This window comes from Magnolia sinica, chromosome 5 (genome assembly GCF_029962835.1).
Source record: "Magnolia sinica isolate HGM2019 chromosome 5, MsV1, whole genome shotgun sequence".
Taxonomy (NCBI): Eukaryota; Viridiplantae; Streptophyta; class Magnoliopsida; order Magnoliales; family Magnoliaceae; genus Magnolia; species Magnolia sinica.
In genome coordinates, this window is record NC_080577.1 from 104,324,803 (window position 1) to 104,396,891 (window position 72,089).

Genomic DNA, 72,089 nt, shown 5'->3' on the forward strand with positions numbered 1-72,089 from the left:
TAACAAACAATCGAGAATGAATGTATATCATTAATTTTGTGGGCCCACTCATTGATGCGCGACATAAGAGGAAATAATTACCCGAACTAACTGCATTCAATGGCTCAAGTGGTTGACTAAGTGCAAGATATATACCTCGTTCTGACACTGAGGTCTTGGTATTGATTCCCTAGTGGGGGCGGCTAACAATGAAGTGTGAACAGGCAGCAGGTGTACTAAATATATATATAAACAAAAACTTAGTTGAGCAAAACAAGTAGAATTTTATGAAGTGGGCAACCTGAGTCAGGATTCATCCTGATTTTTGGTATAAAGGCTAGACAAGAGATGGTGACCTGATAGATGGTGAGATTTGATTGGTGGAGCTGTATGCTGTGCCAAATATGGGCCAGGAGGTTTTTAGAGGGTGCTTGGATGGATGAATCCCTAACTGTGGGGCCATCTTGATGCATGTAACTTAATATCATTTTATATCATGATCTCAGAAATAAAAATAAAAATCCAAATCTCAGGTGGACCACACTACAGGAAACTGTGTTGATTAAATATCCACCATTAAAAACTTCTTGGTGGCAATCAGAATGTTTATTTGCCATCCAACTTATTTAGATTAAGGAACCACACAAATATCAGCATGATCCTAAACTTTTGTGGCCCACAGGAAGTTTTTAATGATCAACTACCATTGTTTCTCGTAGTGCAGTCCACCTGAGATTAGGATCTGCTTCATTTTTTGGATTGTACAGTATAATAAGCTGAAGCAATAGTTGGACGGCATGGGTATAAGGCACATCCATTACGGTGAAACACATACATCATGGTGGGCCCACAGAGCACCGACCACCGGCCACGGGCCGGTGTCAGGGCGAGTAGCAAATCCCCAAAGACGCGCCCTTTTTTCAGACCCGGCCCATCTCAGACCACAAAAATCGCATCTTGCGAGTTCTCCTGCGGTTGGTGACGTCCTCGCACCAACAGGACAATGGAGCTTTACAGCATGCACGTGAAAATAGCACTTCTGTACTCTTACGCAGCGTGCGAGTTATGGAACCTTCGCTGTATTCTCTTTTCACCGTATAATTGTTATAGCAAATCCCCAAAGACGCGCCCTTTTTTCAGACCCGGCCCATCTCTGGCCACAAAAATCGCATCTTTCGAGTTCTCCTGCGGTTGGTGACGTCCTCGCACCAACAGGACAATGGAGCTTTACAGCATGCACGTGAAAATAGCACTTCTGTACTCTTATGCAGCGTGCGAGTTATGGAACCTTCGCTGTATTCTCTTTTCACTGTATAATTGTTAGGCCACCTATTGAAGTATTAGGATTTTCCATCTCATAATATTTAAGTATATGGACCCTCCACAGTGAGCCCCATCAAATTAATGGTCGGGATCACGTAAATATAGTCCCTACTTGTACAAAATATAATCCAAAACGTACTATAGAAACATCCAGCCAGATGTACAATACCTTGCAATGATGTCAAACAACTGACTTCCAGAAACTTCTAGACCCACAAAGCGGGAAATCTTCTACGGAGGCTCGTGCAGTATATGCTCGCCCCTGTGCCCCACTATGTGACAATCCAAACCGTTCATCTCGAATATACGACTATATAAGATATTCCTGGAGAAAATCTCATGATCAGAATCCTCACTTATAAAACTAAGATACAAGCTGCTTTGCGAACCTCTGTTTCTAATTCATCTTTTAGCGTACTGGCCGGGTGGGCCATTTATGGTGAGGATTTTCCACGTGGACGGTCGCGATAAGACAATAGCTTTAGATTAGGTTAGGTCTACCGGCAAATCAACGTTTTCACAAGAGAAGGGTCTGGAACGCGTCTGATACGTCACATCACCAGGCCTTTTCATGGAACCGGTATCGTCTACAGCCCTTGTATTACGCAGCGCGTGAAACACACCATCTCTGTGGGGTCCACCATGTTGTATTTGTAAAATCCAATCCGCCCATCAGGTGAGAATCATTAATTGGACCACACATGATGAAGATAATCGAGATATAAAACTCATATAGCCCATAACAATTCGAAAAATGTAAAATTGCTCTCAAAACCGTCCAAGTTCACATGGCGTGCCCCGCATGAATTCTTTATCTGTTTGAGCATTAGATCTAAGATGGAGCCTGCAACTCATCCCCATTGTTCCATGTGGTGTGGCCCATCTGCGTTGTTCTGGCTTATTTTGAGCCTTAGGTCTTAGATTTAGGAACCAAACGACGGAGTGGTTTGAGCAAATACAACCTGGTGGGCCCACAGACCTTGGATATTTTTCGCACAGCGTGAAACAGGTGTCGTAGAAGGTTCGCTTGGGTCTTTTTATTGACCCTCGGTCTGGAATATTCGATGTGCGAAGAGAGGGGACGCGGATTGCGTCCTACCCCGACCCGTTTCCGGCTGGGAACGAGCAGGATCTTTGAGTGGCCACCGTGATGTATGGGTCTTATCCACACCGTCCATCCATTTTTTCATATCATTTTAGTTTAAAATTTCAAAAATGATGTAGATCCAAAGCTCAAGTGGACCACACCACAGGAAGCAATGGTGATAATGATTCTCACTGTTGAAACTTTTTTATAGCCCACCATGATGTTTATTTTCCATCCAATTTATGAATAGACCTGTATGAAGATAAAACATAAATATCAGCTCTATCAAAACTTCTGTGGCCCCCATGAAGTTTTCAACCGTAAGAGTTTAATATCCATTTGTAGTCCACTTGAGCCTTGGATCTGCCTCGTTTTTGGGATTATACAATAAATTGATACGAAAAAATGGATGGACGGTGTGGATAAGACATATACATCACGGTGGCCACTCAAAGCTCCTGCCCGTTCCCCTATACAAGATAGATGACTGGCAAGTCAGGCTGAAGACGGAAGCGTCAACCCAAGCTTGTGGGGCCCACCATGTTGTATCCGTAAAATCCATCCATCCATCAGGTTCTATCCTCGGCTCCACGACACGAACAAAAGATCAGCCAGATCCACAACTCAGGTGGACCACATCCTACGGAACATTGGGCGCGGCTTCAGTGGATCCCTATGGGGACCCACCTTGATGAATAAGCCTTACATCCATGCCGTCCATCCATTTTTACAGCTAATTTAAGAGCATGGTACAAAAAATGAAACAAATCCAATTCTCAGGTGGGCCACACCACAGGAAACAATGGTAGGATCATTGAAATATTAAATTTGATACACATGAAACATATGTAATGCTTGAAAATATGGAAGCCGATTGGCTGGTGTACCAGCCACTACCCACCTTGCTGGTGTGGGTACGTGTCATGCAAAGACCAGTGTGGGCGGACGCTTCTCAAACTTCAAGTTGTACCAACAGTTCAAAGGAGATCAAAGTTACATGGGCCAGCAATAATGTATTTATTATATCAACGCTGTTCATTTATTTTGCCAGATTAATAAAAAAAATGAGACCACACCACAAATAGCAGTGGTGACAATGATTATCACTGTTAAAATATTTATAGGACTGACCATAACATTTATTTTTAACCTAATTTGTTATTAAGGTCACACAGAACAGAAGGGGAAATACAAATATCATAGGGTTTTAATGATAGACATTCAATTCCCCACTATTTTCTACTTAATCTTTATATTTGTTTTATTTTTCATCTCAAGCCTTGAGATGAAATCGCCAAATGGACAAACGGCTTGGATATAACACGTACCTCAGTTATGGTAACGAGAATACACCAGCCAGTCGGTGGTGTGTGGTACAATCTGCTTCCTGAGAAGCTTCCTTTCACTTCTTTCACATGAGCACATGTTGCAATAATAATAACAATAAGATTTGTTTCTTGTATTTCAGACTCCAACATTGGCCAAAAGCTACCCATGAATATTTTTGATGCTTCCAACACATGCGGCTATATCTATCCCATATGGGACTTAAAAATGGCGTAATATGTGGATCCTTACTCTTGCTCCGGTGGCAGACTCTCTCGAATTTCAACACCAGGTCAAGGGTTCCAGTGTACATATATAGGTGGTGAAATCCCACTACGGCGTGAGTGTGTGGGGATGTGTGTGCGTGTGTGTAAAAAATAAAAATAAAAAAAAAAGATTATTATCATAGCTTTTATCGATTTTTTCTTTGACTTTCTTGCATCCAAGCATCAAAGGTAACAAAATGATTTTCTACGTGACATGTTTCTTCCAGCTATTGAACCTCAACGAGCATCCTTTGAACCATTTGTGAAAATTAAAGAAAAGTTGGGTCAACTTTGGTTTAAGGGCCTCTCTCATTTTGAGAATTGCTCACCTTGCACCTTTTTACATGAACACCTATGTGCACCTTTACACACATGTCTTAGGCACAAAATCTGAACGGTCAATGTGATGCGGTACCCCTTGAAACTTTACAGGCCCAACTTTCAGCCTTATATAAAACTCTGCTGGGCCCTAGCAAAAGAAAATCATTTCTTTCCTTGATTTTCATTTCTATTTGCTATGCCCTACCATAGTTTTCGATCAGGCCGAAAATTGGGCCTATAGAGTTTCAAGGGGTGCCGCATCATGTGGACCGTTCAGATTATGTGCCCATGACATGTGTGCAAAGGTGCAGGCAAGTGCTCACAAAAGAAGGTGTGCGCGGGTGAGCATTCATCCTCTCATTTTTATCATGCTTTTGCTCCTCGAGCCTATAGAGTTAGCTGATCTTCTTCCCTAATGGTTTTTGGATTAAGCCTCACTTCTTGCTTCGCACCTCATGGAGTTAGCTTATTTTTCTTTCCTTACAACTCATGAAGTTAGCCGACTTTTATCTCCTTGCGTACAAATAGAGTTAGGGCATATTTGTTAACATTGAAATTATTCACTTAATACGGAATGTGGAGAGCACCCCGTATTTAGTGGTGTTTGTTACCGCTAAATAAGGAAAGCTCTCCATCATTTTATACCGAAATTTTTTGGTGAATGAGATCTAATTTAATGGTGAATTTAGAAGGCGCTCACAAACTCTCTTTTTTTAATCCAATATTGTCCAGATTTTTTAACTTTTAACATGTGATACTTTTATAGGCCCACCATGATTTATGTGTTACATCCACTGTCCATCAACTTGTTTATATCATTCTAAAGCATGATCCCAAAAAATATGCACATCCAAAGTTCAAGTCAACCACACCACAAAAAGTAGCGGGAATGAAACGACTACCATTAAAACCTTCCTGAGGTCCACTATGAGGTTATTTGCCATCTAACCTCTTCATAAGGTCACACAGACCTCAATGAAGGGAAAACACAAAAATCAGCTTGATCAGAGTCTTCTATGGTCCCAAGAAGGTTTTAATAGTATGCACCTAATTTCCATTGTTCCTTATAGTGTGGCCCACTTAAGCCTTATATCTGCCTTGTTTTTATCTTATTTTCTAAAATGATATGGAAAAAATTGGATAAACAGTACGGATAAAATATATATATCATGGTAGGCCCCATAAAACCATTGAATGTCTGTCTCTGGGTAATCCTAACTGGGGTGGTACGCAATCTGGCACCGATTCTCAACGCCAGCCTTTCACATGAAGTTATTGTGTTGGAAACATACATGGTGCCCACCATGATGTTTATAATAAATCTAACTTGTCCAACCATTTTTTGAACTCATTTTAGGACTTGATACCAAAAATGACCAGGATACAAGACCCAAGTGGGTCGCATTAAAGGAAAAGGTGGGTACGAAAATTCCTATCGTTGAAACCTCTCGAGTAAATTTTGTGATCGAACCAAGGCGGTTTCTATTACCACTTTGTGATCGAAAAAGCTCCAGATTATAAATTCACGAATAAATTTTGCTTGTCAAAGGGATGCCAAACTCAAGCGCACATCAACAACACTAAGGCCAGTTACATAATCAGGTCGAACTCTTTGCAACTTCATCCTTTTGGAAGAGCTCCAAACCCTCTATTGGCAAATTGGCTTCTACATAAGCTTCGAGTAGCAAAAGCAGCCTTTCATATCAATGGACATCTAAATTTAAGAGTTTTATAAAAAAAAATCCATTTAATCATTTTATGGAAAACATGTAAAGAAAATCAATTTCCACACCTATTTTGGTTTTAACAAACATGGGGAGAGGTCATATATGTGGAAATCAATTTTATTTCCACCATCTCCCAGAGCTTTCTACCAATACAAATATAATGAGAACAGTGTTTTAAATAGCTTCACTATGTAGCGTATAGATTCCGCTAGGTAACATCGCTTAGTCTTAACGCCATGTAACTCCTGAAAATGGCTTAAGTAATGCGCAGCTTACACTATATGATAATTTTGCATATGCTACGTAGCCTAAATTACAAGTTCTTTTTCACTAAAACATTAAAATCAAGTAACATTTTCAATGGTTTGATCTTTTTTTTAATAAAAAATTGTTAATCTTTTAAATGATTTTGGTAAGATGATATAAGAAATAGTATTAAATCAATTCGGTTGCGCTTTCTTTATCTCTATACTTAATCTTTAATTATTTTTTCCTATTATTGTGGGTTGAGTTTGGTTGAACCAAACATCATTAAATTCCATTATTAATCAGACTAATTTGGCATAAAATATCATGATATTTCATGATATTTGGCACAACCTTAACTAAAAATCTAGTAACATGTAGCTTAAGCCTCATGCTTCGGAGAGGTGAACACTATGCAATAGGCTATTTGCTAATTAAAACACTTAAGGAGAACTCTATCTCAATCATTACCATAGGCCTCCCATTCAAATCTTCTCAAGTTCAAGCTTACATCACATAAGACAACCTTTGAGTTTTAGGTGAATTTAGAGAGAGACAGTTCTAAATTTTAAAAAAATTAGCATACGAAGGAAACTGTTAACATTATTCATCGATTTTATGGGTCATCAAAATTCATTGGATTGGATTTGTGAATTGTGGTAAAACGGTGAATCAATCCAAAATGAACTATGAGCCAGTTTGATTGCTTGCTTCAAAGAGAACGAGTCCAATGTATTTCGAACTATGACCAGGACATACAATGCATTTGCAAAATCATTACCCAAAACCCTGCCATGCTAAGAAACAACAGAAGCATGGAGTATGTGAACCAGTTGTGGAACTGATAATCTCTGGCCATGGTCAATTGCAGCGTGTTGGACCTGGAAAAGAAAAGAATTAATCCACACATCAACTCAGAGAGGAGCACACAATGACGAGATTTGGTGGCTATATGGTGTCAGTGTTTACTGAGGAGTAAATGTCCGTCCAACTTAGGCAACTTACAGTGATTTTGCAAACAACATTGAGCATGATCCCACAGCACCAGAAACTGTGGCATAGGAGAAAGGCAGCAACATGCGCCAAATATGGTCTAAGGTCATGTCCAGGAATCGAAAGCAGAAGCTCGCCTCTCCTGCATTTTCAGTTTTAGTTGTTTAGATAGTACTGTAAATCTGTAATGGATGGATGGCAACATAGCAAACAACTGTTGGAAAACATAGAAATCAAGTGACACGGGAATCAACGCTACAAAGGCACATGCAGAGTTGACTCCCACCCAATAAAGCAAAGCATATATGGACAATGCCTCACCTGCAAATAGAGTGATTAGCGGCACCAATCACCATCGAGATTATGCAGTAAAAAAGAAATACAATGTCACTAAACTTCTCTACAACTGCTCCAGCATTTATACTGGAAAAAGATAATAACCAGATATTATAATTTTCTCTTTCCTTTCCTTTTTATTTAGGAGGTGATGCATCACCATTCCATTTTTTACTATATTTTTGTGTGTTTGGGAGGTGTTAATTAGTCCAGTAGTCCAAGTTGCAATTACCTTCACATTAATAGTGAGGGGATCTACCTCCTCATGAATATTTGGAAATGCCATTAAAATTTGGTTATTTAGATTTTATTATTTTTATTCTTTTTTTTTAGTTGGGAATGATGCACCATTTGATTTTTACTCCCTCTCCCTCCCTCCCTAAATGTTCCCAATTCAATACACTTGCGCATCCAAATCTCAGCCTTAGTAAAGTGGGAGTGAGCAGAAACCAACTCAGAAATAATAGAACAATGAATCCTCCTCCAGAATGTTCCAAATCTCGGCCTTAGTACAGTGGCAGTGAGCAGAAACCAACTCAGAAGTTATAGAACAACGAATCCTCATCCAGAATGCTAAGTATGCAAATGCAAACAACATATATTAATTCCAAATCACAAGTGTAAGTCCAGTACTAGGTGACTGGTGGTTGCTAAAAGCGACAAGGAAGATGTTGCCAAGAACAAAAGCTGTAGCGACCGGTACCCTGTAAAAGATCAGTTTAATATACTGTGATTATTTATTTTACAAGTGATCGAGCCCAAGGCAAAATTCTAAAATAAGCAAGTCTGACTCCAGAAATAACATACTTGCTCTTCATTGTCTTGTTCAAGACAAAGTATGTATTAGATAGAAACTGAATGGATCCAAGTGCCGCAAGAAGTGCTGTAACCAAACATCAATAGTGTTATTCAATTGGCTTCTAAATTTATTAAGAACTCAGTTGAGATGAAAGAAAGATGTATACAAACTTGCCATAACTAACCAATCACCAATTAAACAAAACTAATATAAAGAAATAGAGGTTTAAACAGCCAATTAGGAACAAAGATTAAGGGCTCGATTGGATGCAACATCCAAAGGAGGGTTTGAGGTGAAAGCCCCCTTTCGAGCTAAACCAGGGTTTTTTATGAGCACTTGCATGCACTTTTCAATCCCCTGTTTTACCATCGCACTCAACAAAACAGGCGCTAAAATGCCCAACATGATAAGGCAACTGCTAAGAGTGTTTTCTACTCACTCCAGTTTTATATGGGCTCGCATTACCTGGCCGTGAAAAATTGCGAGATAAGGTTCCGTACAAAGGTGATATCTAGCCTCATCTATTGGTACCAGGTCAGACGAGATACAAACACCACCACCATCAGCCATGGAGGAAGTTCTTCACCAATAATCCCCACAAGAACACATACCTTTATTGAAATGGTGAAACCTATGAGCATCTCTAACTACAATTTCCCTTCCCATAACCTTAGAGATGAACTTGGTCACAGTATGGCAATCCCCACAAACCCTTAGATTCTTCTTGATCCTAATCGTGCTTCCAGGCCCAGAATTCAAGAGCCTGAACACAATGGCAAGCTTTTCGCTGTGCACTTAGTTACAGCATCTTCTCCTTTATCTCATCCTCCACATCATGCAACACGAAATTTGTATTGGGCACATACCCTTCTTCTCCAATCCTCTCCATCAATCGATTCAACTCTTCATAAATCAAATCTGTTTGAGGATTTGATCGATCCCCCACAAGAAATGTATACACTTTTTCTTTACTTCGATGACTGTGTGACCGGCAGTTTTCTTCACCCCTCTCCGCTTCATCAAGCCTCAGACCTTGTCAACCTCTTCTCTTTTACCCGAAGACGTATATTTTTGACAATAAGACATACCGACCAGAGTTCTCTGGGTCTAATTCAAATAGTGATTTTGCGGCCAATTCAGCTAGCTTCACATTTGAATGAATTCTGCATGCGCCAAGTAAAGGCCCCCAAACACCAGCATCTGGCTTTATGGGCATGTTCTCAATGAACTCCCGGGCTTCATTCAGCTGCCCAGCGCGGCCAAGGAGATCAACCATGCAAGCATAATGTTCTGTTCTAGGCATAATCTGAAAATCCCTAATCATAGATTAAAGCATTGCCACCCTTCAGCTATCAAACCAGCATGGCTGCAAGCTGACAACAGTGAAACAAATGCGATATGATCAGGGTCCATTGAACCTTTCATCCAATCAAAGACCTCAAGGGCAACCTTCCCCCGCCCATGAATTCCATAACCAGATATCATGGTGCTCCAGGAAACCAAGTTCCGTTCTCACATACTATCAAAAACAAGACGAGCATATTCTAAGCTGCCACATTTCACATAAAGATCAACCAATACAGTTTCTATTACCACTTTCTGATTGAACAAGCTCTGGATTATAAACCCGTGAGCAAATTTTGCTTGTCGAAGGGATGCTAAATTCGAACACACGCGAACAACACTAAGACCAGTTACATAATCAGGGTGAACTCTTTTCAACTTCATCTGTTTGAAGAGCTCCAAACCCTCTATTGGCAAATCGTCTTGCACATAAGCTTCAATCATCGAACTCCATGACACCAAATCCTTTTCAGGTATCCCATCAAAGAATATCCTTACAATCTCTACCCTCCTGCATTTTGCATACATCCCATCAGCGCATTCCGAACGCAAATATTCAAATCAAGACCATTCTCCACAACAATTCTATAAATCTCATCAGTCTCATTCTTCCAACAAACACATGGAATCAAATTCAAGATCGTTACTCTATTGGGTCCGATTCACTCCTCCAACATCCGCCAAAACAACCCCATCGTGTCCTCAAAATACCCACTTTCCACATAAGCTGCAATCATCACACTCCATGAGACCACATTCCTCTCGGGCATTTTATCAAACACCTCCCGAGCTTCCTCAAACCGCCCACATTTCCCATACATTGAAACAGTAGAATTCCCCACGAAGATATCAAACTCGTATCCGAATTCTGCCGCATCGGCATGAATCTTCGCTCCCTCTTCAACATCCCGAAGATTCGCGTAGGCTTTGAAGACGAACGGGAACGTGAAGTTGTCGGGCGAGAATCCGACCGCCCGCATCTAATGGTAGAGAGAGATGGCGCGATCAGGTTGGCCATTGTCGGCGAATCCACGGATGAGGACGTTCCAGAGGAAGACGTCAGGGGTTTGGTTCGAGGAGAAGATGGCAAAAACATAATTCATGGAATTAAGGAGGGCATATTTGGAGATGAGGTGGGTGGAGAGGAAGAGGTTGAGAGGTGGAACCAGAGCATGGAAGCGTGAATGGATTTTAGGGTTTTGAGCAGAGTGCATTGATTCGTGGAGAGGAGGCAGTGGCGTATTGCGCCCCATGCGTTTTGTATCTACATCAAAAGGGCGCGCGGGAGGAGGTGGTTTGAAACAGAGGTATTTTAAAGGAGGAGAGAAGGGGAATGTTGAGTAGAGGTTGAAAGAGGTGGATCATGGTGAGTCGGGTTCGGGTTGGGTCATGATCTTCCCATGTCAGTCCTTTTGGTATGGAGTATTATACTTACAGACCTGGACTAGATCCAACCGGATTGGGGTATGTATCGGGTATTAGCTAGTTTTCAAGTCAAACACGATCATTTGTATGGGGATTGAACGGCTAGCATTGAAAACTTCTTGTGAGCCACGGAAGTTTTAGATCAAGTTGATATTTGTGGTTTTACTTCATCCAGCTACGTGTGACACTACAAACAGGTTGGATGGCAAATAAACATCATGTAAGATGGATGGACAGTGTAGATATAACACATACATCATGTTGGGACCCACGGAAGTCTGCCACGCACTGCTGTGTTATATTGTAGAGCTGAGCATCGATACGAGTCGATCGAGTTATGGCTGACCTGACCCGACTCGACCCAGTTTTGAAATAGAACTAACCCAAACTCGACCCGACCATGCCAGACCTGATTCGAGTTTGGATCTGGCCAAACTAACCCGGACCAAGTCTGACCCAATCACAGGTACCGAGTCAGGTCAAGTTAGCATCTAGTCAAGTCGGGTGTAGCAGGCATCCGCTGGCTGAAATCACAGCTCAAAACCTAGGTGCACTTGACGGAATTGTAGGCTCTCCATCGGCTACACGGCATCTCATATCTAAAATGTCAAATCTGATTTTTTTAATATGTATGAATCGGGTTTTGAATCGAGTCGAGTCATTACCGAGTCAAATTTCGGGTCAAGTCGAGTTGAGTTACTGGGTGACCCAAACTCGACTCAGTTTGACTTCGGATTAGACGAAGTGTACTTAGTTCAGATCAACTCACCCATTCGGTTCAAGTCGAGTCAAGGCTAAATGAGTTGGATGAGTCAAGTTGTCCCATGCGCAACTCTAGTTATACGCTATCCAGCCTCCCTTTTTTGCGAGGACGAGTCCGTCCGGCAAGCGTCGTATTGCCTGTGGCACAGATGGGGCACACTGTGATGTTTGTGAGAAATCCAACCCGTCCATCTAGTTTTCCAATTCATGTTAGGAGATGAGCACAAAAATCACGTAAATCCAAAAACTAAGTTGTATGACAGGAAACAGTGAGGATTGAACGTCCACCATTGAAACATTCATAGGGCCACAAAAGGTTTGGATCCGCCTAATATTTTTATGTTTTCAGTTCATCCCAATTAGAATGGCCTTATGAACGGTTTGGATTGCTTATAAATATCACCCTGGACCTAGGGAGATTTTAACTATAGGCATTTCCCTATCAACATTTTCCCTGTAGCACTGCATACTTGAGTTTTGGATTTACCTCATTTTTTGGTGGCTCATGTCCTAATATTAGCTATGAAAATGGGAGACTGGATGGATTTCTCACAAATATCATGGTAAGCACTGTACCGGCATTAACTTGGTTCGGTCTTGACATGTCTTAAGTCTTTTTGGGACCCAGTCTCATTCTTACAGACCCAACTAGGATATGATCAAGTTGGGGTGCCTATCTGCTCTTTGTATATAAAATGATAAATGGAGACTTGGGTCATTACTCACGGCTCAATGGCTCAATGATAGTGCATATTTCAATACTGAGGTCATGGGTTTGAATACCCAAGTGGTATGGGTGAGTGTAAGTGTGTGCAAAAAAAAAAAAAACAAACAAACAAACAAAACAAAAAAAAAAACAAGATAGAAACATTTTACAAAAGAAATCCTCATGAATCCAATATTTACTAAAGAATTACTCTATATAACAGCTTTGCTAAGACCTCATGGCACAAAGGTGTGAGATCCAAGCCATCCTTCATAGGGCCACTACTGCATGAAACAAATGTTGTCGTATCTCAGCAGGGCAGAGGAGAACTACATGCATGTAAATTTGACTATCTCTAAGCAATTGAATGGCTACATCTCACAAATCATTAGCACTAATCCTATTCCCTTTTTTACCCTCACTTTCTAATGAGTTCATCATTTGATTAGATTCAGATATAGATGTGAAATAGGTTTTGGGAATGGTGGTAAAATTCTTCCTAGAGCATGATGTAGCCAATGCATAGTCTTCTGGGATAGTTGATTTTGGGGCATGATCCCAAAAATAAAGTATATACAAATTTCAGGTGGACGACACCACGCGAAAGAGTGGTTACTGAAAATTAAAAACCTCTCTTCTTTTGTGTGCAACAAAAGTTTTAAATTAAGTTGATATTTGTTTTTTCCTTTCATCAAGGTATGTGTATCAACAAGTTGGGTGCTCAGCAAACATTAGGACACACGAAGTTTTTCATGGTGGCGTTCAACAACCGCAGTTTCCTATGGTGCGATCTACCCAAAAATTTTATCTACTTCATTTCTTGTACCATGCCTTCAAAAAAAAAAGTTGGAAAAACATATGGATGGCTTGGATATACAATGAATATATTGAGGTGGGTCATAAGGTCGGGGTTCCACCGGCAACGCTGGTTCGAAGTCATTAACCTTATATGATATCCAGCCTGTCTAATAGATGTAATCCACTATGATATCCATAAATAACAAAAAAGAAAGAAAATGTTCAATATAAAAATGAAGTGAGCCAAATTATAAAAATAATATTACAACTCTTGAAAATATTAAAATTCACATACAATTCATTTGGTAATTCGATTAAAAAGATTTTTTTGTTAGTGTGGTTATCAAGAATGAGTGTATATGTTTCACAAGTTAGATGCCGTACATGTACAATGTGGTCCCAAAATTCTATACTTTATTGCTTCTTAAAGAAAACAGGGCACTTTGGTAACTTCTCTTCTCAAAAAGTAATGCCGAGGAATTTTGATTCACAAGGCCTACTTGAATTGCCAATTACATTAGTACTTAAAATTTAGGTCATTGAGAGCTTGTAAATGAAGGTAAATAGAATCCATTTCACATTTAGTCTCATTTCAAGTGTACATGACCAACTTGTGTTTGGATATGAGTACATGACTAATTTACGTTTGGATATGAGTAAATGAAATACATTAAAATTCAAATATTTTGTTTGGATGGGAATCAATGAAAAGAATCCAAATGTATTGAAATTTTTCAATATATCCATAGGAACGTATGTGATATTCCAAATCAGCTTTAATATCCTAAATTAGTCTACATTTGTTATATTTGATAGAATGGTTGTAATAAGCTCATTAAAATATATACTTTAGTAATAAAAAATAAAAAATTCCGAGCCTCAAGTGGGCCACAAACGTAAGGATCCAAACCAAGCAACTTGCGAATATTTTTTAACCATTCATTTAGATGGCTAACGTTTAGACAGTTTGGATCATTCTATTGTTGTAATTTTAGTGATATATCCAATAATTGGATTGTTTCACAGTATCATCCAAGTGCCACATGTACAGTGGACATGCATAGTTACACATTTGTTTACTCATGCAACTCTCTAAGGCAGCCCAAAAAAACATTTCAAAATCTCCCTTCCTCGGGATTTTAAATCGGCCAAATTTTCTCCAAATTCATTTACTCCCAATTCCATTTAACTTCATTTACTCCTGTCCAAACGCACTTCTCACCCCATTTACTTCCATCCAAATGACCCCTATATGGGTACTCACTCTTGCCTTAGTGGTAAACTGACAAGAGTTTCAACAGAAGGTTAGGTGTTCAAGTACCCATTGTGGTGTGAGTGGGTGTGTAAGGCGTGAGTGCATATCTTTCTTTTTTATAAAAAATAAAAATAAAAAATAAGGTTTGCATAAAGAAAAGTAACAGAAGTGAAGAGTCATTCTGGGTACTTGAACACCTAATGTCAAATAACCCTAATTTACTGAGTTTTCTCCCTTAAAAAATAAAATAAAAATAAAAATAAAAATAAAGAAGAAGAAGAAGAAGAAAAGTAGAAGATATTTCCTACAAAAATGATAATCATAGACACTATTAATTTACATGTTTTTTTTTTTTCCTGAAGACCGAAATCGAATTTGGGTTTCCACCATTCTCAAGGCCAACAAGATGCAATTGAGCCAGATCCAGATTGATCTAAAATAAAGGTTAGGGGCATAAAACGCACATAAACTTCAGCCCACTTAATGCAGATTGCTTTCCCCACAGCACGCAAATTAGGGGCAGTTGGGAAGACGCTCCTGACCATGATTTGTTCGTAATGCCCAGATGCTACCCTAACTCATTAGGGTGAGAGACTTGGTGCAGGATTTGCAAAATCCAAGGATATGAATACACACAAAAGCAATAAAAGATATGCCCTTGCACTAAGTGCAACAAATCCACAGATTTGTAACTTGATTACCAAATGGTGGACTTTGGGATCTGCCAAATCCTATCGATAAAAATAATGGGTCAATTGATATCTCAAAAGGAGAATTTTTTGCAAGCAGGCAGTGAAATTTGTATAAATCACATCGCAACGCTATGATGATGCCGTGAAACTATATATCATTCCTATACATTCAAGATACAACAAATAGAATTGTGGGGGGGGGTGGGGGGAGGAGCTTCACAATGCACTGCTACCTCTGACTGTGGTAATGAGAAATCAAAGTGCTCCTCTCATGAATTTCTGGATCCTCCATTGGAATCATACTCCAGCCGGAGCTTCTTAGGGGAAAGAGCTTCACACGATCGTAACCAGCCCCTCTAAAGCCTGTCATCCTTGAAGACACCATAGGCATTACAAGAACCGAAGAAGCACTTATTGAATCCTCACCCAAGCCTAAAGATAGAACGCAGGCGGTCTGCAGAGAGGCAAATTTTCAGAATTTTAGAATTCAAAATGCATTAGTTGTAAGTATGTTCACTTCAACTTCACAGCACCTTTGCTTTGATCATGATAGCTGTCAGTCTCGACAGCATTGCTTGCCCCAACGATCTAATATCTTTAATTTCTATCTCTTCTGTCGGTAGCTTCATTGGCCTGTAGTTCAAGGCATTCGAGGCAAACCCAAAATTAACAATTCTGCTGAAGTTAATAAACATAATTCAAACACAGAAGTAAAACAATGAGAGAGAGAGAGAGAGAGAGAGAGAGAGAGAGAGAGAGAGAGAGCGAGCCATATTGGCATGTATTGTAACGGGCCGATACACCCCATATCGGCACCATTCTGGGGCCTATACTGCCATTACAGGCCAATATGACCATAAAGGCCCATTTTGAAAGTATTTATTTGCAATTTAGATCTTGTTTTTCCACTTCCTTATTGATTTCAACTATGAAAGACACTAAGAAACTAATTTAAAACTAGATCTAGGCCTACTTTGAGGATCAAAACACAAAATTTGAGTGAGATTCGACAGCTAATGTGGAGTGGACCATTTTGGGAAACATTAGAAAAAGGAGTAAACCATCACTTCTTTTTCATTTTTCATCTTTTTTTGCTGCACTTCATTAAGGGATCCTAATCCACCAAACCATGCTTGATTAGTGTTCCATTGGGGCCTATTTGGTCGACTTGCAACAGGTCAAGCTGCACTGACCAATAGACAGCATTCTTACTAAAGAATGCCCCATTACACCATCAAAAACATGTCCAAAACAAACATATATATATATATATATATATATATATATATATATATATATATATATATATATATATATATATATATATATATATATATATATATATATATATATATATATATATATATATATATATTTGGGATCCACATATTTTAGAATTTTACCAATAATTTTTTAGAATTTTATTCATAAAAAAATAAATCAGCCATTTATAGTGCCATTCTCAGATAATATGGCCATGCATTATTCAAATTCCCATGCAAAGATTATGTACATAGATCCAACTCATACAGACCTATATAGTGCATGATTGTGGCCCTACAATTACTAAATGAGACTGAAGTTTGCAAGCAAATAGATTTATGAATTGCTGGGGATTCCACAGGCAATGATGAAAGACATAGATAATACCTGTTCATGTCAGTAGAAATGTTTGAAGACGTAGCAGAAACCAAAGAAGAAGATTCCTTGGTTTCACCTCCTGAAATATTTTCAACACGATTAATACAATCCTCTGAAAATTTGCAGGGAAAACAATAACAGGAGGTTATAGTCAAGATACCCTTTGAGTCAACAGGTGCTAGCAAAGAAATACCTACGAATACAAATGCCATTCCCAGAATGAACATCAATGTCCTTAACACGTTGAAGACCTGTTGAAAGGACTCTTTAATAAGGTTTGCATAAAGAAAGGTAACAGAAGTGAAGAGTCATGACTGAGACAGCGTGGATCCAGGCTAACCTGATATTCTTGAAAATGTACAAATCCTGTACAAATGGAGAACAGGGTCCAAGCAATCTGAAACATGGGGACGATAAGGATTGCATCATACAGAGACAACCCTTCATTCAATCTAGCCATCTGTTCAAGAAGAAAAGCAAATCAGAACCACACGTGGAGCTGAAATATTTTTTTCAAAATTTCTACAGCTGCAGCATCTGGAAAGATTGCCCAAACCATATCCAGACCATAGTTACCAGTTTCGCAGGCAATTAGGTCCAGACCCAGTCTGCAATTCACTTATTCCACATTATCTTCTCAGTTTGATTCACCATCAGTTGAGTTCAATTCATGGAAACAATTTGCTGAGTTTTCAGGTTTGATTTGACAGCACTGTTGCCTGCATGGATTGGTGGAAACTAAAGCATGGATATGGAAAACAAAATTTCACATCTGATGAAAAGGAAATACGTGGAAAAGAAACCACGATAACTTGTTTGTTTTAGGTTTTTAGTACACATGATTTTCATGAAATTGCTAAAAGGTCAAAGGTCAAACAGTGCAAGCTGTCTTTCATGACTGTGGATATCTAAGATTTAACAGTTTCTTTTTCCAATCCTCCTAATCGTTTTTTTTTTTTTTTTGCCAGAATACCATGGAAAGGAAATCAACTTCCACACCTATAGTTGTTTTAAATAAGGGAATTTTACAAAGAACTGGCTAATTAATATGGAATTTACATTCAGTACCTTTTTCAAAAAGGTTTTCAAACAGCTACCTCATTAATCAATACTATTATCATTCCACTACCTTCCGTTACACTTCTTTAATGGCCAGTTGGGTGCGCGTGTGAGCAAATGGGTTGGCTGCTTGGGAAGGCCACAGCATAATGTTTATGTAAAACCACATCCTAACCACTACATGCATCACCTCATGTTAAGCCAATGGCCCAAAAATCACCCTCATCCATGATTCGGGTGGACCACATTATTGGAAACAGTGTACAGGCAACAATCACCCTCCAAACTGTTCCCCTTGGTATGGCCCACCTGAATCACAGATGGGCCTGAATTTTAGGCCCCGGCCCTAATTTTTGTGTGGCATCTAATGGTTAGAGTGGATTTCATATAATCATCACGTTGGGCTCTATGAAAAGCAAGGGTGGACGTGTCTCTCCCAACAGTTTTCTTTGGGGTGCCCCACTCCCACCAAATCACAAGTTGGCCTGATTTTTTTGGCTCGGGGCCTAAACTGGGACTATGCATCTAATGGTTGCAGTAGATCTTACACAAACATCACGGTGGGTGCCTAAACTGGGATTATGCATCTAATGGTTGTAGTAGATCTTACATAAACATCACGGTGGGCCCCGCCAAAAATCAAGTACAGGTGTCCCTCTCTCAAACTGTACAGAGAATATATAGAGAAAAAACGGAATTGTATGGGACGCCACTCTTAATTTTGACGGGCCCACCATAATGTTTACGTAAGATCCACTTCCAACATTAAAATATTTAGTACAATATTAGGCCCAAAGACAAAATCAGGTTGACCTGTGATTCTAGTAGGCCACACTAACTGATTGGGAGATAGACATCCACATTTGATTTTTACAGGGCTCACTGTGATAATTATATGAAATCCACTCCAATAATAGATTCAACACAAACATTTAGGCTTGTATCCCAAAACTCATACCCATCCATGATTCACGTGGGCCACACTAATGGAATCAGTTTGGAGGGCGAGAGCTACCCTGTGCATTGTTTCCAATCATGTGGTCCACCTGAATCACAAATGGAGCTTATTTTTGTGCTGTTGACCTAACATGGGGTGACACACCTGGTGGTCAAGGTAGATTTTACATAAACATCACGATGGGTCCCACCCAAGCTACCCACCCATTTGCTTGAACGGCGGCCATGACAGAAGGTAGTGGAATGATAATTATATCGATCAATGAGGTAGCTTTTTGAAAACCTTTTTGAAAAAGGTACCGGAATGTAAATTCCATATTAATTACATAGTTTTTTTTCTTTTTTTTTTGTAAAAATCCCTTTAACAAACATGGGAAAACATCATATCTGTGGAAATCGATTTTATTTCCACTGCTTTCCACCAAACAAACTTAATAAGAACAATGTTTTAAATAGCTTCACTATGTAGTGAGTACCTTACGATACGTAACGCCACGTAACTCTTGAAAATAGCTTTAGTCATGCACAGCCCATGCTACACGCTATATATACTATGATACACGCTACATAGCTTACATTACAAGTTATTTTTCACTGAAATATTAAAATCAATTAATGTTTTCGACGATTTGGTACTTTTTCGTTTTGTTTTTTTTTTTTAAGTTAATCTTTTCAATGGTTTAGTAAGTAAAGTACGGAATAGTATTAAATCAGCTAGGTTGCTCTTTCTTTACCTCTATACCAATCTTTACCTATTTTTTCTATTATTGTACGTTGTGTTTGGTCAAACCAAAGACTAATTTGGTGCAAAATATCATGACATTTCATGATATTTGGAGCAACCAAGCACAACCCTAACTAAAAATCTAGAACTAGTGTGTAGCTTAAGCCTCATGCCTTAAGAGTGATGAAAGCAACACAACACACTATTTGCTATTTAAAATACTGAATGAGAATGCCAACTCAATCCTAGCTGCATACCTTCTATTCAAATCGTCTCAAGTTCAGGTTTACATCACATAAGGCGGCCTTTGAGTTTTGGGTGAATATAGGGGCAGACAATTTGGAAATTTTAATAAATTTACATCTAAAAGAAATAGCATGCTAAGGGAAATTATTAAAATAATTCATCAATTTTATGGGTCATCAAAATTCATTGGATTGGATTTGCTGAATTATGGTAAAACGATGAATCAATCCAAAATGAATTAGAAGACAGTTTGATTGCTTGCTTCAGAGAGTACAACGGAGTCCAGTGCATTTGGAATAATGACCAGGACGAAGAAATCATATGCAAAATCATTACCCAAAACCCTGCCGTGCTTAAAAAAAACAGAAGCATGGAGTAAGTGAACCAGCTGTGGAACTGATAATCTCTAGCCATGGTCAATCGCAGCATGTATGACCTGGAAAAGAAAATATAGTTAATCCACACATCAACACAGAAAGAAGACCATACAACATCAAGATTCGGTGCTGATAAGCTATATGCTGCCAGTGTTTACTAAGGAGAAAATGTTTGTCCAACTTAGGCAACTTACAGTGATTTTGCAAACAACATTAAGCATGATCCTACAGCACCAGAAACTGTGGCATAGGAGAAAGGCAGTAACATGCGCCAAATATGGTCTAAGGTCATGTCCAGGAATCGAAAGCAGAAGGCCGCCTATCCTGCATTTTCAGTTTTAGTTGTTTAGATAGTACTGTAATGGATGGCTGGCAACATAGCAAATAACTGTTGGAAAACAAAGAAATCTTGCGACAGAGGAATCAGCACTCCAAAGGCACATGCAGAGTTGACTCCCACCCAATAAAGTAAAGCATATATGGACAACGCCTCACCTCTAAATAGAGTGATTGGCGGCAGCAATCACCATCGAGATCATGCAGTAAAAAAGAAATACAATGTCACTGTACTTCACCAACTGCTCCAGCATGTATACTGGAAAAAGATAATAACTAGATATTTTAATTCTCTTTCCTTCCGTTTGTATTTAGGAGGTGATGCATCACCATTCCATTTTTTACCATCTTTTTTTTTTCATTCTGCTTTTTTATCTTTCTTTCTTTTCTTCTTTCTTTCTTTTTTTTTTTTCTTGTCCAAGTTGCAATTACCTTCACATTAATAGTGAGGGAATGAGCTCCAAATTGAATTACAAGCTTAAGAGGGGGGGAGGGGGGTGGTTAGTTAGTCTAGAAGTTGCAATTACCTTCACGTTAATAGTGAGGGAATGAGCTCAAAATTGCACTTACGGACTTGAATGGAACTTAGCCATAATTTGAGGGATCTACCTCATTATGAATATTTGGCAATGCCATTAAAATTTGGTAATTTCCTTCCATGTACTCAAGAGATTTTAATTTGTTTCTTCTTTGATTTTTACCCTCCCTCCCTCTTCTTTTCCCTTTTTTTATTGGATGCACTATGAAACTCTATTGCAATAAATTAGTCTAAACATTGGAAAAAGGTCCAAACTCTAACTACATTAGCATTAATGGTGAGAGATTGAGCTCCAAATGGCAATCCCAATACAATCCGGTCATTTCCTAGTGTTTAAGCTGAATGTTCCCAATTCAATACACTTGCGCATCCAAATCTCGGCCATTGTACAGTGGCAGTGAGCAGAAACCAACCCAGAAGTTATGGAACAATGAATCCTCCAAAATGATCCAAATCTCGGCCTTAGTACAGTGGCAGTGAGGAGAAACCAACTCAGAAGTTATAGAACAATGAATCCTCCTCCAGAATGCTAAGTATGCAAATGCAAACAACATATATTAATTCCAAATGACAAGTGTAAGTCCAATACCAAGTGACTGGTGGTTGCCAAAAGCAACGAGGAAGATGTTGCCAAGAACAACAAAAGTTGTAGCGACCAGTACCCTGTAAAAGATCAGTCTAATATACTGAGATCATTTATTTTACAAGTGAACAAGCCCAAGGCAAAATTCTAAAAGAAGCAAGTCTAAGTCCAGAAATAACATACTTGCTCATCACTGTCTTGTTCAAGACAAAGTATGTATTAGATACAAACTGAATGGATCCAAGGGCCACAAGAAGTGACTAGAACCAAACATCAATAGTGTTATTCAATTGGCTTTATTAAGAACTCAGTAGACACGAAAGAAATATGTATATAAACTTGCCATAACTAACCAATCACCAATTAAACAAAACTAATACAAAGAAATAGAGGTTTAAACAGCCAATTTGGAACAAAGATTAAGGGCTCGTTTGGACACACCATCCAAAGGAGGATTTCAGGTGAAACCCCCCTTTCAAGGTAAACCGGGGTTTTTTATGAGCATTTGCATGCACCTTTCAATCCCCTGTTTTACCATCCCACTCAACAAAACAGGCACTAAAATGCCCAACACGATACGGCAACTACTAAAAGTGGTTTCTACTCACTCCATTTTTTTATGGGCTCGCATTACCTGGCTGTGAAAAGTTGCGACCCAAGCTTCTGTACAAAGGTGATATCCAACCTTCTCTAATGGTACCGGGTTAGATGAGATACAAACACCACCACCATCAGCCATGGAGGAAGTTCTTCACCAATAATCCCCACAAGAACATGTCCCTCCATTGAAATGGTGAAACCTATGAGCATCTCTAACTACAATCTCCCTTCTCGTAACCTTAGAGATGAACTTGGTTGAAGTATGGCAATCCCCACAAACCCTTAGATTCTTCTTGATCCTAATTGTGCTTCCAGGCCCTGAATTCAAGAGCCCGAACACAATGGCAAGTTTTTCACTATGCACGTACAGCATCTTTTCCTTCATCTCATCCTCCACATCATGCAACACGAAATTTGTATTGGGGACATACCCTTCCTCTCGGATCCTCTCCATCAATCTATCCAACTCTTCATAAATCAGACCTGTTTGAGGATTTGATTGATCCCCCACAAGAGACGTACACGCTCTGTTCTTTACTTCGATCACTGTGTGACCGGCAGTTTTCTTCACCCCTCTCCGCTTCATCAAGCCCCAGACCTTGTCGGCCTCTTCTCTTTTACCCGAAGACATGTATGTTTGACAACAAGACATACCGACCAGAGTTCTCGGGGTCTAATTCAAATAGTGATTTTGCGGCCAATTCAGCTAGCTTCACATTTGAATGAATTCTGCATGTGCCAAGTAAAGCCCCCCAAACACCAGCATCTGGCTTTATGGGCATGTTCTCAATGAACTCCCGGGCTTCATTCAGCTGCCCAGCGCAGCCAAGGAGATCAACCATGCAAGCATAATGTCTGTTCTTGGCATAATATGAAAATCCCTAATCATAGAATTAAAGCATTGCCACCCTTCAGCTATCAAACCAGCATGGCTACAAGCTGACAACAGTGAAATAAATGTGATATGATCAGGGCCCATTGAACCTTTCATCCATTCAAAGAGCTCAAGGGCATCCTTCCCCCGCCCATGCATTCTATAACCAGATATCATGGTTCTCCAGGAAACCAAGTTCCGTTCTCGCATACTATCAAAAACACAGCGAGCATATTCTAAGCTTCCACATTTCACATAAAGATCAACCAATGCAGTTTCTATTACCACTTTGTGATTGAACAAGCTCCGGATTATAAACCCGTGAGCAAATTTTGCTTGTCGAAGGGATGCTAAATTCGAACACACAGGAACAACACTAAGGCCAGTTACATAATCAGGGCGAACTCTTTTCAACTTCATCTGTTTGAAGAGCTCCAAACCCTCTATTGGCAAATCGGCTTGCACATAAGCTTCAATCATCGAACTCCATGACACCAAATCCTTTTCAGGTATCCCATCAAAGAATATCCTTGCAATATCTACCCTCCTGCATTTTGCATACATCCCCATCAGCACATTCCGAACGCTAATATCCGAATCAAGACCATTCTCCACAACAATTCTATAAATCTCATCAGCCTCATTCTTCCTACAAAAACATGGAATCAAATACAAGACCATTACTCTATTGGGTCTGATTCGCTCCTCCAACATCCGCCAAAACAACCCCATCGCGTCCTCAAAACACCCACTTTCCACATAAGCTGCATTCATCACACTCCATGAGACCACATTCCTCTCGGGCATTTTATCAAACACCTCCCGGGCTGTCTCAAACCGCCCACATTTCCCATACATTGAAACAGCAGAATTCCCAACGAAGATATCAAACTCGCATCCGAATTCTGCCGCATCGGCATGAATCTTCTCTCCCTCTTCGACATCCCGAAGATTCGCGCAGGCTTTGAAGACGAACGGGAACGTGAAGTTGTTGGGCGAGACTCCAACCGCCCACATCTGATGGTAGAGAGAGATGGCGCGATCGGGTTGGTCCTTGTCGGCGAATCCACGGATGAGGACATTCCAGAGGAAGACGTCAAGGGTTTGGTTGGAGGAGGAGAAGATGGCAAAAGCATAATTCATGGAATTAAGGAGGGCGTATTTGGAGATGAGGTGGGTGGAGAGGAAGAGGTTGAGGTGGAGGTGGGACCGGAGCATGGAAGCGTGGATGGATTTTAGGGTTTTGAGGGAGTGCATTGGCTCGTGGAGAGGAGGTGGTGGCGTATTGCGCACCACGCGTTTTATATCTGCATCAAAAGGGCGCGCGGGAGGAGGTGGTTTGAAACAGAGGTATTTTAGAGGAGGAGAGAAGGGGAATGCCAAAGCGATACGCAATCTCGCCAGATTTGGGGACGCCGATTCTCAACACCAGCGTTTCACATGAAGTTATTGTGTTGGAAACTTACGTGGCGCCCACTGTGATGTTTATAATAAATCTAACTTGTCCATCCTTTCACATGAAGCTATCTAGGTTTTAACAAACATGGGGAGATGTCATATCTGTGGAAATCAATTTTATTTCAACCATCTCCCGGAGCTTTCTACCAATACAAATAGAACGAGAACAGTGTTTTAAATAGCTTCACTATGTAGCATATAGATTCCGCTAGGTAACATAGCTTAGTCTTAACGCCATGTAACTCCTGAAAATGGCTTAAGTAATGCGCAGCCTACACTATATGATAATTTTGCATATGCTACGTAGCCTACATTACAAGTTATTTTTCACTAAAACATTAAAATCAAGTAACGTTTTCAATGGTTTGATCTTTTTTTTAATAAAAAATTGTTAATCTTTTAAATGATTTTGGTAAGATGATATAAGTAATAGTATTAAATCAATTAGGTTGTGCTTTCTTTATCTCTATACTTAATCTTTAATTATTTTTCCTATTATTGTGGGTTGAGATTGGTTGAACCAAACATCATTAAATTCCATTATTAATCAGACTAATTTGGCATAAAATATCATGATATTTCATGATATTTGGCACAACCTTAACTAAAAATCTAGTAGCATGTAGCTTAAGCCTCATGCTTCGGAGAGGTGAACACTATGCAATAGGCTATTTGCTAATTAAAACACTTAAGGAGAACTCTATCTCAATCCTTACCATAGGCCTCCCATTCAAATCTTCTCAAGTTCAAGCTTACATCACATATGACAACCTTTGAGTTTTAGGTGAATTTAGAGTTTAAATTTTTGAAAAATTAGCATACGAAGGGAACTGTTAACATTATTCATCGATTTTATGGGTCATCAAAATTCATTGGATTGGATTTGTGAATTGTGGTAAAACAGTGAATCAATCCAAAATGAACTATGAGCCAGTTTAATTGCTTGCTTCAAAGCGAACGAGTCCAATGTATTTGGAACTATGACCAGGACATACAATTCATTTGCAAAATCATTACCCAAAACCCTGCCATGCTAAGAAACAACAGAAGCATGGAGTATGTGAACCAATTGTGGAACTGATAATCTCTGGCCATGGTCAATTGCAGCGTGTTGGACCTGGAAAAGAAAAGAATTAATCCACACATCAACTTAGAGAGAAGAGCACACAATGACAAGATTTGGTGGTTATATGGTGTCAGTGTTTACTGAGGAGTAAATGTCTGTCCAACTTAGGCAACTTACAGTGATTTTGCAAACAACATTGAGCATGATCCCACAGCACCAGAAACTGTAGCATGGGAGAAAGGCAGCAACATGCGCCAAATATGGTCTAAGGTCATGTCCAGGAATCGAAAGCAGAAGCTCGCCTCTCCTGCATTTTCAGTTTTAGTTGTTTAGATAGTACTGTAAATCTGTAATGGATGGCTGGCAACATAGCAAACAACTATTGGAAAACAAAGAAATCAAGCGACACGGGAATCAGCACTACAAAGGCACATGCAGAGTTGACGCCCACCCTATAAAGCAAAGCATATAAAGACAATGCCTCACCTGTAAATAGAATGATTAGCGGCAGCAATCACCATTGAGATTATGCAGTAAAAAAGAAATACAATGTCACTGTACTTCTCCACCAACTGCTCCAGCATTTATACTGCAAAAAGATAATAACCAGATATTATAATTTTCTCCTTCCTTTCCTTTTTATTTAGGAGGTGATGCATCACCATTCCATTTTTTACTATATTTTTGTGTGTGTGTTTGGGGGGTGTTAATTAGTCCAGTAGTCCAAGTTGCAATTACCTTCACATTAATAGTGAGGGGATCTACCTCCTTATGAATATTTGGCAATGCCATTAAAATTTGGTTATTTAGATTTTATTGTGTTTCTTCTTCTTTTTTTCAGTTGGGAATGATGCACCATTTGATTTTTACTCCCTCTCCCTCCCTCCCTAAATGTTCCCAATTCAATACACTTGCGCATCCAAATCTTAGCCTTAGTAAAGTGGCAGTGAGCAGAAACCAACTCAGAAGTAATAGAACAATGAATCCTCCTCCAGAATGCTCCAAATCTCAGCCTTAGTACAGTGGCAGTGAGCAAAAACCAACTCAGAAGTTATAGAACAATGAATCCTCCTCCAGAATGCTAAGTATGCAAACGCAAACAACATATATTAATTCCAAATCACAAGTGTAAGTCCAGTACCAGTTGACTGGTGGTTGCCAAAAGCGACAAGGAAGATGTTGCCAAGAACAAAAGCTGTAGCGACCAGTACCCTGTAAAAGATCAGTTTAATATACTGTGATTATTTATTTTACAAGTGATCGAGCCCAAGGTAAAATTCTAAAACAAGCAAGTCCGACTCCAAAAATAACATACTTGCTCTTCACTGCCTTGTTCAAGACAAAGTATGTATTAGATAGAAACTGAATGGATCCAAGTGCCGCAAGAAGTGACTGTAACAAAACATCAATAGTGTTATTCAATTGGCTTCGAAATTTATTAAGAACTCAGTAGAGATGAAAGAAAGATGTATACAAACTTGCCACAACTAACCAATCACCAATTAAACAAAACTAATATAAAGAAATAGAGGTTTAAACAGCCAATTTGGAACAAAGATTAAGGGCCCGATTGGATGTACCATCCAAAGGAGGGTTTGAGGTGAAAGCCCCCTTTCGAGCTAAACCAGGGTTTTTTATGAGCACTTGCATGCACTTTTCTATCCCCTATTTTACCATCCCACTCAACAAAATAGGCGCTAAAATGCCCAACATGATAAGGCAACTGCTAAGAGTGTTTTCTACTCACTCCATTTTTATATGGGCTCGCATTACCTTGCCGTGAAAAATTGCAAGCTAAGCTTCTGTACAAAGGTGATATCCAGCCTCGTCTATTGGTACCAGGTCAGACGAGATACAAACACCACCACCATCAGCCATGGAGGAAGTTCTTCACCAATAATCCCCACAAGAACACATACCTCCATTGAAATGGTGAAACCTATGAGCATCTCTAACTACAATTTCCCTTCCCGTAACCTTAGAGATGAACTTGGTCGCAGTATGGCAATCCCCACAAACCCTTAGATTCTTCTTGATCCTAATCGTGCTTCCAGGCCCTGAATTCAAGAGCCCGAACACAATGGCAAGCTTTTCGCTGTGCACATACAGCATCTTCTCCTTCATCTCATCCTCCACATCATGCAACACGAAATTTGTATTGGGCACATACCCTTCTTCTCGAATCCTCTCCATCAATCGATCCAACTCTTCATAAATCAGATCTGTTTGAGGATTTGATCGATCCCCCACAAGAAATGTATACACTTTGTTCTTTACTTCGATGACTGTGTGACCGGCAGTTTTCTTCACCCCTCTCCGCTTCATCAAGCCCCAGACCTTGTCGGCCTCTTCTCTTTTACCCGAAAACATGTATATGTTTGACAACAAGACATATCGACCAGAGTTCTCTGGGTCTAATTCAAATAGTGATTTTGCGGCCAATTCAGCTAGCTTCACATTTGAATGAATTCTGCATGCGCCAAGTAAGGCCCCCCAAACACCAGCATCTGGCTTTATGGGCATGTTCTCAATGAACTCCCGGGCTTCATTCAGCTGCCCAGCGCGACCAAGGAGATCAACCATGCAAGCATAATGTTCTGTTCTTGGCATAATATGAAAATCCCTAATCATAGAATTAAAGCATTGCCACCCTTCAGCTATCAAACCAGCATGGCTGCAAGCTGACAACAGTGAAACAAATGTGATATGATCAGGGTCCATTGAACCTTTCATCCAATCAAAGAGCTCAAGGGCAACCTTCCCCCGCCCATGCATTCCATAACCAGATATCATGGTGCTCCAGGAAACCAAGTTCCGTTCTCGCATACTATCAAAAACACGGCGAGCATATTCTAAGCTTCCACATTTCACATAAAGATCAACCAATGCAGTTTCTATTACCACTTTGTGATTGAACAAGCTCCGGATTATAAACCCGTGAGCAAATTTTGCTTGTCGAAGGGATGCTAAATTCGAACACACGCGGACAACACTAAGGCCAGTTACATAATCAGGGCGAACTCTTTTCAACTTCATCTGTTTGAAGAGCTCCAAACCCTCTATTGGCAAATCGGCTTGCACATAAGCTTCAATCATCGAACTCCATGACACCAAATCCTTTTCAGGTATCCCATCAAAGAATATCCTTGCAATATCTACCCTCCTGCATTTTGCATACATCCCCATCAGCGCATTCCGAATGCAAATATCCGAATCAAGACCATTCTCCACAACAATTCTATAAATCTCATCAGCCTCATTCTTCCTACAAACACATGGAATCAAATTCAAGATCGTTACTCTATTGGGTCTGATTCGCTCCTCCAACATCCGCCAAAACAACCCCATCGCGTCCTCAAAACACCCACTTTCCACATAAGCTGCAATCATCACACTCCATGAGACCACATTCCTCTCGGGCATTTTATCAAACACCTCCCGGGCTGTCTCAAACCGCCCACATTTCCCATACATTGAAACAGCAGAATTCCCCACGAAGATATCAAACTCGTATCCGAATTCTGCCGCATCGGCATGAATCTTCTCTCCCTCTTCGACATCCCGAAGATTCGCGCAGGCTTTGAAGACGAACGGGAACGTGAAGTTGTCGGGCGAGACTCCAACCGCCCGCATCTGATGGTAGAGAGAGATGGCGCGATCGGGTTGGCCATTGTCGGCGAATCCACGGATGAGGACGTTCCAGAGGAAGACGTCAGGGGTTTGGTTGGAGGAAGAGAAGATGGCAAAAGCGTAATTCATGGAATTAAGGAGGGCGTATTTGGAGATGAGGTGGGTGGAGAGGAAGAGGTTGAGATCGAGGTGGGACCGGAGCATGGAAGCGTGGATGGATTTTAGGGTTTTGAGCGGAGTGCATTGGTTCGTGGAGAGGAGGTGGTGGCGTATTGCGCACCATGCGTTTTGTATCTGCATCAAAAGGGCGCGCGGGAGGAGGTGGTTCGAAATAGAGGTATTTTAGAGGAGGAGAGAAGGGGAATGTCGAGTAGAGGTTGAAAGAGGTGGATCGTGGTGAGTCGGGTTCGGGTTGGGTCATGATCTTCCCATGTCAGTCCTTTTGGTATAGAGTATCATACTTACAGACCCGGACTAGATCCAACCGGATTGGGGTACGGATCGGGTATCAGTCCTTTTGGTATAGAGTATCATACTTACAAACCCGGACTAGATCCAGCCGGATTGGGGTACGGATCGGGTATTAGCTAGGTTTCAAGTCAAACAAGATCATTTATATGGGGAATGAACGGCTAGCATTGAAAACTTCTTGTGGGCCACGGAAGTTTTAGATCGAATTGATATTTTTGTTTTTACTTCATCCAGCTACGTGTGACACTACAAACAGGTTGGATGGCAAATAAACATCATGTAGAATGGATGGACAATGTAGATATAACACACATCATGTTGGGACCACGGAAGTTTGCCACGCCCTGCTGTGTTATACTGTAGAGCTGAGCAACGATACGAGTCGGATCGAGTTATAGCTGACCCGACTCAACCTAGTTTTGAAATAGAACTGACCCAAACTCGACCGGACCATGCCTGACCTGATTCGAGTCTGGATCTGGCCAAACTAACCCGGACCAAGTCCGACCCAGTCACAGGTACCGAGTCAGGTCAAGTCAGCATCAAGTCAAGTCAGGTGTAGCAGGCATCCGCTGGCTGAAATCATAGCTCAAAACCTAGGTGCACTTGTCGGAATTGTAGGTTCTCCATCAGCTACACGGCATCTCGTATCTAAAATGTCAAATCTAATTTTTTTAATTATGTATGAATAGGGTTTTGGATCAAGTCGAGTCATTACTGAGTCAAATTTCGGGTCGCGTCGAGTTGAGTTACTAGGTGACCCGAACTCGACTCAGTTTGAATTTGGATTAGACGAAGTGTACTCAGTTCAGATCGACTCACCCATTCAGTTCAAGTCGAGTCAAGGCTAAATGAGTTGGATGAGTCAAGTTGTCCCGTGCACAGCTCTAGTTATACACTATCCAACCTGCGTTCTTTACGAGGACAAGTCCGTCCAGCAGGCGTCGAATTGTCTGTGGCACAGATGGGGCACACTATGATGTTTGTGAGAAATCCAACCCGTCCATCTAGTTTTCTAATTCATGTGAGGACATAAGCACAAAAATCACGTAAATCCAAAACCCAAGTAAGTTGTATGACAGGAAACAGTGAGGATTGAACGTCCACCATTGAAACATTCACAGGGCCACAGAAGGTTTGGATACGCCTAATATTTTTATGTTTTCGGTTCATCCCAATAAGAATGGCCTTATGAACAGTTTGGATTGCATATAAACATCACCCTGGACCTAGGGATATTTCAACTATAGGCATTTCCCTATCAACATTTTCCCTGTAGCACTGCACACTTGAGTTTTGAATTTACATCATTTTTTGGTGGCTCATGTCCTAATATTAGCTGTGAAAATGGGGGACAGGCTGGATTTCTCACAAATATCATGGTAGGCACTGTGCTGCACTAACTTGGTTCGGTCTTGACATGTCTTAAGTCTTTTTGGGACCCAGTCTCATTCTTATAGACCCAACTAGGATATGATCAAGTTGGGGTGCCTATCCGCTCTTTGTATATAAAATGATAAATGGAGACTTGGATCATTACTCATGGCTCAATGGCTCAATGATAGTGCATATTTCAACACTGAGGTCATGGTTCGAATACCCAAGTGGTATGGGTGAGTGTGAGTGTGTGCAAAAAAAAACAAAACAAAATAGAGATATTTTACAAAAGAAATCCTCATGAATCCAATATTTACTGAAGAATTACTCTATACAACAGCTTTGCTAAGACCTCAGGGCACAAAGATGTGAGATCCAAGCCATCCTTCATAGGGCCACTACTACAGGAAACAAATGCTGTCATATCTCAGCAGAGTAGAGGAGAACTACATGCATGTAAATTGACTATGTCTAAGCAATTGAATGGCTACATCTCACAAATCATTAGCACTAATCCTATTCCCTTTTTTAACCTCACTTTCTAATGAGTTCATCATTTGATTAGATTCAGATATAGATATGAAATAGGTTTTGGGAATGGTGGTAAAATTCTTCCTAGAGCATGATGTAGCCAATGCATAGTCTTCTGGGATAGTTGATTTTAGGGCATGATCCCAAAAATAAAGTAGATACAAATTTCAGGTGGACGACACCACACGAAAGGGTGGTTATTGAAAATTAAAAACCTCTTCTTTTGTGTGCAACAAAAGTTTTACATCAAGTTGATATTTGTTTTTTCCTTTCATCAAGGTATGTGTATCAACAAGTTGGGTGCTCAGCAAACATTAGGACGGACATACGAAGTTTTTCATGGTGGGCATTCAACAACCACGGTTTCCTATGGTGTGATCTACCCAAAATTTTTATCTGCTTCATTTTGTGTACCATGCCTGTAAAGAAAAGTTGGAAAAACATATGGATGGCTTGGATATACAATGAATATATTGAGGTGGGTCATAAGGTCGGGGTTCCACCGGCAACGCTGGTTCGAAGTCATTAACCTTTTATGATATCCAGCCTGTCTAATAGATGTAATCCACTATGATATCCATAAATAACAAAAAAGAAAGAAAATGTTCAATATAAAAATAAAGTGAGCCAAATTATAAAAATAATATTACGACTCTTGAAAATATTAAAATTCACATACAATTCATTTGGTAATTCGATTAAAAAGATTTTTTTGTTAATGTGGTTATCAAGAATGAGTGTATATGTTTGACAAGTTAGATGCCATACATGTATAACGTGGTCCCAAAATTCTATACTTTATTGCTTTTTAAAGAAAACAATACATGAGGGCACTTTGGTAACTTCTCTTCTCAAAAAGTAATGCCCAGGCATTTTGATTCACAAGGCCTACTTGGATTGCCAATTACATTAGTACTAAAATGTAGGTCATTGAGAGCTTGTAAATGAAGGTAAATGGAATCCATTTCACATTTAGTCTCATTTCAAGTGTAAATGACTAATTTGTGTTTGGATATGAGTAAATGAGTACATGACTAATTTATGTTTGGATATGAGTAAATGAAATGCATTAAAATTCAAATATTTTCTTTGGATGGGAATCAATGAAAAGAATCCAAATGTATTGAAAATTTTCAATATATCCATAGGAATGTATGTGATATTCCAAATTAGCTTTAATATCCTAAATTAGTCTACATTTGTGATATTTGATAGAATGGTTGTAATAAGCTCATTAAAATATATACTTTAGTAAAAAAAAAAAAAAAAAGAAGAAAATTTCGAGCCTCAAGTGGGCCACAAACATAAGGATCACAACCAAGCAACTTACCAATATTTTTTAACCATTCATTTAGATGGCCAACCTTTAGACAGTTTGGATCATTCTATTGTTGTAATTTTAGTGATATATCCAATAATTGGATTGTTTCAAAGTATCATCCGAGTGCCACATGTACAGTGGACATGCATAGTGACACATTTGTTTACTCATGCAACTCTCTAAGGCAGCCCAAAAAAACATTTCAACCCATTTACTCCAACATCTCCCTTCCTCGAGATTTTAAATCAGCCAAATTTTCTCCAAATTCATTTACTCCCAATTCAATTTAATTTCATTTACTCTTGTTCAAATGCACCTCTCACTCCATTTACTTCCATCCAAATGACCCCTATATGGGTCCTCACTCTTGCCTTAATGGTAAACTTACAAGAGTTTCAACAGAAGGTTAGGTGTTCAAGTACCCATTGTGGTGATAATCTATTGTGATGTGAGTGGGTGTGTAAGGTGTGAGTGCATATCTTTAAATTTAAAATTAAAATTTTTTTAAAAAAAAAAAAAGAAAAAAAAGAAGACCCCACATAAGACCTTTGGTTGATGGTAAAATGCTTTGAATCGGAATCCTCTTAAAAGGAACATAATGCAAATGGTAAAAACAATCAAATTTGTTAAAGTGGACCCACTTTTATGGCCCGCCCAAGGCTTAGAATTTTCTTATTTTTTTTTCAAAGTTTATATTTCAATAGGCTTATTACAAGGTAGCTCGAAAAGCTCACTTGACTTGGCTCGATCTAGCTTGACTCGACTCGACTCGAACCACTATTCAAGGCGAGCCAAGCTTCATATGACCCATCTCGTTTTGAAAACGAACCGAGTTCGAACATAGTAGAGCTTGACTCGACTCAACTCAATCCTGGCTCAGCTCAAAGTTCGAGCTTAGCTCGAATATATTATTATTATTATTATTATTATTATTATTATTATTGTATTATATTATATTTAAAAATTAAAACTTAAATCCTATCCTACCCTTCCGTCCATTTCTTACCATTTCCCTTTGTTACACAAGCCTCTCTCTCTCTCTCTCTCTCTCTCTCTCTCTCTCTCTCTCTCTCTCTCTCTCTCTCTCTCTATCTATATATATATATATATATATATAATATTATTAATTGAATATTTAATTTGGAAGTCGGGTCAGTTGGGTCAGGTGGCTAGGTTGAGTCAGGTGCAGGTTGAGTCGGGTTGCTGGGTTGAGTCAAGTGCAGATTGGGTGTTGGGTTGGATCAGGTTAGGAGCAAGCTCGACTCGAGGTAAGATCGCCTCGACTCAATCCACTAGCTCACCTCAAGCTTAACTCAAAAGGTTTAGCAAACAAGCCAAGCTCCAATGGTAAGCTTGGCCCACCTCGACTTGACTCGGCTCGATGTACAGCCCTAGTCAGAATAGAGGATTTTCAGCGCATTGATCAAAGTCGCATACAATTCCTTTGGGATGGAGATGTACCACATATATTAACTAGAGAAGAAGTAATCAGTTGCCAGATGTCCATGTCCGCCAAGTGCTAGAAAGACCTGTCTACATGCTCATGGCAAAATTTTAAGCAAGACTGTGAATGGAGAGACTAGGTCCTTGGATTTGGACGGTTTCTATGTCAACAACTAATGTCAAATAACCCTATTTTACTGAGTTTTCTCCCTTATTAAAATTTAAATAAATAAATAAAGAAGAAGAAGAAGATATTTCCTACAAAAATGATAATCATAGACACTATTAATTTACATGTTTTTTTTTTCCTGAAGACCGAAATCGAATTTGGGTTTCCACCATTCTCAAGGCCAACAAGATGCACTTGAGCCAGATCCAGATTGATCTAAAATAAAGGTTAGGGGCATAACAGGCACATAAACTTCAGCCCACTTAATGCAGATTGCTTTCCCCACACCACTACGAACACAGCACGCAAATTAGGGGCAGTTGGGAAGACGCTCCTGACCATGATTTGGTCGTAAAGCGCAGATGCTACCCTAACTCATTAGGGTGAGAGACTTGGTGCAGGATTTGCAAAATCCAAGGATATGAATACACACAAAAGCAATAAAAGGTATGCCCTTGCACTAAGTGCTCCAAATCCACAGATTTGTAACTTGATTACCAAATGGTGGACTTTGGGATCTGCCAAATCCTATCGATAAAAATAATGGGTCAATTGATATCTCAAAAAGAGAATTTTTTGCAAGCAGGCAGTGAAATTTGTATAAATCACATCGCAACGCTATGACGATGCCGTGAAACTATATATCATTCCTATACATTCAAGATACAACAAATAGAATTAGGGGGGGGGGGGAAGGGAGGCGGAATCAATTTCCTTCCCAAAAGACATCACAATGCATTGCTACCTCTGACTATGGTTATGAGAAATCAAAGTGCTGCCCTCATGAATTTCTGGATCATCCTCCATTGGAATCATACTCCAGCCGGAGCTTCTTAGGGGAAAGAGCTTCACACGATCGTAACCAGCCCCTCTAAAGCCTGTCATCCTTGAAGACACCATAGGCATTACAAGAACCGAAGAAGCACTTATTGAATCCTCACCTAAGCCTAAAGATAGAACGCAGGCGGTCTGCAGAGAGGCAAATTTTAAGAATTTTAGATTTCAAAATGCATTAGTTGTTAAGTAAGTATGTTCACTTCAACATCACAGCACCTTTGCTTTGATCGCGATAGCTGTCAGTCTCGACAGCATTGCTTGGCCCAACGATCTTATATCTTTAATTTCTGTCTCTTCTGTCGGTAGCTTCATTGGCCTGTAGTTTAAGGCATTCGAGGCAAACCCAAAATTAACAATTCTGCTGAAGTTAATAAACATAATTCAAACACAGAAGTAAAAAAAAAATGAGAGAGAGAGAGAGAGAGAGAGAGAGAGAGAGAGAGAGAGAGAGAGGGCCATATTGGACTGTATTGTAACGGGCCGATACACCCCATATCAGCACCATTCTGGGGCCTATACCGCCATTACAGGCCAATATGACCATAAAGGCCCATTTTGAAAGTATTTATTTGCAATTTAGATCTTGTTTTTCCACTTCCTTGTTGATTTCAACTATGAAGGACACTAAGAAACTAATTTAAAACTAGATCTAGGCCTACTTTGAGGATCAAAACACAAAATTTGAGTGAGATTCAACAGCTGAAGTGGAGTGGACCATTTTGGGAAACATTAGAAAAACGAGTAAACCATCACTTCTTTTTCATCTTTCATCTTTTTTTGCTGCACTTAATCAAGGGGTCCTAATCCACCAAACCATGCTTGATTAGTGTTCCATTGGGGCCTATTTGGTCGACTTGCAACAGTTCAAGCTGCACTGACCAATAGACAGCATTCTTACTAAAGAATGCCCCATTACACCATCAAAAACATGTCCCAAACAAACAAACAAATATATATATATATATATTTGGGATCCACATATTTTAGAATTTACCAATAATTTTTTAGAATTTTATTCAGAAAAAAATAAATCAGCCATTTATAGTGCCATTCTCAGACAATATGGCCATGCATTATTCAAATTCCCATGCAAAGATTATGTACATAGATCCAACTCATACAGACCTATATAGTGCATGATTGTGGCCCTACAATTACTAAATGAGACTGAAGTTTGCAAGCAAATAGATTTATGAATTGCTGGGGATTCCACAGGCAATGATGAAAGATGTAGATAATACCTGTTCATGTCAGTAGAAATGTTTGAAGACGTAGCAGAAACCAAAGAAGAATCCTTGGTTTCACCTCCTGAAATATTTTCAACACGATTAATACAATCCTCTGAAAGCTTTGCAGGGAAAACAATAACAGGAGGTTATAATCAAGATACCCTTCGAGTCAACAGGTGCTAGCAAAGAAATGCCTACGAATACAAATGCCATTCCCAGAATGAACATCAATGTCCTTAGCACATTGAAGACCTGTTGAAAGGACTCTTTAATAAGGTTTGCATAAAGAAAGGTAACAGAAGTGAAGAGTCATGACTGAGACAGCGTGGATCCAGGCTAACCTGATATTCTTGAAAATATACAAATCCTGTACAAATGGAGAACAGGGTCCAAGCAATCTGAAACATGGGGACGATAAGGATTGCATCATACAGAGACAACCCTTCATTCAATCTAGCCATCTGTTCAAGAAGAAAAGCAAATCAGAACCACACATGGAGCTGAAATATTTTTTTCAAAATTTCTACAGCTGCCGCATATGGAAAGATCACCCAAACCACATCCAGACCATAGTTACCAGTTTCGCAGGCAATTAGGTCCAGACCCAATCTGCAATTCGATTATTCCACATTATCTTCTCAGTTTGATTCACCATCAGTTGAGTTCAATTCATGGAAACAATTTGCTGAGTTTTCAGGTTTGATTTGACAGCACTGTTGCCTGAATGGATTGGTGGAAACTAAAACATGGATATAGAAAACAAAATTTCACATCTGATGAAAAGGAAATACGTGGAAAAGAAACCACAATAACTTGTTTGTTTCATGTTTTTAGTACAGGTGATTTTCATGAAATTGTTAAAAGGTCAAAGGTCAAACAGTGCAAACTGTCTTTCATGACTGTGGATATCTAGATTTAACAGTTTCTTTTTTCAATCCTCCTAATCGTTCTTTTTTATTTTTGCAGAATACCCATGGAAAGGAAATCAACCTCCACACCTAAAATGGGAATTTTACAAAGAACTACCTAACTAATATGGAATTTACATTCAGTACCTTTTTCAAAAAGATTTTCCAACAACTACCTCATTAATCAATACTATTAGCATTCCACTACCTTCTGTTACACTTCTTTAACGGCCAATTGGGTCGACGTGTGAGCAAATGGGTTGGCTGCTTTGGAAGGCCATACCATAATGTTTATGTAAAACCACATCCTGACCACCACATGCAGCACCTCATGTTAAGCGGCCCAAAAATCACCCTCATCCATGATTCGGGTGGACCACATTATTGGAAACAGTGTACAGGCAACAATCACCCTCCAAACTGTTCCCCTTGGTATGGCCCACCTAAATCACGGATGGCCTGAATTTTAGGCCCCAGCCCTAATTTTTGTGTGCCATCTAATGGTTAAAGTGGAATTCATATAATCATCACGTTGGGCTCTATGAAAAGCAAGGGTGGACGTGTCTCTCCCAACAGTTTTCTTTGGGGTGCCCCACTCCCACCGAATCACAAGTCGGCCTGATTTTTTTGGCTCAGGGCCTAAACTGGGACTATGCATCTAATCATTGCAGTAGATCTTACACAAACATCACGGTGGGCGCCTAAACTGGGATTATGCATCTAATGGTTGCAGTAGATCTTACATAAACATCACAGTGGGCCCCACCAAAAATCAAGTCCAAGTGTCCCTCTCTCAAACTGTACAGAGAATATATAGAGAAAAAACAGAATTGTATGGGACGCCACTCTTAATTTTGACGGGCCCACCATAATGCTTACGTAAGATCCAATCCCAACATTAAAATATTTAGTACAATATTAGGCCCAGAGACAAAATCAGCTTGACCTGTGATTCTAGTAGGCCACACTAACTGATTGGTAGACAGATGTCCACATTTGATTTTTACAGGGCCCACTGTGATAATTATATGAAATCCACTGCAATAATAGATTCAACACAAACATTTAGGCTTGTATCCCAAAACTCATACCCATCCATGATTCACGTGGGCCACACCAATGGAATCAGTTTGGAGGGCGAGCGTTACCCTGTGCATTGTTTCCAATCATGTGGTCCACCTAAATCACAAATGGAGCTTATTTTTGGGCTCTTGACCTAACATGGGGTGACACACCTGGTGGTCAAGGTAGATTTTACATAAACATCATAATGGGTCCCACCCAAGCTACCCACCCATTTGCTCGAACGGCGGCCGTGACAAAAGGTAGTGGAATGATAATTATATCGATTAATGAAGTAGCTTTTTGAAAACCTTTTTGAAAAAGGTACCGGAATGTAAATTCCATATTAATTACGTCGTTTTTTTTTTTTGTAAAAATCCCTTTAACAAAACATGGGAAAACATCATATCTGTGGAAATTGATTTTATTTCCACTGTTTTCCAGAGTTTTCCACCAATACAAACAGAATGAGAACAATGTTTTAAATAGCTTCGCTATGTAGTGAAATTGATTTTATTTCCACTGTTTTCCAGAGTTTTCCACCAATACAAACAGAATGAGAACAATGTTTTAAATAGCTTCGCTATGTAGTGTGTACCTTACGATACGTAAGGTCACGTAGCTCTTGAAAATAGCTTAAGTCATGCACAGCCTCTGCTACACGCTATATATACTATGATACACGCTACATGGCTTACATTACAAGTTATTTTTCACTGAAATATTAAAATCAATTAATGTTTTCAACAATTTGGTACTTTTTCATTTTATTTTTTTTTAGTTAATCTTTTCAATGATTTAGTAAGTAATAGCATTAAATCGGATAGGTTGCTGTTTCTTGACCTCTATACCAATCTTTACCTGTTTTTTCTATTATTGTAGGTTGTGTTTGGTCGAACCAAAGACTAATTTGGTGCAAAATATCATGATATTTCATGATATTTGGAGCAACCAAGCACAACCCTAACTAAAAATCTAGAACTAGAGTGTAGCTTAAGCCTCATGCCTTAAGAGTGATGAAAGCAACGCAACACACTATTTTCTATTTAAAATACTGAATGAGAACGCCAACTCAATCCTTGCTGTATACCTTCTATTCCAAACGTCTTAAGTTCAGGTTTACATCACGTATGGTGGCCTTTGAGTTTTGGGTGAACTTGGGGCAGACAATTCGGAAATTTTGATAATTTTACATCTAAAAGAAATAGCATGCTAAGGGAAATTATTAAAATAATTCATCAATTTTATGGGTCATCAAAATTCATTGGATTGGATTTGCTGAATTGTGGTAAAACGATGAATCAATTCAAAATGAATTATAAGACAGCTTGATTGCTTGCTTCAGAGAGTACAAGGGAGTCCAGTGCATTCGGAATAATGACCAGGACAAAGAAATCATATGCAAAATCATTACCCAAAACCCTGCTGTGCTAAGAAAAAACAGAAGCATGGAGTACGTGAACCAGCTGTGGAACTGATAATCTCTAGCCATGGTCAATCGCAGCATGTTAGACCTGGAAAAGAAAATATAGTTAATCCACGGATCAACACAGAAAGAAGACCACACAACAACAAGATTCGGTGCTCATAAGTTATATGCTGCCAGTGTTTACTAAGGAGTGAACGTCTGTCCAACTTAGGCAACTTACAGTGATTTTGCAAACAACACTGAGCATGATCCTACAGCACCAGAAACTGTGGCATAGGATAAAGGGAGCAACATGCGCCAATATGGTCTAAGGTCATGTCCAGGAATCGAAAGCAGAAGCTCGCCTCTCCTGCATTTTCAGTTTTAGTTGTTTAGAGAGTACTGTAATGGATGGCTGACAACAGATCAAACGACTGTTGGAAAACAAAGAAATTAAGCAACACAGAAATCAGCATTTCGAAAGCACATGTTGGGTTGACTCCTACCAAATAAAGCAAAGCATATATGGATAATGCCTCACCTGTAAATAGAGTGATTAGCGGCAACAATCACCATCAAGATCATGCAGTAAAAAAGAAATACAATGTTGCTGTACTTCTCCACCAACTGCTCCGGCGTGTATACTGCAAAAAGATAATAACCAGAGATTTCAATTTGCATTTTCCTTTTTATATGGGAGTGATGCACCACCATTCCATTTTTTTACTCTTTTTTTCTTTTTCCTTTTTTTTTTTAATTGTGTGAGTGTGTGTTTTGGGGGGGGGGGGAAGAGGAATCAAACTCTAATGCAATAATTAGTCTACTATAGTGGAAATCCAAACTGCAATTACCTTAGCATTCAAAGTGAGGGAATGGGCTCCAAATTGCAATTACATTACTTTCAAGTTGGGCTTGAATGGAACTTGACCATAATTTAAGGGATCTACCTCATTACGAATATTTGGCAATGCCATTAAAATTTTGGTTATTTCCTTCTGCTGACTCGGAGATTTTTAATTTGTTTCTTCTTTTTAGTTGGGAATAATGCAGCATTCAGTTTTCTCTCTTTGTACCTTTTTTTATTGGATGCACTATCAAACTCCATTGCAATAAATTAGACTAATCTATGGGAGTAAAGTCCAAACTCCAATTACCTTAGCATTAATAGTGAGAGAACGAGCTCCAAATTGCAATTACTTTACTTTCAAGTTGAGCCAGAAAGAAACGTAACCGTAATTTGAGGGCTCTTCCATCATTTCCTTCGGTTTAAACTGAATGTTCAAAATTCAATACATTTGCGCATCAAATGCCTTAGTACAGTGGCAGTGAGCAGAAACCAACTCGGAAGTTATAGAACAATGAATCCTCCTCGAGAAGGCTAAGTATGCAAATGCAAATAACATAATACTAGTTCCAAATGACAAAGTGTTAGTCCAATACCTGGTGACTGGTGGTTGCCAAAAGCAACAAGGAAGATGTTGCCAAGGACAATAAAAGCCGTAGCAACCATTACCCTGTAAAAGAGCAGTTGAATATACTGTAATCATTTACTTTACAAGTGAACGAGCCCGAGGCACAATTCTAAAACAAGCAAGTCTGACTCCAGAAATAACATACTTGCTTGTCACCGTCTTGTTCAAGACAAAGTACGCAAATGCTATATTAGATACAAACTGAATGGATCCAAGTGCCGCAAGAAGTGACTGCAACCAAACATCAATAGTGTTATTCAAGTGGCTTAAAAATGTATTGAGAACTTGATTGAGATGGAAGAAAGCTGTATATAAACCTGCCATAGCTAACCAATCACCACTTAAACAAAACTAATATTAAGAAATAGAGGTTTACACAGCCAAGTTGAAACAAAGATTAAGGGCCTGTTTGGCGCGAGCCAAACCGGGGTTTTTTATGAGCATTTGCATGCACTTTGCAATCCCCCGTTTTACCACCCACTAGACAAAACAAGCACTAAAATGCCGACTCCATGAAAACCAACCCAATTGGTTTTCATCAAGTTGACCAAAAAAGCAGGCTTGAAATCTTCTTTTACAGAAATCCCATCATGCAAGCGGATCCAAATGGGCCCTATGCTTACTGTAGTAAACATATAATTTATGCAATGCCAATCACTTAACATGTGTGTAGAACAATCAAGGGATAATGAATACAGATCTCGAAAGCTGGGGCTTAATTAGAATATTTGGTTATGGAAGTTCAGTTCAATAAAATGACATTTCAACATTGCCAAAGTAAGCAGCCGCAGGCACGCTTACCAGGAAATACGGTTACCCTAGCAAATAATACCTTGCAATTTCTTTCTTCCTATTTCTTGCATTATTTCACTAATTTACATTGCTAGAACACATGCTGTAAAATGAGACACTCCTCACGTCTGTTTCTCAATCTGACATCTACGTTGCAGACACCATGGTGCATTTTGGACTGGAGGCATTCGGATACCCGGAAATCCCAATCTCCACCTAGGGTGCAGCTTCTGAATTTGGGGCTGCTGGACAATGGAATACCCAGACATTCAAATGCCCAATTGGCATCTCAATAACCAAAAATCAGGGGGTAAAAAAACCTAGGATTTTAATTCCCGATTTCCACAAGAGATTACACCCTCTTGAGACGTATGGGCAAGTAAAGGTGGGAAACGAGTGATGGTTGGGATCATCAAACCAAAGTGGTTTTTGAGAGTGATGGGCAATCAAACATGGCACCGACATGGAGGTCTAAATCAATGATGGCACTTTTGTTAGTATGGTCAATATGGACCATCCATTTTCCTATCCATTGATTGGATTGATAGGATCACCAATCACCCGACCAAAGTGACTTTGAGAGGGATGGACAATCAAGGGTAGGACCCACATGATGGATGGTGTAGATCAATGAGCTGACCATTTGTAGCATATATGGATCTTCCATTTCCCTAGGCATTGATCGGAAGATTAGGATCATCCGATGCAAGTTATTTTTTTGAGAAGGATGGGCCATCAAGCCTAGGACCCATATGATGGATGGTCTAGAGCAACGATCAAACCATTTATAGAACGATAAATTCGGGCTGCCCATTTTCCTAGTCACCAAATGGATGGTTAGGATCATCAGTGAAAGTGATTTTTTTAGTAGGATGGCACCCAAGGTTAGGATCCACATGATGGGTGACCTAGATTAATGAGCAGGCCATTTTTACTGCAATTAGTATGGACGATCCATTTCACTAGTCAGTGAATGGAAGATTAGAATCATTTGGCAAAAGTGAATTGCCGAGAGGGATGAGCAATCAAGGGGTTGGACCACGTGATGGATGATCTAGAATCAAGGGGTTGGACCATCCATTTCCTTAACCATTGAATGGACAGTTGGGATCATATGAAGAAGTGATTTTTTCTATACTGGTGGGAAATCAAGGGTGGAACTCACATCATGGATGGTCCAGATTTAGGATCTGACCATTTATATTATGATCCAAGGGCCGCCCATTTCCCTAACCACTAAAATGGACGGTTAAGACTTAAGATCATCGGGCAAATGTGACTTTTTACAGAGATGGGTTATCAAGGTGGGACCCACACAATGGATGTAGATCAATTATCAGAAAGTTTGCAGTACAATCAATACAGACTATCCATTTCCCTAGCCATTGAGGATCATCCTACAAAAATGGTTTTCCAAGAGGGATGGGCAACCAAGTGTGGGAACTGCATGATGGATGGTCTAGATCAATGATCAGACTATTTTGTAGCACGATCAATAAGACGAATGCTTTCCGACTTATAATTGAACCAATCGCAAGTTTTAGAAGTTATGGGAATCACAATCACTTGATCCAAGATGCTATCTGAACATGATGATAATAATTTCCAACAATTATACTACGGTATTGCAATACCTGGTTATCAAAAGATCTAGGTCATCCATATGCCCCCAATCCAAACAGCCCCCATCTGTTGGGAACTTGGGATTGGTAGACCCAAATGCCAGCAGGTTCTTCAGCATGTATTACTACTATAATATTACATGATGTAGTGTGACTACAATTTAGCTAAATATCTTATCCAAATGACAAAGGCGACCTGATGCCACCAGATGTTCAGTCCAAATTAACAACTTCAAAATAAGAAACAAATTTCTAACAAGGATCCCGCCAACCTTTTCAGTCCTCAGCCGGGTTCCTTAATCAAATCTGTTTGGCGCAGACAAAGTCGATCATTTAACCTACATGAAGGCATGAATTTAACACAGTTTTGGAGTGCGACTCGCCTAGAGACCTAAACCAGTACGGCTTGCCCCAACTAGTTCTCAGTCCTTGTTTCAGTCCGGTGATTCATTTTGTTGGCAACCAAAGCCAAGTCAACTCAGTTTTGAATGATATTTAAAACCATCTATGCAGGGGCATGGATTAGCTAGCTGGTTTGTAACAAGGAAATAAATAGCAAGAATCGTGCTTCCATTGTTCCATAGAACTTAGTTTAGCATGAGTTTTAAGAGAGCTGATACTAACCTGAGCAGCATATCCAAATGAAATGAAGTTAAGACAGTTCCCAAGAGCAAAAAAGAGAATACCTGCATATAAAGCGTTCAAGTTTGAAGTTGGCGTTAATTAGCTCTAAATATGACACCTAAGCTTGAATTGACCCCATATATTGACAATAAAATAAAGGAACTACTATATACACCCACTCTTAGTACTAAATACATTCATCCTTTCTACTTTTGGCTATAGAACAGTACAATTTTGAACTTTTTTTTTGAAATGGTGATCAAATTTATTTCAAATACAATTTTGAACAATTGTATCACCACATGTAGAAAGGATGAGTGTATTTAGCAGTCAGTGACTCAGTGTGGGTAACATCATCATTTCCTTAGAGTAAACAGCCTAAATCATCAACAAAGATAAGAAAGCACATTACCGACTCTCCAAGTCTGGAAGTATATGATCGGCTTTAAAACAAGCTTGCCATTGGTTCCATCACCGTCTTGCATAGCAAGCCTCTCTCGCTACAAAATTCAATGAAAATCATAAAACGCATGTCAAAATGGTTGGATGAAAGCATTAATAACACGGACACTATAGGTAACTATGTCCAGTATATCAACAAACCTTACCAACTTGCGAGTACTAACAGATAACTGTAGGAAAAAAAGGTAGGGGTCTAATAGAGTTCCTTTTATTTAGCATTAAAGATTACTTAATTACATAGAGAGGAGATGTTCCCAGAAAGCAGGAATAGTGTATCTATGCCTTCGAGATTGGCTTCAAAATTTCTCCTTGGAAATATGCCGTCAAGTAACTTATAATGTTAAACATACTTATATAGGAATGCATTTCACTTGTTTCCATTTCAGGAGCCAAGAAAATTAATTAGTGATTTTGGAATTTCTACTCTTAGGACATGTTTTGGAAACGATGGATTCCGGACTAAACAATGGAAAAGGTTTTTTCCTTTAAAGTGACAATTTGTGTTGTTTGAATTATCGAGAAAATGGTGGATATAGGAATGCATTTCACTTGTTTCCATTTCAGGAGCCAAGAAAATTAATTAGTGATTTTGGAATTTCTACTCTTAGGACATGTTTTGGAAACGATGGATTCCAGACTAAACAATGGAAAAGGTTTTTTCCTTTAAAATGACAATTTGTGTTGTTTGAATTACAGAGAAAATGGTGGATACCTTTTTCTTTTTTTCTTCTTCTTTTTTTCTTTTTTGGAAGGTAAGAATATGGTGGATTCTACCAAGCAATCATTATAGTTTTCCACAATTTGGATTCTTGGAACAAGAAGCTAGGTGAGTGTTGTGAGAGGAATATAAAATATCCACTTGCTACCCAAACAAGAACTCAAAATTGGAATCTACATTTCAACAATTCTCATGGAAATCATTATTAGACAATTACTGTTTTTCCCTTTCCTTTTGCCTTGGATTCCACGTATCCAAACATGCCCTAAGTAGAATTATTATTTTTTTTTAAAATGAAACGGTTCCTTTTGTGTTGTATTGGAAAGAAAAAGTGATGCAGGACATGATTTAATGCTAGCATGCAATGTGGACATTATGAAAGAGTCCATAAAGTAATTCAATTTTTTTTAAAAATGCTAACCCACCAAGTAATTAAGAGTAAACAATAGAAAATAAAATCTAATTTAACCTAAATCACATGCCCACATGCTAAGAAATCACAAAAATCAATTAAAACTAGGCTCGATGAAAGGATAGAACTTCCAATTTAGCATAGGCACATTCCACACTCAAGGGACAGAATTGTAGGTTTTATGATTAGAGTTAGGAAGGGGAAAATCTGAAATTTGGAAAATTAGTGTTCATGGAAATTGGGGATTTTGGAATTAGGGTTTTTAGAAATTGGGGAAAATAGTAAATTGAAGATCTAGGGTTTAGAAGGTTGTGATGGAATGGAAAAAAGGAAGACAAGAGAAGAAGAAGAATAATACCTTTCGAAAAAGAGAAAGGAAATGTAACTTGGGGAATCCACCACCAAACAAGCTTCTACCATTCCACAATTTAATTGGAATGGAGGGTTTCTCCAAAAAAAAAAACTAGAAAATAAGGAGAAAATTCATTTACACAAGAGAGCTTCTCTCTTCTTCTTTTTTTCTTCTCAAATATCCACTAGGGTTGGAACTCCACTCCCTGTGCTTTTAAAATTAAAAATCCAGCATAATTACAATTATATCACTCACTTAAGTGAAGTGGCCCATCATCCAAAATAAGAGAACTAAAACAATTATTATCAATCCCAATCATCAAATAACTCCTAAAAATAACAAAAAAAAAAGTAAGATTAGAGTCCAAGGGGCCCGAATCTTAAAGATCTAGTAGCCCAATGGTCAGATTGACACGAAATAAAAATCATATGACTAAAATGATCTTCTAAGCAGCTCACATGCATCATCCCAAAGTGGGGTCTTCCTTATGCACGTCCAATGCATGTGGAGTCTTCAAAATGGCTCGTCGGGCCCCATACGGAACTCATCTCCCATCCACAAAGAAAGTTGCGCTGATGTGGGTGGTCGTCTCCGTCTCTGGTACACTCGAGTAGGTCCTGTGATGTCCCCATCAAAAAGTTCTTTCATATCCACATGAGTACCACTTCATGATTTCTGGAAATTCTTCTAAAGAATTATTTTTCCTGCAGCCCAAACTAAACACAACCAAATTTCTTCCACCCAGTTCGCCAATATCCTACAGAAACAGATAGAGCACCCATTTTATCACATTAGCATAACTCCATTTAATCTCTACCAGCCCTAACAGCACATTGACCAACTCCTTGACCCCAGTCCATAGGCCCGCCACTTTGCATAGCATCAGCAGAATCCATTTCCCAAACCAGGCTAAAGAACACTCTACAGAGTACAGATTCCTCCCTCCTTGTTTCAAATGATGCCCCCCAATCCCAATAGGGCAAGTTGCCATGATAGCCCATATTGGAATTTTAGTTTCAGAGAACCACTTGGCCGAGCACAAAATGTACCTCAATCTTCAATAATCTGCATCCAGCCCCTTTTGAGGTCAACCCGTCACACTCCCACAAACCTTCGTACAGAATATGCCCAAAGAAATGAGGCTCAATCTCTATTGCTTCACTTGGGCCCTAAGTTTTATTCCTGAAGCAGCATTTATTATTCTTTCCATACATACCATAACATCACGCAAGCAAAGATTCATAAGATGTATAAAGCATCAACAAAGCCACCCCAAAACTCTATCATGAATGAAACCCTAGAGAAGCAAAACCAAACTTCCAACCTTCCATGAAGTTAGCCAAAATATGAAGCATCAACCAATCCAAATTAACTACTCCCAAAACCTCAACCATGAATGAACAACACAGGAAAAATCATCAACCAACCCAAAGTTCATCAAATACAACTTGCAGCCATTATGGATGTTTTGGACTTCAGCCTTCACATTTGCTGATTGAAGGCATGAAAATGACATGCCCAATAGATGCTTTAGCTGAAAACACTCAACACTGAGACCCATGAGGCTCAAACTCAACTCTAAACTGTTTTCAGCAATAAATCCCTATGCAAGAACATGCAGAGAACATTTGGAGATGCTAATATTCAGCAGCAACCCCCTGTATGTATCTATGACCCAAACAATGGAAGTATAGTGACAAAGCATAAAGAACCAGAGGTTCATAAAATCTACCCTACCATTAAGCTTGTAGACTTTTTGAATGCCATGACTAAAAATGTGACAGGCAAAAGAAACTACAATATGACCATGAAATTTACCAAAATTTTGTTATGGGAGCTAATGATTTAGGATGATCCAATCATCCAGTGGGAGACCACAAAGTGATCCCAATGTTTGCTGATTGACAACTGGGCCAATCGAACTTCAGAGCAGACCCATATCAGACTGATCTAAGGGTCCCAACCATCTAACCATCCGGATCGCAGACATGATGCATATGTTGGACCAGACCAAAGGTCCAAATAAATTTTCCGCAAGACCATCATGCTTATTACTTAAGTTAGTCATGACTTGTTGAACAAGTTTCCTTTAGTATTTTCAGTACCTGTTTTATGGGCAACTTTTCAAGTACTAAATGGTGTCTGACACAAAATGGGTCATGGTTCCAAGTAGGCCTGTACAAGAGCCAAGCTCGCTCGGTTAGGCTCAATCTAGCTCGGCTTTCGGCTTGAACAACGACTCGATGCAAGCCAAGCTTCATATGACCCAGCTCATTTTGAAAATGAGCCGAGGTTGAGCAGAGTAGAGCTTGACTCGGCTCGAATAGAAGCTGGAGCTTGGCTCGACTCAAATATATATATATATATATATATATATATGTATGTATTACTTTTATATATTATATTATTTTTAAAATAATAAAAGTTAAAAGACTTAAAACCCTACCCTACCCATCCGTCCCTTCTTTCCTTTCATTACCCAACCTGCCGCACCCGAGCTCCTCTCTCTCTCTCTCTCTCTCTCTCTCTCTCTCTCTCACAGCCACTCACCCGAGCTTACTCAGCGTCTGCCCGACTCATTTCAACCATACGACCCTCACTCGGCCACTCGCCCGAGCTCTCTCTCACTCTCTCTCTCTCAACAACAAGGTACATCTACACACACACACACACACACACACATATATAAGTATGCGTGTATATATATATGTATATATATATGTGTGTGTGTGTGTGCGTGTGTGCATACATATATATATATGCGCGCACACACACACAGACACACACACACGCACACACACATATATATATATATATATATTATGTAATTGAAAACCCCAAGTCCCAAAATTGAGATTTGGGGTTTTGAATCTTTGAGGGGTTGCGTTGGGTGTGGGTGTTGGGTCGGGTTGGGTTCTGAGTTAGGTCAAGTGTGGGTGTTGGGAGAAGGCTCGACTCAACTCGAGGTAAGCTCGAGTCGACTCGATCTACTAGCTCGCCTCAAAAGTTTTGGCAAACAAGCCAAGCTCCAATGGTAAGCTCAAGGGCGAGCTCAAGCTCGAGGAGAGCACGGACGAGTCAAGCCAAGCTTGGCCCACCACGACTCGACTTGGCTCGATGTACAGCCCTAGTTCCAAGCTTATTGAGTTAGCTTTCAAATAAGTCCAAGAGTATGCAACCCCAAAATCATTTGAGTAATGCCAATTTACAGAAAGAGTCTATGGTACTGACAGGATTCAAGAATATTTAGTAATTTTTAGGATTACGAACTCAGATGGTTTGGATTAAAAGCATCGGATGGTTATGATTAAATTAAGGTTTCTTTTGCATCAACGGAAATTGTGTTAAAAAATAAAGACTCTTTTATGAATAGTTAATGATGATTTGTTTTGAATGGTTATGATTAAATTAAGGTTTCTTTTCATCCAGGAAAATTGTATCAACATATAAAGACTCTTTTATGAATGGTTAATTATGATTTGATTTGAATACAGTTATTTTAGTATTAGTCGCTTACCAATTTTCAGCATGTGTTGCTTCTATTCCCTTAAAGTATATGTTTCTTTACTCTTTTCTAATTGATTAACTAAAAGATTGTTGGATCTATATCCACAGTCCCCTTCAATCAATCGAAACTTTTTTATGCTATTTTATACTAGAAGGTTCTTTGTGCATACCAACAGTCCCCTATCTGGTGCGTTCTTCTATCGTGTGGTACTTTTGGAAAAATGTGGAACTTAATCTGGTAAGTACCAGTAATTTAATCTATTCTAGTTCTAATCTTTAAATCTTGCTGCATCAACTAGTATTTTGTTTGTGCCATTAAAAAATAAAAAAGTATTTTCTTTATCCTCTAAAATTGGTGAGAACATCATAGGACACAAAGATCAGGCCGTCTTTCAGACAAAATCTACAAGCATATTGGAGGAACGGATGCATATCAGTAGCTGATCCCATAGAACCAGAGGCTTAACGTGAGAGCAGATGAAGGCGCACCTGAGGCCATAAAAATAGGTGCACCATCACTGCTTGAATCTGATGGACTCCCTTTGATATGAAGCCACAATTAAGGTGCACTTCCAATATGATCTATAATTAAATTGACGAATTGTTCCTGAACCTGATTCCAAGGCGCTGTTAGAGAAAGAAAGAAAAAATAAAAATCTGAGTGGGAAAAACAAGAACTTTGTAGTTGAATATTGTTTTATCCAAATACTTGGCTTCTAACATCCCAGGCAATGAAATAAGCCACATGGCAGCCCACGTTAGACGATTCAAAACAATTAATAGGGCATCCCCCTCATTCATAATGAACTCGCATTCCTTGGAGATCAAAGTTTCAGAAGAATTCATTTTTCTCTTCGAGATTCTGTTCTACAAAAGCAAGAAATATATCAGATCTAATTTCTAGATTTCCAGCAACAGCCATTTGCTAATGCTAGATGATACTGATAGTTGATGGTGATTAATAAGGTACACCTGAAAAAACCACGCTCCTCTGCTTAGTGATCAATGTGATATCTGACTGGGAGCAGGGCCAAGTTTTCAAGAAGGGAAGAAATCACAGGTTACATCTAATTACTGGAAACAGCAAGGTAAAAAAAAAATTTGAAAGGATTTGGCATGGCTGAGGGCCAAAACTCATTCTGGGTGTGGTTTGGTCGATAACTCAGTTGTTCATTACCACACCCAGCTTTCACAAAAAATTCCGTGAGAAACAGATGCGTAGGTATTCAACCGGATGAATAGCACATTGCATATGCATATTATTGTGTTTGCCTGTTTATCATAATGCTTTCTGTGTTGGGTGCTTGAGTTTGTAATTGACACTAACCTATGAGAAACTACTTTCTGAAGCATGTTCTGTGTTGCCAGTGCAAGTAGGGCTGTCAGTTAAACCCAATTCTTTCGAACGAGGAACCCAGTTCTTTACAAAAAGAAACTGGTTTATTTGCGCTGAAACAGTTTCTTACCGCTCCAGTAAATGGGAACAACAAGGGACTGATAGGGGGTGAAAAGAGATTCCTATAAGTTAACAAAATTTAAGTCAATAAACCAAACACTCCACTTATTATAGAATGAATCTTTTGAAAGAAAGAAAATCATGCACCATAGCTCAGATTATTTTATATGGAATAAGAGAAACGTAAGAACCAAAAAAATCAAAGAGTACAAGCAAGAGAGTTCTAAGGGAATAAAGAAATACCTCATTATGACCCAATTTTAGAAGGTTTGTCCCGAAATTGATGGCAATACTACCAAAAATATTGATGAATGCTCCAATAACCCACTCCCCCATGGATCACAAATATCAAAGAACACTATCTGTAGTTGAAAATTGAGCCTTCCCCTGTGTAGGAACTGACCACTGCATAACATTGAATTAAAGGAACAATTCTCAGGCAACCAAGAAGCATGTTCTGGCCCATTAGTAGAAGGTCAAAGAGCTCCCTTTCAAGCAGATCCAAGCCACTTGTCAGATCAGCCCCAGGTTGACCAGTCTGCTCATAAGGTAGGCAGCACGTGCATAAGGATAGTGAACAGTAAAATTCTAACCAGCATCCATATACATTCTAAATGTGACCCATTACATGTGTCGACCAGCCTATTTTTAGGCCATAGCATTGATGCATTGGGCCCTTGTGATGAGTGCCATGTATCTCTCAAATGTGATGGGACTTGTATTGATCCCATCGGCATTTCCCTGTTTTTGTAAAAAAAATCTATAGAGATGCACTTGAGCTCCAAAAGACCACATGGGCCGCCTGTGTGCAAGAAAAGCTAACAATAGAATTTTTCTATTAACCAGCGGTCTATTCAGCATAAATGTAGCCCAATTTACAAGTGGACCAGCCTGATTGTTGGGCCTGAGCTTTATAGCAGTGGAACTTGCCTGATGTGGCTTGGATCTCTCATGCTTGAGGGTCCCTTGAAATGGGCCTAGCAAGAATCCGGTAGGCATTTCTCCCATTTTGTTTCACGGTAATCCTTATAGATGACACTTTTCAAGAAACTAATATCCAAGAGGTTGATTAAGGAGAGGGTTAATGATCGCATAGGGATACCAAACGTGATATTGGGTTGCACTAGACATAGTTGGGGCTTCAGGTGAGATTATACTTGTATGAATTCTTGTGTTGGAGAAAATGGATGGGTACACAATGTCTTTCCTATTGCAAGAGATAAGATGTGGAACTAGCTGGGTGGTCAAGGCTGTTTATGGATGGAATGCTGACGTAGGATGATGGAAACTACCCTAGGATGCAAGATGAGAGATCAATTTGTACATTAATTTCAGCAATCAACATGTAAAATAAAAAATAACCACATAATATATTCGAAAATTCAAATTTATAACACGAAAGTCATATGTTATCACATATGCGGTGCACAAAAATATAAAATAATTCAAGAGTGGCCCACTTGGAAGTAGGGACTTCCAATCTAATGTGGGCAGTGCAACAACCACGTGGATAGACAAAGATGCAAGCAAAATTCTGATTTGGGGAAAGTTTTACAAAAATTCAGATTTTCATTAGGGTTTGTATTCATGGATGGAGAGTTAAGAATGGGGCTTTTAGGGATTATGGAGTTTTGGAGGAAAATCAAAGAGGGAAAACCCCAAACGGAGGCCCACACATGTCTAGGTAAAGGAGAAGAAAGAGGGGGAGGATTGAGTGGGGTTTTGATGAGTTTAGAAGGTAGTAATGGAAGGGGAAAGAGGACGAGGAGAAGAAGAACAATGCATTTTGAAGAAGAGAAAGAGGAACGATGTACCTTGGGGAATCCAACACCAAACAAGCTTTTACCATTCCACAATTCAATTGGAATGGAGGGTTTCTCACAAACCCTAAAATACAATGAGGAAAATTCATTCAAACAAAAGAGCTTATTTCTTTTTTCTTTCTTCTCAATAACATTACTAGGGTTGGACCCCCCCTCCCCCCCGCTTTTATAATTAAAAATTCGGAATAATTACAACTATGCAACTTACTTAAGTAAAATGGCCCATCATCCAAAATAAAAAAACTAAAACACTTATTATCAATCTCAACCATCAAATAAATCCTTTAAAAATAAATTATTTAAAAAAAAAAAAAAAAAAAAAAGCAATACTAGAGTCCAAGGGGCCCAAATCTAGAAGATATGGTGGCCCGATGGCCTAATTGACAAGATCCAATGGTCGAATCGACACGAAATAAAAATCATATGACTAAAATGGTCTCTTAAACAGCCCACATACATCATCCCAAAGTAGGGTCTTCCTGATGCATGTCCAATGCATGTGGGGTCTTTAAAATGGCCCGACGAGCCCCATCTGGAACTCGTCTCCCATCCACAAAGAAAGTTGGGCTAATGTGGTGGTTGTCTCCACCTCTGGTACACCCAAGTAGGTGCTCTAATGTCCCCATCAAATGCCCAGGAAGAACAATTCATTTGGGAGGAGTTAGATAATGTAAGAAATCTATGAACAATTCCGTGGTGTGTGGGGGGCAATTTTAATGTAACTTGGTTTTCTTATAAGAGTAGGGTGGAATTAGTATCTCAAGAAGCACAAGAGAGTTCAATAATGGGTGAGAAGACATAAGAAGATAGATCTCCCTATAGGTGCAGTGAATTTCACCTGGTCAAACTTCCAAGAGAAGCTGGTTTTCATGATGGTTGATAGATTTCTCGTGTTGGTGGAGTGGGAAGAAAGGTTTCTTGGAGTTGTCAAGGAGGTGTTACTCAACCAATGTGTGATCATTGTGCAACCCAACAGGAGACAAGTGTTGAGTCACGGGGACAATTCTTTCTATTTTGATCTTATAAGGCTGCTAGAGGAATATTTTGTGGGAAAGTCTAAGGATTGATGGATGTCTTGTGAGGTGGAAGGTTAGGCGAGCTACGGACTTATGGTGAAACTCCAGAGGCTTAAATTAAATTAAATTTTAAAAAAAAAAACCAAAAAATAAAAATAAAAATAGAGAGAGAGAGAGAGATAAAGCAGTGGAATTGGGAGAATCTTGAGGCGGTTTAAGAAGTAAATATGTTAAGAGTTCAGGAGATTGATAGAAAGGAAGTGGAACAAAACATATCCAAAGGAGAAAAAGAATAGTGTGATAACCTGAAATAGGAGTTCAAGTGAAAGGCAAAATAGGTGGAAATAAAAGGAGGCAGAGATCCCATGTTATAGGTAAAAGAAGGGATTAAAACACCAAGTTTTCACCAAGTTTTCCCAAAATATGATTCTCTTACCATCCCCCAAATGAAAGCCTATACCCTCCCACACTCTCTCTAAGGGACGCCAACGACTTCCACAAGTAAGAAGATCGATACAAAGATGATGCCTTAGTCCACCACCCCCCTTCCTCTACACCATATTTTCTCGATAGCAAGTCCCTCCATCGACACTCTCCCTCCGACCCAAACCTCCTAACCCATTTCACCAACAGAGCTAGATTCATCTCTTCTAATTTTGAAAATCCCGCTCCACCTTGAACCGTCGGCTTGCAAACTTCTTCCCATTTCATAAGGATGGAATTTGTATCTCTACCGAACTTCCCACAAAAACTACATTCTTCATCTCTCCAAAGCATTGATAATAGACTTTGGACACTTGAATAGAGACATGAAATAGACTGGGAGATTTGACATAGAAGCTTTAATCATAATCATTTTCCCACACAATGATAAGTACCTAGACTGCCACTTTGACATCTTTCTATAACCTTGTCCCACATGTGTTTCGCTAGTCTCCCTATACATAACGGGAGACCCAAATACATTGTTGGAAAATAGGCTTCCCTACAACCAAATACCTCTGCAAGCTTGAGAACTTTCTCTTTGAAAATGCCTACTCCCAAGATCTCACTTTTGGATATATTTACCTTCAAGCCCGAAACCACCTCAAAACTAACTATAATCGATCAAAGATTATCCACAAAGAAATCGTCTGCCTTACACAATAAAAGGGCAGGGTTAGCCGGGGAAGATAGTCTGAAGGTGAGTAGTTGTCATTCGGTAAGGGGTGATGAGGTGGTATGGGTCCCTGTCTTTAGAAGAAACATGTCAAATGAGGAGATTGAAGAGTTGGTTCAATTGCTTGAGATATTGGCGAAGTTCTCTCCAATGCTATCAGATGAGGTGGTTAAAGGCTAAGTCAGGTTCTTCTCAGTTAGGTCTTGCTATCGATTTTTTAGCGCGGAAGATGAAAACTACGGGATCTCTTCAACGGCCTTTCTTTGGCATTACGGTGCTCCTACGAAGGTGGCAGCTTTTGGATGGCTGGCAGGAAGGAATAATGTGTTAACGATTGATAATCTTTGTAAGAGGAAGATGATCCTTCCAAATGTTTGCTTCATGTGTCTTAAATATGCAGAATTTGTGGACCACTTATTTATTCATTGTGCATTTGCTAGGGAGGTTTGGGATCCATTTCTCAAGTTTCCCGGGGTTCTATGGGTGTTTACGAACACAACAGAAGAATTTCTCATTGCTTGGAATGGCGGAAAATTAGGGAAAAGGTTGTGGAGATTAGGCATGCTAGCAGGCCTATGGGCTTTATAGTGGGAAAGAAACGAGAGATGTTTCATAAACAAGAAGAAAGGAGCATTACAAGTCTTTAGATCAGCTATTCAAAATGTAAAGGAGTGGGCGGAAGCGTAGTCTTTTTGTATATTTGTCTCTTGGTGGAGCTTTTTTTTTGTATATTTGTAAATTCTAGCTTTGGCCTTTTTAATGAAATCTCATCATTGATTCAAAAAAAAAAAAAAAACACACACGCACACCAAGTTTTTACCTGGGAACAACAAGTGCTAGGAGAAGCAACAGAATCCACAACTTGGTAGTGGACAAAGAAAGATTAAAGGAAAGAAAGAGATGTGACACTTTGGTAAGTTACAACAAAAATTTGCTCTCATCGGAAGATTGGACAAGGCCAAAGGTGGAAAATCTTGCTTTTGGCCAGAGAGACATTGGGAAGATGAAGTCAAGACGACGATTTCAAATTTGGGTACCGATAAAGTGTCATGCCCAAACAAATATCTTATTGCATTCTATTAGGTCTTTCAAAAGGAGGTCAAGGGCAATGTCATTCGCTATAGCAGTTCTAAGAAAGGGGAAGATTTCCAAAGATATTGGGCTTCTTACATTGCCCTACTCCCCAAAAATCCTACAGGAGGTATTGAGAATTTCTACAAAATCGTCTCTAAATTTCTTTCAACCCAATTTAGAAAAGTGTTAAGAGATGCGATTCCAAAATCGCAAGGGTCGTGATACCGAGAAGGGCGACCAAGAGTAATTTGTAGGATTGATATCAAGCGTGATACTAGGAAGGACGACCATGAGTAATTTGTAGGATTGAAATCAAGCAGGTTTATGATCTTGTGAATTGGATTTCTTGTATCATATGGTACAAGAATAGGTCTTGGGATGAGAAATAGGTCTTGGGATGAGATGAAGAATGTGGATGCAAGAGTATGTAAGTTGGGTGTTCTTTTTTGCTCTTATCAGTGTTCCAAATACCAATATAGATCTAGGGTAAAAAAATAAATTACTTTTATCGGCAATAATACGGCCCGTATCACCACCTGAAAAGGACGTGGGTGGAGCTAGTAACAAAAGACTTAATGACCTATGGTCTGACTGAAATTATGGACCTTGATGGGGTGGAGTGGCAAAACAAGATTCATATAGCCAACCCCAATTAGTTTAAATAAGGCTTAGATGATGATGATGATGGTGGGTGGTGGTGATGAATACCACCCGTATCACCAAAATATCATTAATATATCGTTAACCCGCCAGTACAAATATTTATTTGTATTGGCGATATCATCAATATTATCACCAATATAGAGAATATCTTTGAATTTTTTTTAAAATTACGAAAATAAATTTAACGTTTATTTTAAAAAATAATTATGTCATTTCCTAATTACGGATGCATGCATGTGTGGATCGATGCATTGATGGCTAGATGGAATAGAAGTGTTAAGCATGCATAGATGCATCATTTATGCAATGTTTGTATGTACATAATGGAAGGATGGATGGATGAATAGGTGCATGGATGTATCGTGTATGGTGGGATTGATGGATGCATGGATGTATCTAAAAGACGGCCCGGATGGGTGGGACTGCAAGATCCGACGATCTACACGATCTTGGGATGTATAATGCACGTCCAATAATCCCCCTAACGACTACGAGAGCAAAGAGGTCTTATCACCCCTCTAATTTTACGGTTAAGATGGCCCCGAATTATGATCAATGACTTAGATCGTATAAGGGATGGGCCAGATGGCAAAATTTGATACATTATCTCTCTCTCTCTCTCTCTCTCTCTCTCTCTCTCTAATAAGTGACAATTTTTTTATGCGATTAACAAGAGAACCCCTCCCCCTTTTATAGGAAAGGGTCAAGGACTTTGAATGAGGCCAGAAGTTATTAGGTTTCATCCAAATCTCACCATATCCTAATCTCAAGTTCGAAGTTAAATTTAAACCTCGGATTTTGAAATTCATCTTTAAATTACAGAGAGAAAACAAAAGGGATAAAAGGAGAGAAATTTGCATGGAACCCGCCAACTAGTGGTTGCCCACAAGTGGACCCCACGGAGCCATGTCCAACATCTCCCACTCAATTACGTTGTGGAATAGGCACATTATAGATTGTCCATCTAACTCGTCCCATAATAACCAAAACCAAAAATTGTGATCACAAGAATCAGAGGCATGTGAGCACTAACTAGCACTCAATAACACAATCTTTGCAATGCATATACTAGTCCGCATGACCACACCAGATGGAATGGACTCCCAATCTGAAATACCCGAGTAACATACGCACTTATCCAAGTAATCGAGTTATTCTGAAAACTTGATTTTTCACAAACATCAATTTGAATCCTTTTAAAGTAATACTATATTATATGTACTTTTAAAAAGAATATTGTTTGCAAAAGTATGTCAAAAACTTGATGTTGCCAATGGATAAATCTTCAAGTGTGTATTAATAATTTTAGAAACTTACTGTATCTATCATGGGATCTTCCCCACTTTGATATGTAATTTGGAATCGATCAAATCGCTTTCCTAGCGTAACTTAGTCTAACCAATCACAGGCCCTTTGTCATCATACACTAAATATCGAACACTCAATCTCATCCTCCTATACACAAGAGGAGAATAGTTGATGACACAAAGAGTAACCTACGAAACTCGCTACTCGTATGTTGCAATGATTAGATCGAATCAAAGCAATTTGTAGGTAAAAGGTCCCTGCACGAATCTCATCGTAAAGTAGACAATACTAGGCATATGTTGGATCTATAATACGCAATTCATCTCACATGAGGTATGACTCATCCTCACGACTTGGATCTTTATTCAGTGGCCATAAAATTGACCTCATGGAAGAGCAATAGAGTGAATATGGCATTCAACTTTATTAGTCTCATCTTCAATCTTTTAAGACTAAAGGCAGATGCAACTCACTCATATCATCATCCTCTATTCCTCATAATTGAGAGTGATTCACACTTCCAAGTCATCAAATGGAACTTTCTATTAGCAGCTCACAAAGTGAACAAGTTCAAGAGGGCTACTTAATGGAGTTCATGATGAATTTCCTCATTCCCTTATAGGCAATTCCTTTAAAGCCATTCAATTCAATGCTGCAGCCGTGGGGATCTGGGTATAGATAGAAAATAAATTGGGAGATTCTACAATGTGGACTTGATGAAACCGATTCAACCCCAAGGGACAAATACGACCCTTTTCACTTAGCCAACTTTTACTCAATTCGCTCCAAGATGGGGTAAATGAAGAGGACTTTGACTTACCCCCAGGGGAAGGACAAAGTGCAAGGAAGCTCGTCATACTTGCATCCCATCTCCTCCATCAAAGGCTTGACAAAGTCCACATTAACTGCCACCCCTAATAGAGCACGTAATCATGTTCATTTTTTACATGTTTGGTTTTCTTCTTTAATAATTTTTTTCAAGAAAAAATCCATAGGGACATAATTGAGCTCCAACCGACCTTCAACTTAGCTAGCAGTGCACTCAGCCATATCCCAAATCGCCAGTGGCCTCAAAATTCCAAAGGAACAGTTCCATTCCTCTCCAGTCTTGGACAGACGGCAGGGGTTTTTTAACACATTATGCTGGATCTCATTTTTCTTTCCACCCCCAAATCCATACCCAAAGCATTTAACACATGAACTGAAACGTTCCGATATTAATTTGGGCAGAAAAACATCCTACCTACCCAAGCTTTTTCCAAGACATCCAAAACAAAACAGCAACATGAAGACCAAACTCCAGTAAAAGCAACCGAATACACACCGAACAAGGATCGGCAATAAACAATTCCCTGTAAAGGAAACAACTAGCTAAACACTTCAAAAGAGCAGACGAAGAATCCTAAATGCAAAATGGAGATTTTTTCAGAAAACCTTGAAAGATTTCAATTCAAGGAAATCAAGATATTTGCAAAATTCAATACTTCTATACTCTCCGCTGCCCGAAGAAACATGTGTAGGCTCGAACACAGCACAAAGATCGGAATTTCGTTTCGAGAAGATACCGCATTTCCTTCAAATCGAGAATCAACAAAACACCAATCTATAAAGAACGTATGCAACGAACCACGAATCGAACGGAATTTCGATTTCAAGAAGAATTCAAGAATCTAAAAGCTACCAGAACATCCATCTACGAAGAATGTAAACAAGATTGTAGAATTTACTTACCAGCATCGATCCGGATCTTGTTTCTAACAGCATTTGAAGTTCGAAGATCTGAAGAGATTCATAGATCGAGGACCGAGATGATTCGAAAGCAATAATGGATTGGGATTGAAGAAACGTATTGAAAAGGGCGAGAAAAAAAAAAACCCTAATTTTTTATTTCTTTTATTCTTTATTTTGATTTTTCTTCTATTTTTCCAAAAAGGAGGAACAGAAGACGTGAGGTTTGAGAGTCCGACGCGTTTGAAGTTGGAAAGATCACGTAGGGAGAGACCTACCGACTGCTTCTCCGTCGTCCTCAACCGTTAATCATGAGTGCATTTTAAGGGAGGAGTTGATTTGATGCTCTGACGGAGTTAAATAATACATACGCATGCATTGGAAATTGTATAAGTGGTATGGTTTTTAAGTAAATCAAGACGATCCAAATCGTTTAAATCAATGTAGATTGGATTATTGTAAAAAATTTCTATGTTAAATCTAGACCATCGCATATTTTTCTTTTCAACGGTCCATTGCATGTATAAAAATGGGCCAGTGAAAATTAGTTCAGGATAAGTGATGGTTTATAATCTATTAAAGTGGGGTCCACTGTTTGGACGACGTTTTTCAGTTACACGTGTGCCACATGTGAAAATTCTGAGTGCGTGAGTATGAATTCTCTGAGGATTATTGAAGTTATTCGATTAAGGCCGTCTCCTGTGACGTCGTAACGATGTTGGAATGTTGTTGGAAATTCAAATGCCTTTTGGGTTTCGGCCACTTGCGAGAATAACTGTGACTGGTGTCCTTGTGCGTTGATTTGTAAAAATAGGACTGATGATTCGGTGATCCAGACCGTTGATCTCATGGACCTTATCTTGGATATGGTTCAGCCAAAAAATCTCTGAGAGAATTACCAATCTGGAAATAGACGGTTAATGATGACTATGCAACAAAGGTGGGGAAAGGGAAAGGACGGTAAATAGTGGATGGCTGGGATCTTCCTCCCAGGAAGAGTTCCGAATCCACGGTCAGGAAGGTTTCATCGGTGGGTGTCTTTATATGGGGTAGCCCACTCGAGCTTACGACCTGCTTTAATTTTGGGCTTGTACTCTAAAATGAGCTGTAAAAACGGTGCACACAGATCACGGTGGGCCCCATGGCACCCAACACCACTAATCTGGGGAAGCGGATTGGCTGGTGTACCACACACCACCGATCTGGCTGGTGTGGGTACGTGTCGCGCGAAGACGAGCGCTGCCGTTCCTCCCTCTCCCAGTAGTACGAACGGTTCAAAGGAGATCAAAGTTACATGGCCTCCAAAATGATGTATTTATTATATCCATACCGTTCATCCATTTTTCGTGATCATTTTAAAACACCAGTACAGAAATTATTCGTTTCCAAGTCTTAAGTGGACCACATCACAAATAGCAATGGTGATAATATTCTCATTGTTAAAACATTCGTAGGGCCACTATAACGTTTATTTTCCATCGAATCTGTTCATAAGGACACAAAGACATGGATGAAGAGGAAAAACAAATATCAAATTAATCCAAAACTTCTGTGACCCCAATAGGGTTTCAATGGTAGACATTCAATCCCTTACTTTTTTTGCAGTGTGGTATACTTGATCTTTGGATCTCTCTTATTTTTTGGCTCCAGCCTTACAACAATCTCGCTAAATGAAAGGACGGTTGGGATATAACACATACCTCGTGATGGGACCCACAAAACTGGGTGACGTCAACACATCAGCCAGATGGGTGGTGTGTAGTACACCAGCCCATCCGCTTCACTAATCTGGGTGGTGCTGGGGTCACCACCCAATCCGCTTCCAATTTGTAACATGGGTCATTCCTATCTATCATTAACTTTTCTAATTCCTGTTAGCTACCGCAAAGACTGTGGGGCCCACTTACGATCGCGCACGAGGTGGAATCTCGAGTAGTCGTCCCGTTTCTCCGGATACTTTTCCACCCTTCAACTCGCGAGAGGTTTGCGACAAATCATACCAACGGACCACAGCCAACCTTTGAATCTGGGTAATATTTCAACGATCCAATCCCTCCATAGAATGCACAGGACGGCGGATTTCCTGCGAAAGCCTTTCGCAGGAAGTTCCTGCGCTGAGAACCCAGGTGGGGCCCACTGTCACATTTTTTAAAAATCTTCTCCGTCCATCCATTTTTTGAGTTCATTTTAGGATATGAGGCCAAAAATGAACCGTATCCAATGCTCAAGTGGGCTGAAAAAGTGATAATTTAACGTCTACAATTGAAGTATTCGTAGGGGCAAAAAAGTTATGAATCATGGTATTATTGTGTTTTCAATTCATCCCAGTACTTATTAACGGTATGGATGGCATTTAAATTTAAATATCACTGTCGAACTTAGGAAGTTTTCAACCGTAGAAATTTCCCTAATCACCTTTTCCTTTCGTACGGCCCACTTGAGTCTTTTATCCTGTTCAATTTTGTTTTCATCAACTAAAATGAAGTCACAAAACGGATGGACAGAGTGGATTTCTGAAAAACATCATTCAAGCGCAGGAACTTCCTGCGAAGGGCTTTGGCAGGAAATCCTCGCCGGATGCACATGACATAGGATCAAGGACCCACGCAGTAGCTCTTTATTGGAATTTTCAACCCATCTGATTGTTTGATTCTTTTCATGCGGACAATGACGTCTCTTAGCCTTTAAATAATCAAAGCTATTATATACTTCCGTACGGGAGTTGTCTTGGGACGCGGATTTATGCGAAATGCTTTCCACCGTCCATCCGTTTTTTGAGCTTATTTTAAGATACACTGGAGTTAAAGTGGCAATTTAGCTACCACTGTTAAAACATTTATAAGATTACAAAAGTTTTGCTAAAGTCCAGGGGCTTGTTTGATTTTCCAACTCAAGTAAATACTGTCTAAATATATAATAATTATTTTCCTTATACTTACCTCACTTTATCTTATGTTGAATTGACCATGTGTAATTTTGACATACCAGGGAGAACACCAAAATATATTTGTAAGTCGCAGGGTGATCCGTATCGCTTATGCATACTGTTTATCTATTATGCTTGATGAATTTATAACATGAGCTGAAAAAATAAAACATATTGAAAGTTTAAATAGACCACGCCATTAGAAAAAGGAAATCAAACACTTACCATTAAAAACCTTTTAAGCCCACTGTTTCTTTTTGTGGGGGCCATTTGAGTGCTCAATATGCTTATTTTGTCGGCTCGTGATGTAAAACATTGTGTTAAAATGGTTGGACAAAATGGATTTATCATATATATCACCTTGGGGTCCATAAATTTAAAATAACTCTTTTAAACCAATTTGTACAAATTTAAAATAACTCTTTTAAATTAATTTTAAGATAAAAAGTACAATAAATTTTCAAACTATTTTTAAACAGGTAAAATAATAATAATTACCCCATTTCAAAGATATTTACACAGTTACTAAAAAAATCAAACACTATGTTTTCATTTCATTCCCATGAAGGTTTGGATGGAATATAAATATTAAGGTGGAGCATTTCTTCCTCCACTGTATCATCTTGTATGGCTCACTTGAAATTGGTATCCTACTCATTTTCCTACTGTAAGCATTTCTTTCTCCATGTATCACCTTGCATGGCTCACTTGAGATTTGTATCCTACTCATTTTTCTTTGCATGTCTTAAAATTAGCTCGAAAAACAGATGAATGGGTTGGATTTCTCATAAACATCAAGGTGGACCCCTCCTTGCATCCTAGCGCAGGAACACCTTGCAAAAGCAATCCACGTCCGTTGTCTTGGCTGTCCATTGTCCACCTAGAGCGGCTTGGGTGGATCCTGAATGTGGAGCCCACCTCGATGCACATGTCTTATATCCACATGATTCATCTGTTTGGCCAGATCATTTTTGGGTAAGAATCCAAAATTTTACAAAATCTAAATCTTAGGTGGACCACACCACAGACCTAGATGAAAGGACCACAAAAATATTAGTTTGATCCAAAACCTTATGGCCCCATTAAACTTTTAATGGTCAGTCATCACCGTTTCTTACAGCGTGCACCACCTGATTTTTGCATCTGCTTCATTTTTAGACTTACACCATAAAATGATATGGTGAAACGGATGAACGGCGTGGATATAAGACACATATATCATAATGGCCCCCTCAGTAACGGACTCACTAAAGCCTCCGCCCGGTTTGGATCATTGAAGTCCTAATGCTTACGACAGGTGGTTACGAAATCTAATAAAACTCTTACTAACCGAGAAGTCATTAAATACTCGAGGACCGATCACGGTCCGAATTCATTTCTAGGCAAAACAGAGCCACCAAACAACCGACTTGGACCATCGGATGGGAGGACGTCCACCGTGGATTCAACGTGGCCCACAACCATCCTGATTGGGTGATCACAGTTTTACTCACCGTCCATTTTGCATGCTCTTAAATTTTTGCTCAGATTATCGATCATGATTTAAGTCACATGAACTATGTACAGTTAACCTCAACTGTTTTTACTTGATTATGGTTTGGTAACTTAGTTCCTTAGGTCCACAAGGAGGTTAGCACCGTTCATTAGCATTTATGAAGGAGGCTAGATTCCTATGATAGTTGTGCACAGTTAAAATGACGGGGACTTATCTTACTCAGTTTCAGTAGGAAGCAGATTGGCTGAGTCGTTTTGATTTGACTAGCTTGATTTGTCCGACTCGTTGCGATCCAACTCAACCCGAGCGAAATGGGTGAGTCAGTCCAAATCGAGTAAGTTTAGCCCAATCCGAACTCAAACTAAGTCGAGTTCAAGCTACCCAGTAACTTAACCCGACTCGAACCGATTAGACTCAACTCGATTTGAAACCCGACTCAACCCATCTCTCTCTCTCTCCCCCCTCCAAGCGTAGCAACCACCCACTACCATCACCCTCTTCCTCCTCCCTCCCTCCCTCCCTCCCTCCCTCCCTCATCTCTCCATCCGACTTGGTGCCAACTTGACCCGACTTGGTACTTTTGACCAGATCAGACTTGGCCTGATCAGTCTAGGCCAACCTGAACTCGGATCAAGTCAGGCATGCTAGACTCTGTATCAAGTCAAATCAAGTTCCGATCAGGCCTATTTGAAAACCGGATCGAGTCGAGTCAGCCCTAACTCAGTCCAACTCGGCTCGATGCCCAGCTCTAGTCACAGTATTCCCAAACCCTGTCCTATTCAGATTGCTTCGTTGGACCACATTTCGACGGTGATGCACCACACCGTAGTTCCAAAAGAAAACATTAGACCTTGCAGTGATGGTTCACCACTAATTTGGAAATATTTCACATGGCATAAAGTGAAAAGATCCAGACCTTCCAAATCACGACGCTAAGTGTAGATGGAGAGTAACCACAAAGTCACACTAATTGGACCATCTCAACCGTCTAATTACTGACAATGAAATGGATGGCTAATAATGTCGTGAGCAATTGTCCAAATTGAATCGGGAAAAAAATGGTGAAAATTGTCCAATCAGTAATATTTTTTTAACTCCTCATGTACAATGGGCCCCATGATTTCTACGGTCAGAAATTTCTCGCTTCCATGCCACGAAAAGTCTACCCATCTAATGTTTGGCTGGTAGCATGTAATAGCTATTGATGCATGAATCTAAAAGCTCACGAGCTACACGTGTCCTTTATGTCGTGGAATTTAATCCATTCAAATGCTCGGCCGGTATAAGATTCTTGGGTCTTAAGATAACATGTAATAGCTCTGAGGCATGAATTTAAAAGCTCAACTACCACGGAAACGGATTGGCTACTCCCCTGACACCATCCCGTGGCTGATGGTCGGTGCTATGTGGGCTCCACCATCATGTACGTGTTTCGTCCATTTTTACGGATGATTTTAGTGCTTGATCCAAAAAATGAGAGGGAGATAAATCTCAGGTGGACCACACCATAAGAAAACAATAGTGATTGGATATCCACCATTAAAATCCTCCTAAAGCCCACTGTATTGTTTATTTGACATTAGGTCTATTGATTAAGTCATACAAACCCAGATTAGGGAAAAAACAAAGTCCATATTGGTCCAAAACTTTCATGGCTCCAAAAAGTTTTTAATGGTAGACGTTCATTCAACATTATTTCCTGTAATGTGGTTCCCTTGAGATAGGATATGCCTCATTTTTGTTCTCGTAACATAAAATGATCTAGAAAAATCGATGGACAGCATGGGCGAAACACATACATTATGGTGGGGCCCGTAGAACACCGACCACCAGTCATTGGCCGGTGGCAGGGGAGTAGCCAATCCTACTACACACTACCGTTCTAGCTGGTGTGTTGACGTCGCAGAGTTAGTGTGTTGAAGTCCCAAAGTTCTGTGGGTCTCATCAGGAGTGTGTGGTATATCACAACTGTCTTTCCATTTGGACCACAGTGCAAAAACCATTGGGGCCTGTTTGGGAGCGTGGATTTGGAACCCCTGCATTTCAAATCCTCCTATTGTTTTTGGTAACTAGGATTCAAATCAATTTTAATTCAAAATTAACTATGCATAATATATTTACAATGGTTGAAATTTAATTACTAAATCAACTTTAATAACAAGGAATGTAATGTTTACAGTAGTTGTAATAAGCCCGCTAAAATATATACTTTGCCCGAAAATAATGAAATTTCAATTCTCGAATGGGCCACAAGCACAAGATTACATCGGAGTGACTAGCCAACAATTTTTAATCAATGATTTACATGAACAATGTTTGGACCGCATTGATCATCATTTTAAAGTAATTATAGTGATACAATTGATAATTTAATTATTTTGGGATATTATTAGTGGCCATGTTTCCAGTAGATTAATAGTCCAGTGACACACATATGACACATGCAACTCTTGTAAGAATTTTAGATATACTCCAAGCTTTCACCATGGATAACCCCCAATTACTTTATGGTGCCAAACAATCAGGCCCCTTGAGTTCCTGGTGCTAAAATAACCCATTAGGAGATTGAATGTCTACCTTTGAAAGTCTTTTGGGATTATAGAAGTTTTATATCAATATGATATTTGTTTTTCGTCTTTATCCCGGTCTTTGTGACCTTATAAACAGATTTGATGGAAAATGAACGATATGGTGAGCCTTATTAATGTTTTAATGGTGAAAATCATTATCACTGTTGCTATTTGTGGTGTGGTCTAGTTGAGCTTTGGATATGATTCATTTTTTGGATCATGCTTTAAAATGATTTCAAAAAATGGATGAACGGTGTGGATATAATAAATATATCATTTTGGGGCCATTTAACTTTGATGCGCTCGTCTTCTCAGGACACGTACCCACACCAAGACGCAGATTAGGAGACCGGCTACTGAAGTGATATCACCAAGTTATGTAGGGGAAACATGATGTATGTATTGTATCCACACCATCCATCCATTTAGAGATACCATTTTAGGTCACAATCCAAATGATGAGGCAAATCCAAAGCTATAGTGGACCCCACCACAGAAAAGTGGGGAGAGTGACGCCCACAGTTGAAACCTTCTTCCACCATGATGTTTATTTGAGATCCAATGTTCATGTGTTAACCATGACATAAGAGAAGGGAAAACACACATATCATCTTGATCGAAAACTTGTGGCCTTTAGAAGTTTCTAATGGAGGGCTTCATCCTCCGCACCATTTTTTTTTTTTTTTTTGGTGGGTCCACTTAAGCTTTGGATTTGACTAATTCTTTGGCTCATGCCCTAATATGATATATCTAAATAAATGGACAATACGGATACAAAACATACATCATGGTGGTGTTGCGCAACACGCCAACAATGCAGTGAACCGAGATCTAATCTCCGGTCTCACCCACAAACGATAAACAAGAAGAAATATAAACTAGAAAAAGAATTAAAGCATTCTAAATAAACCACAAGATAAAATATACGTAGAAAAATTCCAACAAGGGTAAAAAACCACGGATGCAAACTTCCACTATAAAGGAAAACAAAGATTACAAGGCAATATACTAACCTCTCCCTTGAAATTACAGAGAAAACTCTTTGTCCACACTTTAAAATAACTCCCATAACCCTAGAAAAGCCCTAGGAACCCATATTTATAGTTTAGGCAACTTCCTTTTCGCACCTCTACGAAAACCGACTCAAAAATCCGCAATCCGTGCAAAATCCGGAAACGAATCTGCGTAACCTCGACTGGTCGAGCAGGGGCCTCGACCAGTCGAGCACCTCGGACCCAGAAAACCATAACTCACTGGACTTTGAGTCGAGCCAGCCCTCAACTGGTTGAGTGGGCCACTCGACGGGTCGAGTAGCCCTGTCCAGATGTGACTCCACATCTCAACAGCTCGAACTGGCCCGAGCTACTAACCGAACTGAACCGAGCCGAGCTGGCCAGTCAGGCTTAAGGACCGAGCTGAGCCGAGTTCGAGCTAGGGTCAGCTAGTGGCCGAGCCGAGTCGAGCTGAGGCCAGCTCGACTCGGTGTACACCCCTACTCATGTGAGACGGAACCCATATGATTTGGGGCCCACGAGGAGGGTTTGGTCGAGAACTTAACCCATGGATTGCACTATGATTGCAATCCACTTGCTTCTTACCCAACTCTTCCATGAAACCTTACATCCACACTATCTCCTTGCACGCTTCTGTAGCCATAACATTTCTGCTTCCGTCGTACTGATAGATACTATCTTCTGTAACTGAAAGACCCAACTGATTGCAGCACTACCTAAAGTAAAGACATAACCTGTAGTGTTTCTTCTGTTGTCGATATCTCCTGCCAAATCTAAATCCACGTAGCCTTGTAGCTTGATTTCCGATCCTCCATAACACAACCCTACATCCTTAGTACCTACCAGGTATCTGAGGATCCACTTCACAGCTTTCCAATGTTCCTTCTCGGGGTTGTTCATGAACCTACTAACAACTCCCACTGCTTGAGCAATGTCTGGCATCGTGCTCACCATAGTATACATGAGACTCCCAATAGCTGACGCGTATGGGACTTTAGCCATGTAGTCTCGTTTCTCTTACGTCTTTGCCCCTTGCTCCTTAGATAGCTTGAAGTGGTTGGCTAATGGAGTGCTAGTCGGCTTAGCACTTCCTATATTGAATCCATCAAGTACCTTGGCTATGTACTCTACCTGTGACAAAACTAGTTTCTTATTTTTCCTGTCACGCTTTATCCTCATGCCTAGGATTTATTTTGCAGTTCTTAAATCGTTCATAGCAAATTCTCTAAACAGTTGTCTTTTGAGATCTGAGATGTTCTTTATACTTGAACTGGCCACTAGCATATCATCAACGTACAGAAGAAGGACGATGTACAACGTATCAAACTTCTTCAAATAACAACAGTGGTTTGTATGACAGCTCCTAAAATGGTTTCCCGACATGAAACTGTCGAACTTCTTGTACCACTGCCTCGGGGCCTCCTTCAGGCCATATAAACTCTTCTTCAGTCTGCACACTTTGTTCTCTGTTCCTGGTGCCACGTATCATGTCGGCTGATGCATATATATCTCTTCCTCAAGGTCCCCATGAAGAAAGGTTGTCTTAACATCTAGTTGCTCTAGATGTAAGTTCTCTGTAGCCATACTTAAGACCATACAAATCGTAGACATTTTCACTACCAGTGAAAATATTTCAATGAAATCGATACTTGCCTTTTCTTGAAACCCTTTCACAACCAGTCTAGCCTTATAACGTTTCGAACCATCGTGCTCCTCCAGTCTGTAAACTCACTTGTTATGAAGAGCTTTCTTACCCTTGGGTAGAGTGACTAGCTCCCATGTACGATTAGACTCATGAGAGTTCATCTTATTATCCATGGCCTGCTCCCACTTAACCCGTGTATCCGACTGTAATGCCTCTTCAAAACACTCCGGTTCACCATTATCTGTCAGTAGTAGATAATGTAAGGAGGGTGAGTATTGGACCGTGGGTCTCCTCTCCCGAGTAGACCTCTTCACAACTGGTGTATGCAACTGCCTCATAATGCTCCTGTGAATGATCATCTTGTGGCGCTGTAACACCCGTGTCCGATAACTCTTTCAACTCTACGAATTCTTTCTCATCGGCCTTATTTTTTTGCACACTATCCTTATGCATCACTTTTTCATTGTAAGATTACGTCCTTTCTTCTGATGAATTTCCTGTTTTCTGCATCCCAAAACCTGTAGCTAAAATCATGCTGCCCGTACCCTATAAACATGCACCTCCTGAACTTCGCATCTAGCTTGTTTATGTGCTCTGCATCAATGTAAAACATATGAAGTGCAACCAAACACTCTAAGATGTGCAAGGTTCACTTCTTTCCCAGTTCACGTTTCTTCCAGTAGCCCACCATCCAATGGTGTTGAGGGGCTTCTATTGATTAGATATGTGACAATATTCACAGCATCTGCCCAAAATGTCTTGGGCAACCCTGCATGTAACCTCATACTCCTGGCGCGCTCAAGGATGGTCCTGTTAATGCGCTCAGCCACACCATTCTGCTACGGTGTCCCTGAAATCATTTTCTGATGTTTGATTCCATTTGCTGCACAATACTCATCTAACCTTTTATCACAGTACTCTCCCCCATTATCAGATCTGAGATATTTTATTGTTTTACCTGTCTTGTTTTCTACCATAACTTTTCATTTCTTAAATACATCAAATACATCAGATTTATGCTTTAAGAAATAGACCCACAGTTTTCTACTAGCATCAATAAAAGAAACAAAATAACGTGAGCCACCAAGAGATGATACCTGTACTGGTCCCCACACATCGGTGTGTACAAGCTCTAACAAATGCGTCTTTGGAGTGCGTCCTGTCTTCTTGAAACTTACCCTCGTCTGCTTACCATACACGCCTCACAGAATTTCAAGTTAATAAACTTCAGCCCTGGAACTTCCCTTTTGACAATAACACTTTTATCCTTTTCTCACTCATATATTCCAACCTTTGATGCCATAACTACCTATTTACTCCAATTGATGCGACTGCGAGTGAACTATACGATCCTGAAGTCACATACAAAGTTTTTTCCTTCTTACCTCGAAATATTACCAAGGCACCTTTTGTGATCTTTAAGGAATCACTGGTGAATATCGTCACATAACCGATATCGGCCAACTGCCCCACTGAGATCAAATTCCGTCTCAAACTCAGTACATTTCTGACATCCTTTAATTTCAAAGTCGTTCCATCTTTCTGATTTATATGAACATTTCCCTTTTCAACAATACTGCACGACTCATCATCACTCAGGTAGACTCTCCCGAAGTCACCTGATACATAATTACGCAGAACTTCCTTACACGAAGTGGTATGAAACGAAGCACCCGAGTCTATAACCCACGACTCATTCTTCGCATTAAGAGACAAGATTAACGCCTCTGTGTCACTCTTCTCAGATTCACTGAATCATTCCCGCCTTGAGAGCTTCCTTCTTGTTTCTTAAGTGCCCTATAATCACGTTTCATGTGCCCCTTCTTGCCGCAATGCCAACACTCGTCTTTGTCTTTCGGTCCCTTAGACTTCTTCATCGACTTAGAACGTCCGTATTTATTGCTTTATTTGTTCAGCGATCTTCCTCTTCCTTCAACGTTTAGAGCATTCCCTGAATCCCCTAAAACTCCTGATGCTTTTCTTATAGATTCTTCGTTAAGAACTAGACCGACCACATCATCA

At 39.6% G+C, this 72,089-nt stretch overlaps 3 protein-coding genes and 2 pseudogenes across 6 annotated transcripts; all 5 read right to left on the bottom strand.

Annotated features, from left to right (window-relative positions):
- Positions 1 to 8,985: 8,985 nt before the first annotated feature.
- LOC131247131 (pentatricopeptide repeat-containing protein At1g11290, chloroplastic-like) lies at positions 8,986 to 10,727 on the bottom strand (annotated as a pseudogene).
- A 4,867-nt stretch (positions 10,728 to 15,594) lies between these two features.
- Positions 15,595 to 27,722, bottom strand: LOC131247133 (probable magnesium transporter NIPA8; annotated as a pseudogene).
- Positions 20,720 to 22,590, bottom strand: LOC131246524 (probable magnesium transporter NIPA8). Of its 2 annotated transcripts, XM_058246732.1 has the most exons (4): positions 22,481 to 22,590; positions 22,030 to 22,106; positions 21,853 to 21,941; positions 20,720 to 20,984 (listed from the first exon to the last, which is right to left on the bottom strand). In XM_058246732.1, the coding sequence occupies exons 1-4, from the start codon at positions 22,583 to 22,585 to the stop codon at positions 20,887 to 20,889; spliced, it is 369 nt and encodes a 122-aa protein (XP_058102715.1). In that variant the 5' UTR covers positions 22,586 to 22,590; the 3' UTR covers positions 20,720 to 20,886. The 2 variants fall into 2 exon arrangements, with proteins under 2 accessions (XP_058102715.1, XP_058102716.1); XM_058246733.1 differs by lacking the exon at positions 20,720 to 20,984 and having other exon boundaries at positions 21,298 to 21,926.
- On the bottom strand, positions 27,267 to 29,854 carry LOC131246522 (pentatricopeptide repeat-containing protein At1g11290, chloroplastic-like). Its single transcript, XM_058246727.1, has one exon. It carries the CDS (start codon positions 29,772 to 29,774, stop codon positions 27,735 to 27,737), a length of 2,040 nt encoding a protein of 679 aa, XP_058102710.1. The 5' UTR covers positions 29,775 to 29,854; the 3' UTR covers positions 27,267 to 27,734.
- Positions 29,855 to 35,251: 5,397 nt separating this feature from the next.
- LOC131246523 (probable magnesium transporter NIPA8) lies at positions 35,252 to 52,148 on the bottom strand. 3 transcript variants are annotated; one of them, XM_058246730.1, is made up of 14 exons: positions 51,891 to 52,148; positions 47,143 to 47,441; positions 45,153 to 45,240; positions 44,741 to 44,802; positions 41,848 to 41,933; positions 41,671 to 41,744; positions 40,772 to 40,874; positions 40,472 to 40,600; positions 40,237 to 40,336; positions 37,194 to 37,313; positions 37,014 to 37,104; positions 36,865 to 36,931; positions 35,840 to 35,939; positions 35,252 to 35,755 (listed from the first exon to the last, which is right to left on the bottom strand). In XM_058246730.1, the coding sequence occupies exons 2-14, from the start codon at positions 47,149 to 47,151 to the stop codon at positions 35,528 to 35,530; spliced, it is 1,257 nt and encodes a 418-aa protein (XP_058102713.1). In that variant the 5' UTR covers positions 47,152 to 47,441; positions 51,891 to 52,148; the 3' UTR covers positions 35,252 to 35,527. The 3 variants fall into 3 exon arrangements, with proteins under 3 accessions (XP_058102713.1, XP_058102712.1, XP_058102714.1); XM_058246729.1 differs by lacking the exon at positions 47,143 to 47,441; XM_058246731.1 differs by lacking the exons at positions 47,143 to 47,441; positions 51,891 to 52,148 and adding an exon at positions 51,519 to 51,542.
- Between the last annotated feature and the right edge of the window lie 19,941 nt (positions 52,149 to 72,089).

Bases quoted from the DNA above. Each gene is read 5' to 3' on its own strand.
- LOC131246523 (XM_058246729.1), bottom strand. From the start codon at position 51,983: ATGGGGGAGTGGGTTATTGGAGCATTCATCAATATTTTTGGTAGTATT. The intron at 44,803-45,152 runs GTAATGTGCTTT...CTTTATATGCAG, and splicing joins CTTCCAGACTTGGAGAGTCG to GTATTCTCTTTTTTGCTCTT. The intron at 36,932-37,013 runs GTATCTTGATTA...AAAATATTTCAG, and splicing joins AGCACCTGTTGACTCGAAGG to GAGGTGAAACCAAGGATTCT.
- LOC131246524 (XM_058246732.1), bottom strand. From the start codon at position 22,585: ATGGCTGATGGTGGTGGTGTTTGTATCTCATCTAACCCGGTACCATTA. The intron at 21,942-22,029 runs GTATGTTATTTC...TCAGTATATTAG, and splicing joins AACAAGACAGTGATGAGCAA to ACTGATCTTTTACAGGGTAC. The intron at 20,985-21,852 runs GTATTGGACTTA...ATCTTTTTCCAG, and splicing joins TGGCAACCACCAGTCACTTG to TATACATGCTGGAGCAGTTG.
- LOC131246522 (XM_058246727.1), bottom strand. From the start codon at position 29,774: ATGCAGATACAAAACGCATGGTGCGCAATACGCCACCACCTCCTCTCC.